Source organism: Lathyrus oleraceus, chromosome 6 (genome assembly GCF_024323335.1).
Source record: "Lathyrus oleraceus cultivar Zhongwan6 chromosome 6, CAAS_Psat_ZW6_1.0, whole genome shotgun sequence".
Classification (NCBI taxonomy): Eukaryota; Viridiplantae; Streptophyta; class Magnoliopsida; order Fabales; family Fabaceae; genus Lathyrus; species Lathyrus oleraceus.
The window spans coordinates 238,629,514-238,701,602 of record NC_066584.1 but is presented as its reverse complement, the minus strand read 5'-3'; the positions used below and the strand labels follow the sequence as shown (position 1 = coordinate 238,701,602).

Below are 72,089 nucleotides of genomic sequence, written 5' to 3'. Positions count from 1 at the left end.
TAAGAAGAAAGAAGGTACTATGAGGTTGTGTGTGGACTACAGGCAACTGAATAAAGTGACGATCAAGAATCGGTATCCTTTGCCGAGGATGGATGATTTGATGGATCAGTTGGTTGGTGCGAGTGTGTTCAGCAAAATAGATTTGAGATCGGGGTATCATCAGATACGTGTGAAAACTGAGGATATTCAGAAGACTGCTTTCAGAACAAGGTATGGACATTATGAGTATTCTGTAATGCCTTTTGGTGTGACTAATGTGCCTGGGGTATTTATGGAGTATATGAATAGGATTTTCCATCCGTACCTAGACAAGTTTGTTGTGGTGTTTATTGACGATATTTTGGTGTATTCGAAATCTGAAGAAGAGCATGCTGAACATTTGAGAGTGGTTTTAGGAGTTCTATGAGAAAAGAAGTTATTTGCTAAACTGTCCAAGTGTGAATTTTGGTTAGAAGAGGTTAGTTTTCTTGGTCATGTGGTTTCAAGAGGTGGTGTTGCTGTTGATCCTTCTAAGATAGAAGCGGTATCTAAGTGGGAAGCTCCGAAGTCAGTTTCTGAGATAAGGAGTTTTCTTGGACTTGCAGGTTATTATAGGAAATTCATTGAGGGATTTTCTAAGTTGGCGTTACCGTTGACGATGTTGACTAGAAAGGGGCAAGCGTTTGTTTGGGACTCAAAATGTGAAGAAGGTTTCCAAGAGTTAAAGAGAAGGTTAACTACTGCTCCTATTCTGATATTACCAAGTCCATCGGAACCATTTGAGGTTTACTGTGATGCTTCATTGTTGGGTTTGGGTGGTGTTTTGATGCAGAATAAGCAGGTTGTAGCTTATGCTTCGAGACAACTGAAGGTTCATGAGAGGAACTATCCGACACACGATTTAGAGTTGGCAGCTGTGGTATTTGTTCTGAAGTTATGGAGGCATTACTTGTACGGGTCAAGATTTGAGGTTTTCAGTGACCATAAAAGTTTAAAGTATTTGTTTGATCAGAAAGAGCTGAATATGAGACAGAGGAGATGGTTAGAGTTTCTGAAGGATTATGACATTGGTTTGAATTACCATCCGGGTAAAGCAAACGTAGTGGCTGATGCATTGAGTCGGAAATCATTGCATATGTCTATGTTAATGGTTAAGGAATTGGATTTAATTGAGCAGTTTAGAGACTTGAGTTTGGTGTGTGAGAGTACTCACAATAGTGTTAAATTGGGAATGTTGAAGTTAACGAGTGGTATTCTGGATGAGATTAGAGAGGGTCAGAAATCCGATGTGCTTTTGGTTGATAAGTTGACTCTAGTGAATCAAGGTCAAGGTGGTGAATTCAGAGTTGATGAGAATGGTGTTTTGAAATTTGGTAATCAGGTGTGTATTCCGGATGTTACCGAACTTAAGAAGAGTATTCTTGAGGAAGGACAACGTAGTGGCCTGAGTATTCATCCTGGGGCTACGAAGATGTATCATGATTTGAAAAAGTTATTTTGGTGGCCGGGAATGAAAAGAGAAATTGCGAGTTTTGTTTATTCTTGTTTGACTTGTCAGAAGTCAAAGATTGAGCATCAGAAGCCGTCTGGGCTAATGCAACCGTTGGCTATTCCAGAGTGGAAGTGGGATAGTATCAGTATGGATTTTGTTTCTGGTTTACCGAGGACAATTAAGAATTTTGAAGCTATTTGGGTGATTGTTGACAGATTGACAAAATCGGCTCATTTCATTCCGATCAGAATGGACTATCCGTTAGAGAGATTAGCTGAGTTGTATATTGAGAAAATTGTAAGTTTGCATGGTATTCCGTCGAGTATTGTTTCGGATAGAGATCCTAGATTTACATCGAAGTTCTGGGAAGGTTTGCAGAGGGCTTTGGGAACTAAGCTGAGATTGAGTTCTGCATATCATCCGCAGTCTGATGGTCAGACTGAGAGGACGATTCAGTCACTGGAGGATCTTTTGAGGGCTTGTGTTTTGGAAAAGGGAGGTGCTTGGGATTGTTATTTACCGTTGATTGAGTTTACCTACAACAATAGTTTTCATTCGAGCATTGGTATGGCACCGTTTGAAGCTTTGTATGGTAGGAGATGTCGGACACCTTTATGTTGGTATGAGTCCGGTGAGAGTGCTGTGGTTGGACCGGAATTTGTTCAACAAACTACGGAAAAGATTAAGATGATTCAGGAGAAGATGAGGATTGCTCAAAGTCGTCAGAAGAGTTATCACGACAAGAGGAGAAAGTCACTTGAGTTCCAAGAGGGAGATCATGTGTTTCTTCGTGTTACTCCGATAACTGGGGTTGGTCGAGCTTTGAAGTCGAAGAAGCTGACACCTCGATTTATTGGTCCTTATCAGATTTTGGAGAGGATAGGGGAGGTAGCCTATCGTATCGCTTTACCGCCGTCACTTGCGAATTTGCATGAGGTTTTTCATGTGTCTCAGTTGAGGAGGTACATTCCTGATCCGTCGCATGTGGTCCAAGTAGATGATGTACAGGTGAGAGATAACTTGACTGTTGAAACATCACCTATGAGGATCGAGGATCGAGGATCGAGAGTTGAAGCAGTTGCGGGGTAAAGAGATTGCTTTGGTAAAGGTAGCTTGGGGAGGACCAGCAGGTGGCAATGTGACTTGGGAAGTTGAGAGTCAGATGAATGAGTCTTATCCAGAGTTATTCGTTTGAGGTATGTTTTCGAGGACGAAAACTCTTTTAGTGGGGGAGAGTTGTAACACCCCGATAAAATATGATAATTATTTAATTTAAGTTAATAGTATATTTATTAATTTAATTAAATAATTGGAATATTATTGGATTATTATTATTGGAATAATAAAGTTGGAATATATATAAAGAGTTCCATTTGGTAAAAAGGGTTTTTCACGTGAAAACCAGAGAAGCGACAGAAAGTGGAAAAAGGGCAAAGAGGAAGAGCAAGAGAGCAAGGGTTGAAGAAAGGAAAAGCTTGAAGCTAAAGGATTTGCCGGATTAACTCAGGTAAGGGGGGTTTATCGTCGTTTAATGGGTATTATGGTTTAACATGTGATGGGTAGTAATAAGCCATTGATTGACTCTAATTAGGTTTTGAGAAATACCGTTGAATTGGGATGAATAAGTTAAGTTAAAACTGTGAATGAATCTATATTTGGATGAGTTGTAATTTTCTGGACGCGTAGCTTTTTACGGAATCGAAATCGGAGGTCCGGAAGTCCTCCGACGGCGAAAATGCGGGGGATTCTGCATTCTGTTCGTGTTAGCGCAGGAACAACTTTCTGTCTTGCGTTAACCGGTTAACCCAGGGTGTTAACCGGTTAACACTGTTATGAATTATGAGAAATTGCTGTCTGTCTTGCGTTAACCGGTTAACCCAGGGCGTTAACCGGTTAACACTGTTAAAATGTGCCAGGAAGCGTGTTCTGTTTTGCGTTAACCGGTTAACCCGGGGCGTTAACCGGTTAACACTGTTTGGAAAGTGGAAAATTGATATTCAAATATTGTGTACATATTTGACGTTTGGCCTATATTGGTGTATGATATAGTAGGGATCATTTCTCGTTGTTTTGAGCAGTATAGGTATTAGTAGAGTGTGCTAATACTGTGATTTATTATTTGGCATGATATGAATATGATTCTGTGATAAATATGCTGATGATGTATGATGGTATGCATAATGCTGTGAATGTATCTGTTATGTATGCAATTGTGAATGGACTATTTATGGCTTAGAGTGTGAGCATATGTCCATTGTGGATTGTTGTTGATGGTTGCATGCTAGGTGATTTAGCGTGCATAGTATGGCCTTTATGGTGGTAGCTAATTCCCATGGTGAGGAATTAGTGAGTGAGTTGTTGTGGATTGTTGTTGATGTTTGCATGCTAGGTGATTTAGCGTGCATAGCATGGCCTTTATGGTGGTAGCTAATTCCCATGGTGAGGAATTAGTGAGTGAGTCACTAGGTCTCAAATAAGTGGGACTAGTGAGCTTGGTAGCCGTATCTGGGTTTGATCGGTGAGGTTGAACTATGGGTTCACGAATAGTCGGTACCGCATGCATGGAGTCTCATTGCATAATGTATGTATGGCGTATAATATGAATGGATGTATTCCAATATTATACGTGTGTTTTGTGTTGGGTTGAGTATGATTATGATTTTGAGTTGATGTTGCCGTTGCTGAATGTGTGATCTGATTTGGGTGATGAAATGTGTTAAATTACTTAGCATTACATGATATTTTATAATGCTTATTATATCGATTGAGGAACTCACCCTTACAACTATGTTTCAGGTAACGAGCAGTGATTGAGTAGAAGCTAGTGCTTGAAGTCTAGTGTAGTTCCTTAGTGGGTCATACTCTGGTATATGTAACATCGGGACGGGATGTTTTACCTTGTTTTCATTTGGTTGTTGAATAATTTTACATGTAATGTGTTACATGGTTTGCATATCCGCTGCGAATTGTGCAATATTTTATTTTGATTATTAAATGAGCATGACAAACTATTTTGGTGAATGGTGTGAAGTGTCAAGTGTGACACCCTTAAATTGCATATCTACTCTGATTTATATTTTGTTAAATTAATTAATTATTGGGGTATTTTAGAAGGGTGTTACACTTTCTGTTGATATAATTTTTTGGCGAAATTCTGGAAATTTTCTGAACGCATGCACTGTAGCTCCGCCGTCTTCGCGAAGAAGATGGTGGAAACCACCACTGGCCATACGCGTATCACTGTGCGCCATACGCGTATCACTGTGCACCATACGCGTATCACTGGGCATCAGGCGTGCCATACGCGTATCACTGTGCGCCATACGCGTATCACCTGCAGCATATTTTCAAACTTAAATCCATTTAATCTTTCCCTCCAATTTCCATATGCATTGTCCATTTTATTTTAATGTTGTTTTCCAAACTTCAAAAATTCATATTAAATTGAAAATTGATCCAAAAAATACCTGGTTTTTTGCTATTTGTTCCTTGTTCCATCTAGTTTTTTACCATCATAATTTCCAAATTTTTGCGTGGCTGGATTTTATTTGGTGCTAGGTTATGTGATCATGTATGCTTATTTGACCTTGCCTTGGTTATCATGTTGTGAAATACTTGTTTCTTATCCAATGAATGTGAAATTTTGCATGCTAATTCTAGACACTTTGCTGGGAATTTTGGCTTTGGTTTGACATTTTTTACATGCTCAGTTGCTGTTTTATGATTGTGTTTGCATGGTATGACAGTTTGTGTCACACTTTTGATTGTTCAGCTTATGTGATGTGTTTGCCATGCCAATTGATCTCCAAATGTCCTGATTTTTTTGTGTGATGCATGTTCTGGATGTTGAGAATGAGCATGAATTTTCTTGGAATTTTTGGAATCATTTCTGGATTTAATTGAGATTTTTCATTCTGGTTGGTCACTTTTGAGCTTTAAAATTGCCTTGAACCTCAATTGATCATGAAATGGATTTGGTGATTGATATTGAGATGAGACCTTTTGGATTGTATTCTTAATTGATTGAAGTCGATTCATGTCAATTTTCATGTTCTGTTTTGAATTTTTTTCTCCATCTTTGACCCTAGGCTTTGACCTAGTGGTTTGCTTCTCATGTTTGAGCTTTGATTTCAGGTTGAGCACTCAAGTTCCATAGTTGTTGATGCTCTATCACTTGAGTCTTTGGTGTTTACTTTTGACTACTAAACTTGTGTGTTTTGTAGGGTTGTTAACTCATTTGAGTTTGACTTGTTGGCTTATGCCTTTGCTCATTGGGTTTGACTGTTTGATATTCATGTTGTCTGTTTGTCTGTACAGTTGAACTGATTTGTTTGATGTTTCCACAGGTACATAAGTTGCTTAAGTTCAATTTGAACTTGATTTTGCTTGGTTGCTTAACCACATAGGTATAACTCTCTGACTTCATGTAGTCTGGAAGACCTGTCCTGTTACTTGGCCAGGCACCTGTCTGAAGTCCTCCTTAAGAGGCAATACTTGTGATTGTTTATCTTTGTGCCAAGCAGGAAAAGACCTTTGTTAAGGCAATTGGCAGACACAAGAGATGTGCAATCCATCTCCTGCTATTCTGTTGAGTCGTCCCTTTGCTCACACAACTGGTGTTGATGCATTGTGGACATTAACCCAAGATCCATGTACAGTTGTACAGTTGAGTCAGTGTCATAAGTGTAGAAGGGTTCCCACTTTATGAACCCACACTTCCTTTGTCTAAAGCTCTCCCTGGCCAGGGATAAGAGCTGTGAGGCACACCCCTCACTTCCTATTTCATCTGCTTCACCCTAACTCTCAATGTTAGGGTTAAGAGCTAACATCACCTGATACAGTTGGCTTGCTTTTGCAGCCTAACCCTTGTGTGAGCCCACTTTGTCTGTATATAGTGTGTGCTAATTGTGTATGTTTGCTTGGTTTTGATTATGCTTGTATGCTTTGCTTTGCCTGTTTAGGATAGCTTGCAGCCTGTGCAAGTTAGATAGCAACCTTAACTTAGGGATGATATGCATGATAACATCTAGGCTCGAGTCATAGTCTCCCTAGTTGTGTCTCCCTCTGTATATGGTTAGGTTAGAAGTTTCTCCCCTGTTAAGGGGAACTACGTTGCCCTGATCCTCATACCAGATGAGGTATGTAGGCAGGAGGTCGTACGAGATCTCTCCGGGCACCCTTTTTCCTTTTGTGTGTGTTTGCTTGACAGTTACTAGGCTCGAGTGCCAGACTCCTTAGTAACTTGTTGCTTGTTTCTTCTTGTGTGTGTTAGGAGACGGATGTAAGCCCAGCCATTGGCATTCCGTATCCTATTGTTGCGTGCTAGGAGTCCGGTATAAGTCCATCAAGTAGCATCTGGTTTCCAGTGTGGGTTTGTTTGGTTCGGAAGCTGATGTAAGTCCAGCGATTGGCGTTCGGGTTCCATGTTTGCCTGTTTGTGTGTTTGTTTTGACGTCTCAGCGTCTGTGCGTGTGTTTTGTTTCGGCGTGCGTGAGCCGAACTACGGTAGCTCTGATTCTCGTTCCAGACGAGATACGTAGGCATAGGATGTGATATCCTAGCGAGCCCGTTCCTCTCTTTCCACCTGTGTTGTTTCCAGTGTGTGTGTGATGTTTGTGAGCAGTTTTAACAACCTTGTTCTATCTTTCTGAGCGTGGATCCCGTCGAGTACGACGGATGCGTAGGGGTGCTAATACCTTCCCTTCGCATAACCGACTCCCGATCCCATTCTCTTTGGTCGCGAGACCATGTCTTTTCCAGGTTTAATTCGAGCGTTTCCTTTCCCTCCTTTGGGATAAATAACGCACGGTGGCGGCTCTGTGTTGTTTTGTTTTAGACCGCCGGTTGTTTTTCGCGGATGCGACAGGAGGAAACTGAAATAATAATCATCCACGAGGACATAACTCAGTGGGGATGTGGAAGAAAAGATAAACATTTTCTACCTATGGGGCTGACTCTATTATGGAGAGATCAAACGAAATCATCTGCTTGGGGAAATATGTATCACCAAATAGCAGGAGATAACAAACAAAGATATATGGCAAAGAAATGCAACATGATTATTTGAATGTTATTATGCATGGTGTATGCGTGTTTTATGTATGATAAATGCTGACAAACAGACATATCTAACACAAACAGGTCCAAGAATCACTGGACAGACATCCGGTACAACATCTCAAAAGAGAAATCCAGGCCCACAGGAGAAATCCATTCTGGTGGGGGAAAAATACCAAGAAACCAATCATCTCTGAGGGTCGAGCGAAGTTGTTTCCAGGGATCAAGATCACTGCTAGGGGAACAAGCAGGATCAGCGGGGATCGGAGACCGCTGTTGGGAATAAGCAAAGGGTCACTACCACCAAAGCTGGGGATCTTCCAATAGTATGCAGAGACAAGGATAAGATCAGTCAGAGAAGAAATCTACTGGGGATCTTATCAAAGGATGATGTGGAATTCTGTGGGGAACGACCACCAAACAGAAGCACATCAAACAACATTCACTTCTAACCACGGAAGGGATGTCTATACTGCGGAGAATTGAGAACCAGTCACTCCGTTGGGGAAGGAATCAACACATCTTCCTCAGAAGTCCCAAAGTCAAACTAAGATCAGGCAAAGCCTTAGCTGGGGAAGCTAAACACAGATAAGATTCACCGTAGAAGTAACTCTACCGGGAAAAAACCAAGGAAAGATATGAAACTCTGTGGGGAAAAACCACCGAACAAAAGTTCTAATAACCATCACAATTCCTCATACTGCTGGAGAACCAAATCTCTGCTGAGGAGAAGAGAAGCATCGCCCCGCTAGGGAATAGAAAGTATTTTCATCACCCATTCTGCTAGGAGGAAACTAACTGAGAAGGAGGAAGTAACAATAATCAGTCTCCGATCAGGCAACTCCACTAGGGAAACAACTGCTGATGACTGACTGATTGAGTACCTCACCCTGTAGGCGATCAGTTGGAGATAAACCTACTGATGACCAAACTGGGGAAGTCTAACGTGAGCAACCCTGCTGAGGATGAACAGGAGGCAAACCTGCTGGATATCAATGTATGTGAATTCGTTGGGGATAAGCTACAAACCAACTTGTTGAAAATTCCACTCATGCTGGGATTTCCTGCTCACTCTGCGGGAGATTTCCAATCTGAATGAGGGAAGACCAACTTCCTCAAAAAAGATAGCACGTCAATTTATCAATCTATAAGGGATTTTAGGTCAATCCACACAAGGGATGACAACCATATAATTGACAAAACATAGATGCTAGACCCAGACTCACTAGGGAGTTAGAAGACTAAGACCAAACTCCAGACTCTCAGGGGATCTGGGTGGAGTATTACCTCTATGCGCTCATTGAGGAGACAAACCTGAAAAATGATGAAGAGGATAACAAATGTGATAGGAAAAGGAAAACATTTCTTACCCTTTTGGAGATCATACTATCCTTGGGAGAGCACTGAAGACTTTCCAATTATCCTTTCAGTCTTTTGTGAATGTTCACTTTGTTTTAAAACAGTTTATAAAAACTTTATTTATTTAAAACAATGATATTTATCAATTAAAACATACAAACATTTGTTAAACAGAAACAAATAAGAGTGCAAGGAATTGGATAAAGGCTCAAATTTATTTGATGGAATGGTAGTCTGCAAATGGCAAGACTCCATGGATCTTTACAATTTGAAATTGGTGATATATATTGGAAAAAGGGCTACATTGAACATAATGACCATTTCTCCACCAACTCTGAATCCAATGTATTTGAAGCTTCAGTTGACGATGACTGAGCGAGAATCTTTGACAGAAGACGGTTGAAAAACGAAGTCTTGTCAAGATGCAATTACTTGCCAAATCCCTAATTTTTGCCTAGATTGCCCCAGGGTGAGGTACTCAATCTAGCGGGATATATATATATATATATATATATATATATATATATATATATATATATATATATATATATATATATATATATATATATATATATATATATATATATTCATTTTTAGGTCTCTAACTTTTGCCTGGATCCCCCTTTCGGGTTTTCAATCCACCGAGACGCTCATTTTTGCCTAAGTCGCCCTTTCAGGTTTTCAACTTAGCGAGCTATTCTGTTTTTATTTTAGGCGAAGTATTTCTTGACTGCATCTGAATTCACAGGACGAGTGAAATCTTCCCCATCCATAGTTGTAAGTATTAAAGCACCGCCTGAAAAGGCTCTCTTAACAACATATGGACCTTCATAGTTTGGAGTCCACTTGCCCCTGGAATCGGGCGCGAAAGACAAGACTTTCTTAAGCACAATGTCACCTTCTCGGAACACCCGAGGCTTGACCTTCTTATCAAAGGCTTTCTTCATCCTTTGCTGATATAACTGACCATGACACATGGCAGTTAATCTCTTCTCTTCTATTAAATTCAGTTGGTCATAACGACTCTGAACCCATTCAGCCTCAGTCAACTTGGTTTCCATCAAGACTCTCATTGACGGGATCTCAACTTCCACGGGGAGCACAACCTCCATTCCATATACAAGAGAGAAATGGGTTGCCCCAGTTGAAGTGCGGACAAATGTCCGATAGCCATGCAAAGAAAATGGCAACATCTCATGCCAATCTTTGTATGTAACAACCATCTTCTGAATAATCTTCTTGATGTTCTTGTTAGCAGCTTCAACAACCCCATTCATCTTGGGTCTATAAGGAGAATAATTATGATGCGCAATCTTGAACTCGCTACACAGCTCTTTCATAATCTTATTGTTCAAGTTAGATCCATTATCAGTAATGATCCTGTCTGGCACACCATAACGGCATATGAGTTGATTCTTGATAAACTTCATAACCACCTGCCTGGTCACGTTTGCATATGATGGCGCTTCAACCCACTTGGTGAAGTAATCAATTGCTACAAGAATAAACCTATGACCGTTGGACGCCTTTGGCTCTATCATGCCAATCATGTCAATTACCCACATAGAGAAAGGCCATGGGGAGGAAATAACATTCAGAAGTTTCGGAGGAATATGAATCTTATCCGCATAAATCTGACACTTATGGCACTTCTTCACATATTTGCAGCAGTCAGACTCCATTGTCAGTCAATAGTAGCCTGCTCTCAACATCTTCTTTGCCATGGCATGTCCATTGGAATGAGTTCCAAATGAACCCTCATGGACTTCAGTCATCAACAGGTCTGCTTCGTGTCTATCTACGCATCTGAGCAGAACCATGTCAAAATTCCTCTTGTAACGCACATCGCCATTGAGGTAGAAACTGCCAGATAATCTCCTCAAAGTCTTCTTATCTTTAACAGATGCCCCAGGCGGGTAAATCTGACTCTGAAGGAAACATTTGATATAATAATACCATGGCTTATCATCTCTTACTTCTTCAACCGCAAATACATGAGCTGGTCTATCCAAGCGCATCATAGTGATATTGGGGACTTCATTCCAGAATTTCACCACAATCATTGAAGCAAGCGTAGCAAGAGCATCTGCCATCCGATTCTCATCTCGAGGAATATGATGGAAGCCAACCTCAGTAAAGAATGTTGAAATCCTCCTCGCATAGTCTCTGTATGGGATGAGGCCAGGATGATTCGTCTCCCATTCACCCTTAATCTGATTAACAACAAGGGCCGAATCACCATAAACATCAAGATGTTTGATCCTAAGATCAATACACTCTTCCAATCCCATAATACAGGCCTCATACTCCGCCATACTATTCGTGCATTTGAAAGTTAGCCTTGCTGTAAAAGGAAAATATGTGCCGTGAGGAGTAATAATCACTGCCCCAATACCATTTCGATATTGATTTACAGCGCCATCAAACACCATACTCCATCGGGAACCAGGCTTTGGCCCTTCATCGAGCGTAGGCTCATCGCAATCTTTCAGTTTCAAATACAGAATCTCCTCATCAGGGAAGTCGTACTGAACAGACTGATAATCCTCGATTGGTTGATGTGCCAAGTGGTCGGCCAAGATACTACCTTTAATAGCTTTCTGAGCTCGATACTCAATATCATACTCAGACAACAACATCTGCCAACGGGAAATCCTCCCAGTTAAAGCAGGCTTCTCAAAGATATACTTGATTGGATCCATTTTGGATATCAACCAAGTCGTATGATTTAACATATACTGGCGTAAGCGCTTAGCAGCCCAAGCCAAAGCACAACATGTTTTCTCAAGCATTGAGTATCGAGACTCACAATCAGTGAACTTCTTACTCAGATAGTAGATGGCATACTCTTTCTTCCCTGATTCATCTTGCTGACCCAGTACACAACCCATAGAGTCCTCAAGAACAGTCAAGTACATAATCAATGGTCTCCCTTCAATAGGCAGAGACAGAATCGGAGGCTCGGATAGATACTCTTTGATACTGCCAAAAGCTTTCTGGCAATCCTCGGTCCAATCATGATGCTGATCTTTCTGGAGGAGCTTGAATATTGGTGCACATGTGGCAGTCATGTGGGATACAAATCTGGAAATATAATTCAAGCGGCCAAGAAAACCGCGGACTTGCTTCTCAATTTTGGGCGCAGGCATCTCTTGTATTGCTTTGACCTTGGCAAGATCAACTTCAATACCTCTCTCACTGACAATAAAGCCCAATAACTTGCCGGAAACGGACTCCAAATGTACACTTGTTCGGATTAAGACGAAGTTTATACTTCCTCAAACGCTGAAAAAGCTTCAACAAGTGCTCTACATGTTCAACTTCCGTTCTCGACTTCGCAATCATATCATCAACATATACCTCGATCTCCTTGTGCATCATATCGTGAAACAAGGTAGTCATAGCTCGTTGATACGTGGCTCCGGCGTTCTTCAAACCGAAGGGCATCACTCGATAACAGAATGTTCCCCAAGGTGTGATGAATGTTGTCTTCTCCATATCCTCGGGTGCCATTTTGATCTGATTATAACCGAAAAATCCGTCCATAAATGAGAAGACATTGAACTTAGATGTATTATCTACCAACATATCAATATGTGGTAGAGGAAAATCATCTTTTGGACTAGCTTTATTCAAGTCTCGATAGTCCACACACATTCGGACTTTTCCATCTTTCTTAGGCACGGGCACAATATTGGCCACCCATTGATGATATGTAGAAGTCACCAGAAACCCCACATCAATTTGCTTATGAACTTCTTCTTTAATCCTCACGGCCATATCAGGATGAGTTCTTCTGAGCTTCTGCTTTACAGGCACACACTCAGGCTTCAAAGGTAGGAAATGTTGCACGATATCAGAATCCAGACCAGGCATGTCTTCATATGACCAGGCAAAGATGTCGACATATTCTCGTAGCAACTCGATTAACCCCTTCTTCATAGACTTTTCCAGGAGTGCGCCAATCTTCACTTCGCGAACACAATCTTCAGACCCCAAGTTGACTGTTTCCAGATTCTCAAGATGCGGCTGAATGATCTTCTCTTCGTGCTCAAGTAGACGGGTAATCTCATGAGGAATATCTTCAACATAATCTTCTTCGGCCTCAAATACAGGGAACTCAAAGTTGGGAGATGGTGTTGGATCATTATGTTCAATGGGTTTGATCAACCTACATAATGATTTTGGATATAAAAGAGATTTTAGAATTCAAACAAGGAAAATCATTATGCAGATGAAAAGATTGATTTTATTCTCTTTTTAGGGTTTTTTTGTGATCACCAATTTCATGCAAAAAGAAAAAAGTGAAAATAATTTGGGGAAAACAAACACTTAACATGTAGTTATTGAATGAATATCATTGTATGTATGTGCCAACAATGTCATCACTTCTCCTTTTGGCATGGGAGAAGGGTTTTTAAACAAAAAATGAACATTACATGGACTTATGGACAACTGTTGGAACATCAACAGCGACCCAATTATTGCAGACTCCTCCAGGGATGACAAAGCTGCCAGAATCTTCCTCTGCATCATTCTCCACTATAGCAACAGCTTCCTGGTCTTCGACCGCGTGGATGAAACCACCACTTTGAAACAGACCGTGCTTGTTGAAAGTGCCTGAAGAATACCCTACGCCAGCCCGGGATTTATTGTCTTCCAGCTTAATCATTTGTCCTAAACCAGTAGTTGCGCCATGCTCAATGGCCAACTTCGCATCATTGTAGGACGCAAATGAAGAAGTTCCTTTCTTAGAAGGCTCAACAATAGATAAGGCTTGGAACGGCATCCCAACCTCATCCTCATCATCAATATAAGAAAAGGAAGACAAATGGCTTACCAAGAAAGCCTTCTCTCCCCCTACCACCACAAACTTCTTGTTCTTCACGAACTTCAACTTTTGGTGTAGGGTGGATGTCACGACGCCTGCCTCGTGAATCCATGGTCTGCCTAACAAACAGCTATATGATGGGTAGATATCCATAACTTGAAAAGTGATCTGGAAATCACTAGGTCCTATTTTGATTGGGAGTTCAACTTCGCCAATCAAAATCTTTCTGGATCCATCAAAAGCTTTGACGACCACTCCACTCTGCCTCATGAGAGGCCCATGGTAAGAAAGTTTCGCCAGAGCGGGTTTTGGCAACACATTCAGCGATGATCCTGTGTCTACCAACACAATGGACAAGGCATCATCCTTGCAGTTCATTGAGATGTGAAGTGCCAAATTATGGTCTTTCCCCTCCTTAGGAAGATCAGCATCGTAGAAGCTCAAGTTGTTACAAGCAATAATGTTTGCAACAATGCTATCAAACTGTTCTATGGTGACATCATGATCCACGTACGCCACGTCCAACGCCTTCTGCAAAGCTTCTCGGTGTGGCTCGGAGTTCATCAACAAAGACATCACATATATCTTTGAAGGTGTTTGTAGCAGCTGATCTACAACAGTATACTCGCTCCTCTTGATGAGCCTTAGCATCTCATCATAGTCCTCTCTTAACATGCCATTCTGGCCAGCAGGGACAGGAGCTCTAGCAGTTACGGCAGGTCTGTCAACAGCAAGTGTCGAATTCAGAGAAGAAGAAGAATTCCCCATAGGACAGGTAATACTATCAGCAGCATCAGTTCTTCTGGTGTCAACCTGGGTTTCGGCGACGCCGAAAAAACACGACCACTGCGGGTCAAACCACTGACATCATCAATATTGGTAACAAAAGTGGAGGGTAGAGGCACTTCTTTCCCATCTTCTAATGCAACAACATTATATTGATAGGGAACAACCTTGTCGGAAGAGTATGGAACAGGGCCGACTGGCTTAATAATGAGAGTAGGAAAGGCCTTCTACTTGCTGCCATCATATCTGACAACAATAGGCACAGGAAATCTGAAGACAGGGGATATAACATTAACTTCGTCCTCATCACGATTCTGAAGTATCTCAATCACACCCTGATCTAGCATTTCTTGGATATCTTTCCTGACTTGGCGACATCCTCTCTCATTGACAGTACATACACGACAATTGTCATGGTCATGCTCATAATGACTATATCCATATAACAGTCTATGCATCTCGACCAAAGATTGACTGATATGGCTGACATATCTAACCTTATACTTGCCAGGGCAACCCTGAACCATATTAACAGCAGATTTCCCATGCTCGGGCAATGGGTTCTTCTTCACGTTAGGACCTACGTCCTTGAAAAACAAAATACCGCTTCTAACAAGGTCTTAAACCTTGGTCTTGAGAGGGTAACAGTTCTCCACATCATGTCCGGGAGCACCGGAATGATAAACACAGTGAAGCTCGGGCTTATACCACCACTGAGGGTTGGTTGGTATAGCAGGTGGGTCACGTGGAGTGATCAACTTCCTTTTAATCAGTGAAGGATATAATTCAGCATAGGTCATTGGAATAGGATCAAAAGTGACCCTCTTCCTATCATAGCTAGTGCTCGTTTGATTGTTGTTTCGAGGCTGGTAGGCCTGCTGTTGCGGATGATGTTGTTGCTGTTGATATTGCCAATGTTGCTGTTGCTGGTTCTGATGCTGATAATGTTGGTTTTCTCTGAATGCAGGCGGTATATGAGCCACCTGGTGCTGGTTACTGGTGGGAAGCACAGTCTTCCTCTTCATAGAGGGTCTTCTTGATTTGACACGGGAGGTCACATCACGTGCCTCTCCATCTTTCTTCTTGGCAAACGCCCCATAACGTTTGGCAGAAGATCCTTCTTCTCTGGTCAGGCGCCCTTCCCTGACTCCTTCTTCTAAACGCATCCCCATGTTCACCATCTCGGTGAAATCAGAAGGAGCGCTAGCAATCATCTGCTCGTAGTAGAAAGAGCTTAAAGTATTGAGAAAGATCTTCGTCATTTCTTTCTCTTCGAGCGGGGGCACAATCTGTGCAGCCAATTCACGCCACCTCTGGGCGTACTCCTTGAATGTTTCTTTCTCCTTCTGGGACATAGCCCTCAGTTGGTCCCTATCGGGAGCCATATCAACATTGTACTTGTACTGCTTGATGAAGGCTTCGCCAAGGTCATTGAAGGAGCGAATGTTCGCACTATCTAGACCCATGTACCATCTCAAAGCGGCACCGGACAGTCTGTCTTGGAAATAGTGGATCAGGAGTTGATCGTTGTCGGTCTGAGTCGACATCTTGCGTGCGTACATCACAAGATGGCTGAGCGGGAAAGTGTTTCCTTTGTACTTTTCAAAGTCAGGCACTTTGAATTTGATAGGAATCTTGACATTAGGTACGAGACATAGCTCAGCAACAGATTTTCCGAAGAGGTTCTTCCCTCTAAGAGTTTTAAGTTCCTTGCGCAGCTCAAGGAATTGATCATTCATAGTATCTATTTTCTCGTACACATCTGGGCCCTCAGATGGCTCAAAGTGGTAAATGGTGTCATCGACTCTCTAAAAAGTATGCACGATAGGAGGTGGCATAGCGAGGACCGGGCTAGATGCCGGCAAAGAAGCAAAAGTAGGGGTGAGACCCTCTAGAACAAAATTAGCAAGCATCCCCCAGGGAAACCCGGTGGGCATAGCATACGGAGTAAAGTGAGCACTGGCAGCAGGCACGGTAGAGGAAGCAACCTCTGAAATGACTGTCCTCTGGGGAGGAGTTGAAGGCGTTGGAGAAGACTGGCTTTGGGCGGCCAAGAATGACTCCATCAGGGCAGTCAATCTTACCACTTCCTCTTTGAGTTCTCTGTTTTCTTGCTCAAGGTGATCCATTAGCTTTGATGAGTTGGCTCTGGTATAGTACCGGTGCATCAGCTTGTCTTTAAAATAAATGAAGAACACAGAGTTAGACCACTGATCAAGAAGCCTGGAACAAACCTGCTTATGCACATGATGCATCCAATGCTTGTGCATATGTTTTTATTTTTAATCAGAGGAACGGGATTAAGAGTAGAGAAAATCCTAATAGCGTTCATATCCACAAACTTATCGATGTTGGGGAATAACACTAGCCCATAGATGAGAAGTACAAATATGGCCTCAAAGGCGTCCTCACTCATGGCCTTCCCAAACGTAGTAGCTTGAGCAATGAGGAAATCAACTGGGAGACCTTGAATTCCACCTTTGGTAGTCATGTGAGCACCAACAATAGATTCATCTATATGCAACAGATCAACAATCTCTTGGGAAGAGGGAACTCTCTCCAAGCCACTGAACGACAACTGATCTAGAATAGGTACACCCACAAGATAGGCATACTCCTCAAGCGTAGGCAAAAGCTGGAAGTCCAGAAAAGTGAAGCAACAATACAAGGGATCATATAACTGCACCAACACACTCATCAGACCTTCATCCACCTGAGTAGCAAGAATAGACAGAAGCTTCCCATGACGAGCCTTGAACGCCAAGGGATATAATACATAGGATGTCAAACTCCTTAACTCTTTCAAGTCGGGGTGTTTGAAACTGTACTTCTTTGTATTCCTTCTTTGCTTATCCATGTCTGAAAATTTGCAAATAGACCTCGTAAGTTCCTTGAAAATTTTCTCATTGTTGATGATATGGATGTGTATGAATGCATGAATGCAACAATCACACTCAAGGATCAAGCAAATCACACCACACAAAGGTCACGGGATGGATCAATTCATCCTTAATATCAATCATCCATTTTGGTGGATTATGGTTTACACCTTATCAACACCCAAGTTCCATTGATATTAAGGATATACAAGAACGGATCAACCGCGAATCAAAGGTTTGTTGCAAGTCACGAGCATAGAGTCTCGGTTAAGAACCACCCAAAGGGAATGTACTATGGTTAAACCTGACGATCATGTTCTACAAGAGGTTCCCATAGTCATCATCCCATCTTTCGGATATTATCGGATAAACGACTACTCATATTCCAAAAATATTCTCAAGAGAGACTCTTATGAGTGTAGTATCGCGTAACAATCGTATAAAATCTTACACTTGAACGACCTTCGCACTATGTCCTAAAAAATAGGCCAAGATGGGCTAGGTAATCTAAGGTCCTTGGCTTCTAAGGCATATATTGGAAAGAGTAATGCCTAACCACGACTACTCGTGTTACATTATTGATCCCAACATAACCTCTACCAAGTGAATGGGCTTACAAGTCAACTTGCTAAGGAATAACTCCACACAAGTCAACAAGACAATGCCATTCTCCTATCATAAGTGCACTCGAGTTCAGGTATAAAACTCATCTCATAAAAGGCCACCAAGCACACAAGCAATTGATATATATCAAGCAATTCATACATTACAAATAATACAGTCATCACAAATTTTCACAAAAATATGTCATAAATAATATAAATATACAATACAACAAAGGTAAAATGTAGGCAAAACCCACTAGGCAAATGATCCCCAGCAGAGTCGCCACTTTTCTGTAGCGGGGTCTTCGTTACCTTTAGATTTATTGACTAAATCAAAAGTAAATCATACAATTCGAGTCGCCACCGCACTTCTATTTATCCAAAGGAAAGGTTAGAAAGCGAACAAAAACCGAGAAGTTTTATCAAATCAAAAACTAATAAAAAATGTCAGAGATCTGGGTAAGGGGGTTGGTTATGCGATGGGAAGGTTTTAAGCACCCAAAACATCCTTATTACTCTAAGGGGGCCCTTTTTACAAATGTTGTATGGTAGGTTGGTATTTGTGAAAAAAATTGTGCAAACATGATTGGGGAGATGAGAAAAGAATATACAAGTTATTTATAATTTTGTGTTTGAATGGATAAACCCATTGCCTACGTACCATCTTAAAAAGGTAGGATCAAAACCTCGTAGTTCGGGGTAAAAATATCAAAAGAAGTTGGTGAATTGATTGGTCAAAAGCCTTAAGGTCTTTTGTTATCAAAGGGAGAAAACTCAACCTAGAACCACAAATCCACCATGTGAGGAGAGCTTCAACATGCTAGTGAGGGGTTAACCCTATAATAAGCATGGAAGACTTATAGTCCATCACTAAGGATACAGGTGAGTATTATATCAACCTCTAAGATAACTTAAACCTAATAGATAATGTTTATGAAAAGCTTTAACACAAATGGCCATTGGAACCACAAAAACAATTGAGTGAGTTGTATTTACAAATGAAAAGTATTCACAAAGTAAGGTCAAAGTTGACTCAGGATTCAATTCAAAATAAGTGTTATGAAAAGAGTTTGAAAAAAATCAAAGGCATAGTGCCTAGGTTTCTAATTTTTGAAAAGGCAATGTTAATGTTTGCTCAAAAGTTTGGCTTGGGTTAGAGTGGAGAGAAGAAGAGAAGGGCTAGGTCATAAACATGCAAAGATGAGGGAAGAGAAATAAAACCACTTGGAGTTCCCTTCTTGAGATCATATAGATGATCCAAGTTGCTCCTTTCCTTTGGACTTAGCAAGCAATAATCAATTAACTCAAGCAATCAAGTAAATATTCAATCAAGCTCCTAGGAATCTTCCAATTGGCTTTTGTCTCTCTTATTTTGGATGCTCATGACAATGGTTCTTCTAAGTAGCTCAAGTTTGGGATCCCTATCACAAGAACACACAAATCAAAAAGTTCCACAATGCAATAAAAAGAATGGACAAGAGTGAGTTTAGAATTAGGAGTCCTTTCAATATCATCTTCAAGATTAAGCATTCTAAAGGCATGACGCCTAGTTGCTCTTTGACAATTTCCTTTTTAGCATTCTAAAGGCATCAGGCCTAGTTGCTCTTCAAACTCCATTTAGCATAGGTAAGGTCCTAAATCTAAGTCCTTTCTCCATTTGCATTGGGTTCACACAAACAAAACAAAACAAAGCACAAGACAATAGTATATACACAATAATGTGCTCAAGTGAGCAAAATGCAAATTGCATTAACATAAACATGAGCTCAAGTGAGCAAAGGGAAAAGAAAAATGAATTAATGAGAAAGAAATTAAATTGCATTAAAGTAAATTGCAAGAATTAAATGCTTGAATTAAAAGTTAATAATTAGTAGTTAGTGTTAGTGTGCCATAAGGCAATTTAGCGCTATGTTAAGCAATCGTAAGTGGACTAATGTAGTAGTCACACCTATCTGATGCCGGTCAATAAAATTATAGGCAAACAAACACAAGTTAGAGACCATGACTAGTAAGCCAAGCTCCTACAACTTGCCATGCCAAAAGAAAAGAAGAATGATCTTGTATGAATTTAGGTTTGTTGCTTGACCAAGAAGCAACCTATCTCTAATGCAAAGCAATTCACTTGATCTTTGATCAAGATGAATTTGATTTGGATCAAAGAAGGTTAAGCCCCTCATATGTCAAGGTTAACCATCAATCATTAACTCATTGATCAAAAAGAAAAAAGAAGAAGAAGAAGAAATGGAATGTACATAATTGAAATTCAAACAACATAACCAACACACATTGATCAAACATGAATAGAATCAACATCAATCAATGGTAAACAGAAGTGAGATGAAGCTTAGAAGTCAAGAAATAATAAAAATATTTTTGGTAATTTTTGGAATTAAGATAATACTTGAATTAAAATAAACAAATAAAGGTCAAACTTCAAATCCAGTTCAAATCAACTTGGAAAAGTCCAATTGGATCATGATAAGTTCAACATGGTCAAACAAGGTTTGAGAAAAATTCTCATCATTTTTTGAAAACAGAAACTAATTTTAAACAATTAAAAATGAATAAAAATAACATAATTGAATTAAAATCTCAAATAAATCTCAAATCAATTAAGAAATTGATGAGAATATTTTTCATAGATTCCTCATCATTCAAAGATGTTAAGAAAATATTTTTGGCATTTTTGAATATTGGAAAGTATTTTAAATGAATTAAAAATAACCAGAAAAGAGAAAATTCACAAAAAATATTAAATGGAATCACAAAAATAATTAAAGATCATTTTTAAAAACTAGAATTTAAGACATTTTTTTTTTGCAATTGGTCCCATATTTTTGTGATTCCGAATAAAGAAATTATGAATTTTTTAAAAATAATTGGAATAAAAGAAAATAAAAGGGAATTTCAGAAATTGCAAAAAAACAGGGAGCGTCTGATCAAAGCTCATTAGATGACATGGTTGATCAGAAGACAGTGTAGCGCGCGCTCATGGTGGGGATTAGTCAACAGCGAAATATAAGGATTAAATGAAAGTCATAACAATGCATGGCTAAGATTAGATCTGGAACCAAAAATCCAAGGGCCAGGAACTCGTCCACGTGGGGACGAGGTGGAAACCACCGTCTTCTCTGGTGAGACTCACTGTTCCGGCCAGAGTTGCAGGTTTCTCAACCTCCACCATAATGCATGATCCATACATCAATAGAAAGCTGGGGGTGATGTACATCACCCCTGTGCCCTTAGTTTCTACTCTAGACTCTCATAGAAGGAGAAATCTGAGATAGAAAAATACGGTGTTTAATCTGAGTTTGCTCAATTCATAAAATTAAAAGCACAAATCGATTGCCTCTCACATGAGGACTTCAGAGGTACCAACCAACACAAAAAATGATCAGTATCCAAGGAGATTCGAATGAAAAAAGTTTGAATAATAACCTTTGAAGTGCAACTTTTCAATGCTTGATCTACTCCAATTCTTTGATGCAGCTTGCTCTTGAAGTAACAAAGAAGCTAGGCTAAGGAATTGAAGTTCAAAGATTAACCAATGAAGTTGAAAATTGAACTTGAAAAATTGAGAGAAAAATCAAAATTCCTTTGAGTGAGGGTTTAGATTTCACTTCTGCAGAATTTCAGGCGCCTTTAGGTTGAAGTTTGACGTGAATGCAACCTTCTATTTATAGGCAAGGCTGATGCAAGGCATGAAGAATTCATGTGCATGTGAAGTTTGGTCCTCCATGCATGGGCCTGTACAGACGTATGAGAGGCCCAAAATCTATTGAAAATGCAAGCTGAGATGAATGTGAGATGGTTTGGATGTGCAAATTTCATTATATTAGCTTGTGCACAAAGATTCAACATGGTTTCCATAAATGATCACAAAACTTCACCTCTTCGAAAATGCCCTTTGCAAGATTGAAACTTAGGCATGTGGGTAATGGTTGGAAAGGTCTTGATAAGGAACAAATGTTATATTGAACAAAAATCCATTTGGAGTTGGGAAAATATTGAAAACTGGTCATGAAGTTCAAGGTACATAACATGCCTATGGAAATTTTGCCAAAATGGGCCAACTTCAAGCCCTTCTGTTTCAATGATGCAAGCCTTAAATGACAAAACCTTAAACATAAAAGTTGTATATATTTTCAAGACAATCAATTTGGAATTAAATTTTGCATAATTTGTATTTTTGATGAGAAATTTATGGGCACTTGAAGTTGGACTTTTTTACATTTCAATGGCTTTGGTCCAAAGTGACCTATAACGTTTTGTATTATCACATGTGTTTCTTTTAGGATTATGAAATTTGTCCAGCATAAAAATTTAATTAGACATTTTAAAATATCCAATGCACTTGCTCCCACCTCAAAATCATAAAAAATGAAGGAGTTAGGTCCTTGGGAAGTTGACCCAAAATTAGGGTTTCAGTCAAAATGACCTACAATGTTTTGAAATGAATGATGACCTTACAAGCTTCAAATCAATTTTTGATGAATGTGAAAGTTGTTCACATGGTTATTAAGAACATTTTTGGTCTTGGGGTCATCACCATTTGACAAACACATCAAAAGTTAGGTCTCAGTGGATTTCAAAATAGTCAGATGAATTGACTGATCAACTTCTCAAGTCCAAACCTCAAATCTTAATGAATTGATGATTGAGGACACTCAAATGAGTTCATATATGCATAAAATGATGAATGAAATAACTTCCCTTGATTGGATTTGATCAGAGGTTGAGGTTGCTTCATGAGCAAGGCACAGTCAATGCACAGTTGAATTAGGGTTTCCTTGGGAAACAATCCTCAAGCCCTTTGGTTTATCTTGATCAAATTGACACATTGAGATACTTGGGAGGAATATATAATTATTGAGAGCTTTGGGAACCATTGTCATTCTTGCTTTCAACTTCATCTGGCCACTTTATTGGGCATAAGGGCCTCCTTGGAGCCTTGGATCACATGATTGCTCAAGCTTCAAAACAAAACAAGTTAGTGACATATTTTTGTGCTTTTGGTTAGTAAACAAAATAATAAAAGCAATAATATACAATTCAAGCATGCTTGGTGGTCTCAAACCAACTCACACAAGTCCCACCCCTAGGGTAAAGGAGCCACACATGCTATGATCCTTGAGGTAATGCATTGAGCAATGATATGATGCCATGAGGGATCTTAGGGTCAAAATTAGGGTCTTACAAGGTGCTATACTCCAAATCTATCTTCGACAACATGATTAGGTCATAAATGCCTGTGTCTTTCCAGTTCTGAGATCTAGCTTTCTCTACTTTCTTTAACCAATCTAGATAATCAGTGGGGTCTTTGAATGTGGGGGTAGCACGAAAAACTCTGAATCCATTATTCATAAACCTTAAATCTATAACCTCACTAGCCTTAGGGTTTTCAGTTGTTGTTATTCCAGTCCTATGGTTTTTTTTTCTTGCCCTATAGGCTTACATTTGTGATAAGAAGGAAAAAACTCTCTAAGCTTACTAGAATCAATATCTAAATCAGTTAAAGGTCCAGATAATGCATAATTCTTTCCATAAACAGAGACAAGGATGAGTACCTAAGAAGCATAGATTCTGCGTTGTTCCTCTGTTTTGGGCTCTGGTATATATTGTTGGTTACCAAATGCGAGTGGATCATACAATGTAGTCAAAGGAGGAAGCTATGAGATCTTCTTGAGAGCTTTTGTTTTGGTAGATACGGTCTTGATGGATACGCTTGCTTCTTTAGGGGCTTTGCTTGAAGTTGCCATTTTTGGAGATTGAAAGAAAGAAATTTGGGTTTTGGTTGAAGATTGTTTGAAGAGAAAAGGCTAGAGCGTTTGGGAATTCAAAAAGCGTAAAGTGTGAAATGGGTAAGTTTGTGGGTTTTATAGGCGTGCTTGGAAGAGAAAATGCTTCAAAATAGCATTAATGGTTGACAAGTTAGTGGGACACGTGTCTTCCTTGGACAATGTGATAGAGATGTTAATTAATGTCTGAACCCATGATTTCCTAGAGTCTAGGAAACGTGATGAGTGAAAAGATTCGGTTGTGAGCTGAAAAGACGTGGTTAGGAAAAAGATTATGATGACCCTGGCGTCACCAGACAATTGGAGAAACTGAAAAGTTTTGCAACATTGGAACACTTGGCACAATGTCAGAGTTGTTAAGGCGTCGAAACATGGTCTCAAAAAATGTATTTTTCTCTCGTATGTCAAAAATAACATTTTTAGGGGGCAATTTGTTAGCTCATAATTTCGACGCCCACTAAAGAATTACCAAAAGGGAAATCCTATGTAGAGATGTTTCGACCAGGAGGAGATGTTCGACCAGGTAGAGGTGTTTCGACTGGATAAGGGTAATAAGAGTCAGCGTGCAGTTGAGACTCAGAAATATTTCTTAAAATGGTTGAAGACGGTTTTCGATTGGAGATTCAAAATTCAAATAAAGGAGGGAACTTTGCTCTTATCTGAAACTGTTAAAAGTACACGTGGAGCATAATTGATAGTTACATCCATGCAAGGCGACATGTGTCTCGACGTGATTGAAGGGCCTTCAGAAACAGTTATTTCGATTCAGTATAAATAAAGGGTCTTAGTGTTAGGCTAAAAAAAGAAAAAAGGTGAAATTCTGGTATCAGATATGAGATGTCGAAGGTAATGTCACGACACTAATATCTGAACAACAGATGAAATATAAACAGAATAAAAATCATTAAACAATTGAAAAACGACACAGGCAATTGTTAACCCAGTTCGGTGCAAACACACCTACGTCTGGGGGCTACCAAGCCAGGAAGGAAATCCACTAAACAGAATTAGTTCAAAGACTCTCAATAAACAACTTCAAGTTACAGTCTTTTCACCTAATCTCTACCAGTGTGACTTCTATCTAAGAACTCTAAGATATGAGACGCTACTCACTCCCCCTCAATCATAGCTATGATACTAGAACAGATACCGCAAAGAAAGAAGACACACTTCAAAGACACACACTTGATCTTTCTTAAAAGCTTCAATCATGTAAACAAATACATTCGTACTTCAAAGCTTAGAATGGACAAATTACAACTCAAAACTCAGTCCAATTCACACATCAACAAGATGATTGAATGGCTCACAATTCACAAACGTACATTAGGCTAACAACCCTAATACTCACTTACTTCAACGTTCGTATTTTTTGTACCATCACACAGGGTTCACATGGTCTTTAAATAAAAGCTTTTTGAATGGGCATGGGCAACATGAAACCCTAATTCTATTTAACACGTATTCCCTAGGAATTAGTAACAAATCATTCCTCTTTGGGAAACAAAATATTTTGGTTTTAAATAGAATTACTCCTTGAATAACGCATGCAATCACCACACATAAGCACACAAAGACTTGCATGAAAAGCGCAACAACAAAATACATAACATTCAGACTGAATGTTCTGTATGCACATGTCGTAACATCGGGTCTGACATCTTGAAAAAATCCTGCACAACCATACTGCTTCATACCTACAAACTCCAGAGACTTCTCCCCCTGTGCCAAAAAAATAAACACCCGAATGCTCCCCCTGTATCGGACAAACAAAGCAACAACAATAACGACAACTACATCTACAACTACTTCTCCCCATTTTTAGCCAAAAGAGACCAAAGAGACAAAATAAATGTCTATCTAGTCATTAATCGAAATACCAGAAGTTAAAAAGTTACAACACCAAGTTCATACACTGCTGAAAGATGCTGAGAAACAAACCACAAAAAAACAAAGAAATCCATCAAATCAACAAACGACCAAGAAAATAATCAAATCAAGGGAGACCAGAGTCAACCAAGCTACTCAGTAGAGCTTGAGTTTGCAGCCTCTTCAGCATCACCAAAACCAGAATTGCCACTGGCATCATCATTGTTTGCAGACCTCTCACTAGAGGTGTGGGCTTCAGCTTCTTCTTCATGGATGACATTAGCATGTTCAATGTTTTCACCCTCAGCCTGCTCCAAGCTTGTAATCAAGGCTTCCAATGATTGTTTTCTAGTTGCGGTTACCCTTATCCCTTCACCTAGCTCTTTGCATGTATCCTTAAGCTAAACAATTGCTCCAACTTTTGAGGTTGGCCTCTTCATGGTAGATGTCAGGACAATATCCTCGACATGACTTCCTTCAAGCAGTTTGTAGTGCACAGACAAAGCAAGTTTTCTTCTACTAGGTAAGTCATTAGAGCACAGAATACCAGGATATTGATTCAAGATAATTCCACAGATCATAGAGGGAAAAGCAATTGGCAGCTTAACTGCATTAGTAATTGCATGCTTGATGATTTGTTCAAACATAAATCTACAATACAAATTTCACTTTTGTTCCAACAACAAAAATAAACCTCCCAAGGGTATTAGCAATGGTGGAGATATGGTTGGTAGGGACCCAATTAGAAACTCTTATTTTATGCAGGATAGCATACTTGACAGTCAACTTTCCAACAGGAAGATGCTTTTTAACAGGCCAAACTTTCACCTGCCTACCTGTAATCCCCCTACATACCTGGTTGTCTGTAACTTCTAATTCACCTGCACCCTCATTTTTTCTGCCTAGAAAATTATTGATAACAGTAGGAGAGAATGTTATACACTTACCCCTCACAAACACCTTACAGAACTCCTTGTTGTTCTTATCAGAAATATCCTCAGGAATGTTGATAATAAATTCCTTAGCTAAACCTTCATAGCATTGAGAGAACCCAGCAACAGTCTTCAACAGCCCAACAACTTTTATCCGGTTCATGACCTCCTTGACATTAACAACATCTTTTCCCAACTCCCTTTCCATAGCTACCCTTCTCTGAATCACAAATTTCCACTTAGCAGCTCCACCCTCAAGATGGAAGGAGATGTTATCCAAATGAATAGCAGGGACTTTAACAGGAGACTTCCTAACAATAGTTTTCTTTGCAGGCAGGATGTCAGGGACATCTTCCTCAACATCCTCTTCAGGCTTAGAATCATCTTTGACCTTCCTCTTGTTTACTTCAACCTTGCTCCATGGTTTGGAGGGGCCAATACCTGCAGTCTTCTTGGCTTTTCTAGCTGACATAAGTTCAGCCACAAATTTTTCTTTGCGAGTCTTCATGCGTTCAGACACACTTGGCTTCATGTGATGAATCAAACTTTCCTCTTGATCATCAGAGCTACCATCCTCTAAATCAATCACAACATTTGCCTCATCATGCTTTTCAGAGTGGGAAGCATTATCAGTGTGAGAAGCCACAGATTTCCCTTTTTCAAACATGGTGTGCCCTAGAGAGCGCAACCATTCAGCAGCCAATTCCTTTTCAGAACTGGAGGAATCGTCATCCTCACCACTATGTTGTTCAACCTTAGGAGAGGGGTACATTTGAGACAGGGGAGTAGAAACTCCCTTCACAAATTCGTTAAGAATTCTAGTGACTAGGTCTCTTATAACATGATCAGTATAGTGTGTTCCTTCCTTAGAGTTAGTGGTAGGAGTAGAACCAGAAGGAATACTAGAGGGATTACCTTGATTGGAACATGCAGAAGCGGAGGCATCAATGGAGATGGGTTGGTTCAAATCAATGTCCGCGCCGAGAATAATAGAGAGAGGAGCAACATCCAGAATCTCATCATCAGGGACGCCCATGGGAGGAGCACGAACCCTGGGAGTAGACTTAGTATTTTTAGAAGCAGACGTATCTTGATGTTGTGACATTTTGGAGTTTTTCTGGAAAAAGCATGGTTGCCCTAACAGAGGTTTGTGGAAAAGGAGCAGGAAGATGGAAGAGTTGGAGTAGGTAGTGAGGTTATGGGGGTAGCGTGTGAAGATGGTATTTCCAAAACAAAGTGATGATTTACCATAATGAGAACACTTTATTTTAAGACAATAGGCAATAATTTGATTACTTTTTCCATTCCAGATTAATTTCTACAAATTTTCGTAAATGCAAATCCCTAATTTCCCTCTAAGGAATTCAAATTGATTTGTATCCAAGGCCTTTGTAAAAATATTAGCTAACTGCATCTCAGTAGCAACATGCTCTAAGACTACAGTCTTATCCTCCACAAGTTCTCTAATAAAATGGTGACGAATATCAATATGTTTGGTCTTGTTGTGCTGAATAGGGTTCTTTGAGATGTTTATAGCACTCAGGTTATCATAGTACAATGTCATGACATCTTGTGTGACATTGTATTCAGTCAACATTTGTTTCATCCACACCAGTTGAAAGCAACTACTTCTAGTTGCTATGTATTCAGCTTCAGCAGTAGACAGCGAAACATAATTTTGCTTCTTACTAAACCATAATATTAAGTTGTTCCCCAAGAAGAAACATCCTCCTGATGTGCTTTTCCTATCATCAACACTTCCAGCCCATTCAACATCACAATATCCAGACAGCACAGATTCAGATCCATGAGTGTATAGCATCCCATAGTTACACGTGCCATTGACATATTTCAGGATCCTTTTCACTTGGTTTATATGGCTCACCTTTGGTCCAGCTTGATATCTAGCACATACACCTACATCAAAAGCAATGTCAGGTCTACTTGCTGTAAGATATAGCAGACTCCCTATCATGCTTCTGTAGAGAGTTTGATCCACACTGACACCATTTTCATCTTTAGACACCTTCATATGAGTAGGAGCATGTGTCCTCTTATGGCTTGCATTCTCCATTCCAAACTTCTTAACAATATTCTTGGCATATTTACTTTGAGATAGAAAGATAGAATCTTCCATCTGCTTGACTTGCAGGCCAAGAAAATAGGCCAGTTCTCCAACAAGGCTTATTTCAAATTCAGACTGCATTTGCTCAACAAAATGTTGAACCATCTTACTTGACATCCCACCAAACACAATATCATCCACATAGATCTAAGCAACCATGAGCTTTCCTCCTTCATCTTTGACAAATGAAGTCTTATCAATGCCTCCCTTTCTGTATCCATTGTCGATGGGAAACACTGTGAGTCTCTCATACCAAGCTCTAGGAGCTTGTTTCAACCCATAAAGAGATTTCCTCGATTTATACACATTCTTTGGAAGATTTGGGTCTGTGAATCCCTTTGGTTGTTCAACTTATACTTCCTCATTCAATTAGCCATTTAAGAAGGCACTTTTCACATCCATTTGGAATAGTTTAAACTTCAGAATACATGCCACTCCTAGCAATAATCTAATGGACTCCAGGCGAGCTACAGGAGCAAATGTTTCATCAAAGTCAACTCCTTCAACTTGAGTGTATCCTTGTGCTACCAATCTTGCTTTATTTCTAGTAACCACACCTTTTTCATCAGATTTATTCTTGTAAACCCACTTTGTTTCAATAACATTTATTACTTCAGGTCTTTTAACCAATTCCCATACTTCATTTCTCTTGAATTGGCCTAACTCTTCCTGCATGGCATTGATCCAAAATTCATCAGTTAAGGCTTCTTTAACATTCTTAGGCTCAACCTTTGACACAAAACAGGCATGTGAGATCACTTCCCTTGATCTAGTGGTGACCCCTTTATTTGGATCTCCTATAATGAGATCTTTAGGATGATCCTTCTAAATTCTGATAAAGGGTCCCTTATTTACTTGATCAGCTTCAGGTTCAACTTGAGTGGAGTCACTCTCACTACTTTTATCAGGGATTTCAGCTGGGGCATCATTCATAAATGTTTCAACATCGTCTGTGACATCAGTCTCTTGATCATCAACAACAACATTGATAGATTCCATCATAACTCTAGTTCTGGAATTAAAAACTCTAAAGGTTCTGTTGTTTGTTGAGTAGCCCAGAAATATTCCTTCATCACTCTTGGGGTCCATTTTCCTTCTTTGTTCACGATCATCCAAGATATATCATTTACTACCAAGCACATGGAAGTATTTGACAGTAGGTCTTCTTCCCTTCCAGACTTCATATAAAGTGGTTGAGGTCCCTTTTCTCAAGGTTACTCTGTTGTGAACATAACAAGCAGTATTCATAGCGTCAGCCCAAAAGTGGTAAGGCAACTTCTTAGCATGAATCATAGCTCTAGCAGATTCTTGGAGAGTTCTATTTTTCCTTTCCACCACACCATTTTACTGAGGGTAATGGGAGAAGAGAACTCATGTCCAATCCCTTCAGATGAATAGAATTCAACAAATTTACTGTTCTCAAATTCTTTCCCATGACCACTTCTGATTCTGATAACACAACTCTCTCTTTCTCTTTGAAGTATTTGGCAAAGGTCTTTGAACACATCAAACACATCAAATTTTTCCCTTATAAAATTCACCCAGGTATATCTGGAGAAGTCGTCCACCACAACATAAGCATACCTTTTTCCACCAAGACTTTCCACCTGCATAGGCCCCACCAAGTCCATGTGGAGAAGTTCCAACACTTTAGAAGTGGTGTCATGTTTGATCTTCTAATGTGACATCATTGTCTGCTTTCCAATTTGACATTTACCACATACTCTTCCTTCTTCAATATTTAATTTTGGGATTCCTCTAACAACTTCAACATATACGATCTTCTTCATTCCTTTAAGATGCAGATGACCCAGTTTTTGGTGCCATAGTTTCACTTCTTCTTCTTTAGCTAGAGCACATATTGATGAATAGCTAGTTTCTTGAGGAATCCACATATAGCAGTTGTCCTTAGATCTGACTCCTCTCATGATCACCTCATTTTTTGCATTAGTAATCAAGCATTCAGTTTTTGTGAAGTTCACATTGAGACCTTGATCGCATAGTTGACTGATGTTGATCAGGTTTGCAGTCAATCCTTTAATAGGCAACACATTATCAAGGTTAGGAAGTCCATAGCAGTTCAACTTTCCAATCCCCTTGATTTCATCCTTAGCTCCATCACCAAAAGTTACATAGCTGGTGATATGAGATTGAAGGTCAACCAGCAGATTTTTGCTTCCAGTCATGTGTCTGGAGCATCCACTGTCAAAGTACCAATCTTCTTTGGCTGAGACTCTGAAGGAAGTGTGAGTTATCAAGTTAGTAGCACCAACCCTAGGAACCCACTATTTTCTGTTAGAAGAGATGTGTTGTTTGGGTCTAGGTTGATGAGTAGGACTAGGATAACCATACAGCCTGAAGCAGAATGGTTTTATGTGACCAAATTTCCCACAGTAATGACATCTCCATCTTTGGTGTTTTCCTTTATGTTGTCTTCCCTTGTGATGTTGAGACACCTAATGTGACATCTTTGGTTTGCTATCAGAGGGATTATAATCAGGAGAAGATTCATTGAACCCAAGGCAAGTCATGTCTCCTGTCATCTTTCCAGCCTGGAGGATTTTGTCTAAGGTGTCAGATCCACTATTTAGCATTCTGACATACTTCGTCTTCTCATCCAGTTTAGAATTCAGGAACAAGGCTTCGATCTTCAACTTAGAAATGGTTTCTAAATGTTCTGTCTTCTCAGCCTCTAGGTGGGTTATCAGTTTATTCTGATTCTCCACTTGTTGACACACTTCTTCACTTCTGAAACACAACTTCTTGTAAGAATTAGCTAATTCATCAAAGGTTAATTCATCATCGCTAGAGTCTTCATCAGGATCCCATCTGCCAGTCAAGGCAATCACAAGAGTGGCAGATTCTCCTTCTGTTTCACTTTTAGAATCATCACCAAACCAAGTAGCAGCAAGACTCTTCTTCTGTTTCTTGAGATAGGTCCCACATTCAGCTCTAATGTGACCATAGCCTTCACACTCATGGCACTGAATTCCTTTGCCCTGTTTGGATTTTTCTTCAGTTTTTGTTCTTCTTCCAGCATCATTGGGCCTACTGATGTCAGATGAGTTGTTCTTGACATTAGACTTTGACCTCACATCCATCCTCTTCAGGATTTTGTTGAATTGTCTTCCAAGTAACTCTAAGTCATTTGACATACCTTCATCAGTATCCTAACTACTTTCTTCCTTTTTATCTTCAGTGTTTGACACAAAGGCTATGCTTTTGACTTTCTTTTCAGATCCATCACTTATTCCCAACTCGAAAGTTTGGAGGGATCTAATTAGCTCATCCACTCTCATCTTGCAGATATCTTGAGATTCTTCTATGGCTATCACCTTCATGGAAAATCTTTTAGGAAGTGATCTGAGAATTTTCCTCACAAGCTTTTCATCTGACATCTTCTTACCCAGGGCTCTTGAGGAATTAGCAATCTCAAGAATATTCATATGGAAATCATGAATACTTTCATCTTCTTTCATCCTCAATGTTTTAAACTTAGTAGTAAGCAGCTGCAATCTAGACATCTTGACTCTCGAGGTACCTTCATGAGTGGTTTTGAGAATATTCCAAGCATCTTTAGCCACCTCACAATTGTTCACCAGTCTGAAGATGTTCTTATCAACCCCATTGAATATAGAATTCAATGCTTTAGAGTTTCCAAGAGCTAGTTCATCCTCCTCCTTGGTCCATTCTTCCTCAAGCTTCTTATCAGTTGTGACTTCTCCATCCTTAGTAATGAATGGATGTTCCCAGCCTGTTAGAACAACTTTCCAAGCCTTATTGTCTAAAGATTTCAAGAAGGCTACCATCCGAGGTTTCCAGTAGTCATAGTTAGATCCATCCAGAATTGGTGGTGAGTTTATAGATCCTCCGTCTCTGTCCATAGCACCAGAAAGTAATGTCCCAAGATCTCACCCAGAACCAGAGCAGGATGCCTGCTCTGATACCAATTGAAATTCTGGTATCAGATATGAGATGTCGAAGGTAATGTCACAACACTAATATCTGAACAACAGATGAAATATAAACATAATAAAAATCATTAAACAATTGAAAAACGACACAGGCAATTGTTAACCCAGTTCGGTGCAAACACACCTACGTCTGGGGGCTACCAAGCCAGGAAGGAAATCCACTAAACAAAATTAGTTCAAAGACTCTCAGTAAACAACTTCAAGTTACAGTCTTTTCACCTAATCTCTACCCGTGTGACTTCTATCTAAGAACTCTTAGGTATGAGACCCTACTCATTCCTCCTCAATCATAGCAGTGATACTAGAACAGACACCGCAAAGAAAGAAGACACACTTCAAGGACACACACTTGATCTTGCTTAAAAGCTTAAATCAAGTAAACAAATACACTCGTACTTCAAAGCTTAGAGTGGACAAAATATAACTCAAAACTCAGTCCAATTCACACATCAACAAGATGAATGAATGGCTCACAATTCACAAACATACATTAGGCTAACAAACCTATTACTCACTTATTTCAACGTTCGTATTTTTTGTACCATCACACAGGGTTCACATGGTCTTTAAAATAGAAGCTTTTTGAATGGGCCTGGGCAACATGAAACCCTAATTCTATTTAACGTGTATTCCCTAGGAATTAGTAACAAATCATTCCTCTTTGGGAAACATAATATTTTGGTTTTAAATAGAATTACTCCTTGAATAATGCATGCAATCACCACACATAAGCACACAAAGACTTGCATGAAAAGCTCAACAACAAAATACATAACATTCAGACTGAATGTTCTGTATGCACATGTCGTAACATCGGGTCTGACATCTTGAATAAATCCTGCACAACCATATCAAACAACCTGTAGAAAGATGATATCACATGTCAAGACAACAAGCGTGACTTCTTGTGATAACACTTAAGTTTTACCAAAATTGATGCCAATACATAGAACCAATAAAAGGGGTACAAAGTCTGTAAATTTACCAAGTACCCGTGTGAAGAAGAACCGTAAATCACAGAATGTACGTTTGTTTACACCATTGTTAGTTATTTTAAAGTAATACAAATTTATCTTTATTTTTCTTCCAGAAATACATTTCCTTACTTCTTTATTCCAAATACTCTCCTTTTACTTCGTTATTTCACAGTCTTAAACACTTACTTTTGCCATTTGGTTATCATCATGGTCTTTTACAATTTCTCCCTTTAATTCATATTAGCCTTTTACTGTAAAGTTTTAATCACTAGTCCCACGAGTACTGTCGAAGTGTTCACGATTACTAAAACTCATTTTAAAAACAATTCACACATGTCCTAGGATCAATCTAATCGATCCTGCGAGTAACCAAATTTAGAAATTTGGAAGATCAGCGGTTGTTTACCAATTTTCATGGTAAAAAGGAATTGGCTAGTATCAAACGAAAGTTTACTGAGCCAATTGATGACTATCTGAATAGGTTTCGATTACTTAAATCTAGGTGTTTTACGCAAGTTCCAGAGCATGAACTGCTCGAAATGGCCGCTGGGGGCCTTGACTATTCGATTAGGAAGAAGTTAGATACCCAGTATTTGAGAGATATGTCCCAACTGGCTGATAGGGTTCGACAGTTAGAACGCTTGAAGGAAGAAAAGGCTAGAGAAAATAAGAATAAAAGGGTAGCCTATGTCGATTTCAGCAATGATGATGAAGGGTCCTGTAACGGACTTTCATACTTCGATGAAAATGAGGTCGACCTTGCTGAATTGAAGCAAGGGCCACCTTACGCGTGTAAGGTTTTGGCCTCGTCGAATGGAAAGAATCCTATTGAACCAGAAAAGAATGATAAATTTCCTAAGAAAATTTATACTTTCGACGTTACAAATTGTGACGAAATTTTCAATTTGTTAGTTAAGGATGGTCAAATGATAGTACCCCCGGGTGCTAAAGTACCACCTTTAGAATAAAGAAAGAAAAAAGGGTTTTGCAAATACCATGGTTTTCTGGGTCATAAAACATCTTAATGTTTTCTTTTCAGGGATCTTGTGTAGAATGCCATCCAAGAAGGGAGACTTAAATTTGGATACAAAACTCGGAGCCAGATGAAGATCGACTCCGATCCTCTGCAAGTGGTTGATGCCCACTATACGGAGCCAGAGGAAGTGAACCTAGTCAAAGTCACTAATGATTTCGACATGACTGAAGTCATGAAGACTTTATCAATGAACCTGTCATGGCTAAGATTTCTAAACATCTTGATCAAGAATCTTTTAATGACTTCATTCAAAAAGTTGTGGGAGATGCCACTAACAAGAGCACTGATGTCTTCGACGCGGGAATCACTGAAGATTCTGATATGATGATATTCACCAAGGAAACCGCTGATGGTTTCATACAGATAGATAAGGAAATTGAGGGCCTTCAATTACAATTCCAAAAGTTGGACATCACTGAAGATGTCAACATGGAGGCTAATATGGTCGAGATATCCCAGGAGACCTCTATGGAAGTTGACAATGAATGTCGACAGGAAGAATATAACAAAATTGCCTTCCCCAAAGGGGACGAAACACTGTCTGACTTCCTCCGAAGGTGCCAGAAGAAGCAATCGAAAGTCATGTTGTGCCCCTGTTGCAGTGTTGTGTTAGACAAAAAGGAGGCCCGAAATCTCGAGGGAGAAGAAGGGCGAATCACAAAGCTTTTCAAGATCAACAGGTTATTCAACCTATAAGGAATTTTGACCCGAGGAGATACTATGATCCAAGACGGACGATGGTGAAACTTGGTGAAGCAAAGCAAAAAGGTCTTGCTACTAAACCCATTTCTTTCAAACCCAGTACTGAAGCTTCAAATGAGAAATGGGTGAAGCCAGTAGATGGCAGGAAATGCGGCCAAGGGAAATGGAAGAGCTTCGAAGTCGAAAGAGGTTCGTCACTAGCTTACCATAGGGAATTTCAGGCCAACAAGAAAACCTCCTATGTCTCTGAAAATTATAAAGAAAAAAACCCTATGAAAAGGTCTCAATGGAGAAGGGAGCAAAGGAGGAGAAAATCCCAGAGGGATGCTGGCGAAAAAGAAAAAGTTGAGTCCAACACAAATATACCTGCGAGACAAAAGGAAGACTCAGGCTTCATCAAAAGAAAATTCAATGATCCGGCAGAGGCGGCCAGAGAAAGATATAATAAAATGGTTGCTGAAGATGAAATGTTGACTGATAATTTCGACTCAGGATCTGAGGCTTCTTTAGATATTTTAGTCAGCGTGGTGTCTGTGATGCTTAGGGAGTTCGATCAAATCACAAAGGTCGAAGATACCAACAACATTACGGAAAGAGAAATGGATGCTCATAAGCCAATGTGCTACTACGTGATGAATAATGGTTGCGTTGAAGAGCAAAATTCCTTCTTCGAGAGACCCAATGAGGCTATGGAGATTCGTCATAAGCCTATCTTCATTATTAGGAAGGTCGAAGGTGTTCCCATTAATAAAATCTTGGTGGACTGTGGCGCGGCCGTGAATTTGATTCCTCATCACATGCTGAGGAAAATTGTTAAGTACGACACTGATGCCAGACCTTACAATATGGTGCTTACCAACTACGAGGGTAAAGTGGGCTCCACCCTTGGTGTCATCCAGGTCTAGTTAACCATAGGAACAGTCACAAGATCCACAATGTTTATGATTATGGAAACGAAGGCCAACTATAATTTGTTACTTGGAAGGGAGTGGATACATGGGGTCGGGGCTGTCCCATCCTCAATGCACCAGCGAATCATTATATGACATCCAAGTGGTATCATGGAAAACATAGAGGCAAATCAAGGGTACTTAAAAACCCCTATCAACCATACCGACAGATGCCAGTTCGACAAGCATTTGGCCAATATCGCTCCATGTGATTCGAAATTTTTTGCATTCACCCCTGATGACAACGCTTATTGTTCCCTGTTGTTGCACCCTTACAATGACTTTCACTTACAATTGCTTTCGTTGGGACAGAGAAGTAGTGGGCGAGGACGACTTTGGATACTTAGGAGCGTCTGGAATTGCACCCACAGGTTGGGGAAGCGAATTCAGTGTTGATGACTGAGTTTGCAACACTAAGAAAGATTTCGGCTTACATAGCCGAAAACAAGCAACAATTGGCCTTAGAGGCCGAAGTAAAAAACATGGTTGTTGAAGCCAGTAAAATTTCTCATCAGATAGGTCATGGGAAGGACTTTGATCCAATGCCACCTGACAAGGGTCAAAACGAAGAGCAAGGCCAGAGGCTCGAAGCTATCTACGATGATAAGCCTTTGGGTTTCGAGAAGGATCCGCTAGCAACAAATGCTAAAATGTTGGCTCAATATCCACTTGAGGAAATAGACTTGGGAGAGGGATTGATAAAGAGGCCAACTTACATTAGCACCAATATCAACCCTCAACTAAAAGTTGAAGTAGTCCATTTGTTGAAAGAGTTCAAAGAATGTCTCGCATAGGACTATGATGAGATGTCTGGTTTGACTCGAGATCTGGTCGAGTTGAAGCTACCAATCAAGCCTAGAAAGAAGCCCATCAATCAGAACCCAAGGCGATTTGCACCAATAATACTCTCGGAGATCAAAGAAGAGGTCGAGAGGATCCTTCGTTGTAACTTCATTTGTACAACCAGGTATGTCGAATGGTTAGCTAATATTGTGCATGTTATTAAAAAGAATGGTACTTTGAGGGTTTGCATAGACTTTAGAGATTTAAATACTGCAACCCCAAAGGATGAATATTCAATGCCAGTGGCACAAATGCTAGTCGATTCCACCGCAGGCTATGAATATCTTAGCATGCTCGATGGATATTATGGATATAATCAAATATTTATTGCAGAAGAGGATATCCCAAAAACAACATTTCAATGTCCTGGAGCCTTAGACACCTACGAGTAGGTGGTGATGCCTTTTGGTTTGAAAAATGTTGGGGCACCCTACCAAAGAGCAATGAATTCGATCTTCCATGATTTTATAGAGACTTTTATGCAAGTTTACATAGATGATATTGTTATTAAGTCTGTATCAGGGAAGAGCCATATAGACCATCTTCGACGATCCTCCTGAAAATGAATCCTCTCAAATGCGCTTTTTGTGTGAAGGCTGGGGACTTCTTAGGCTTTGTGGTCCACAAAAAGGGAATTGAAATAAACCAGAATAAGACCAAGGCCATAATGGAGGCGAAAGTGCCATCAACAAAGAAAGAATTGAAGTCACTACTAGGGAAGATCAATTTCCTGAGGAGATTCATCTCAAACCTTAGTGGGAAGATGCAAGATTTTTCGCCATTACTTCGACTACACAAGGAAGGGTTCAAATGGGGGCAGACTCAACAAGAAGCATTCGATAAAATTAAAGAGTACTTGAGTCATCCACCAATCCTGACACCACCTTGTAGAAATAAGAGTATGAGATGGTACATATCTGCATCTGACAAGACTTTAGGGAGCATGTTGGCTAAAAAGGATGATAATGGCGTCGAAAGAGCCATCTACTACCTCAGTAGGGTCTTAAATGATGCAGAAACTAGGTATAGCATAGTTGAAAAATTATGTTTATGCTTGTATTTCTCTTGTACAAAGTTGAAGCATTATATAAAACCTGTTGATGTTTATGTTTCATCTCATTTCGACATTATTAAACATATGTTGTCCAAACCAATTTTGCACAGTCGAATTGGGAAGTGGGCATTAGCATTAACTGAATATTCTTTAACGTATATGCCATTAAAGGTTGTTAAAGGACAAGTGGTAGCAGATTTTATAGTCGACCACTCCATAGATGTGAATGCATTGGACTATCTCGAATTAGAACCTTGGAAGTTGTACTTCGATGGGTCTAGTCACAATGATGGAACATACATAAGAGTGCTAATTATTTCTCCTAATAAAATTCCAACAAGACTCAAGTACATAGTGAAGGGTCTCTACTCGAACAATGAGGCTGAATATGAAGCCCTCATAACCGGACTTGAAATATTGTTGGAATTGGGGGCAACTCGAGTCGAAATAATGGGTGACTCAAAGTTAGTCATAAAACATAACACAAAATAATACAGATGTATTAAGAAGAATTTAATTATGTAATTCATAATAGCAGTCGATTGCTAAAAAGATTCGAGATGGCTAAAGTTTAACATATACCTAGATTGGAAAATCAAGTGGCTAATGATTTGGCTCAAATTACATCTGGGTATAAAATTTCAAAAGAAATTTTGCAAAAAGTTATCGAAGTCAGAGGAAAAGTTGGATCAACCAGATTAACCCCATCAAACTTAGAAAAGACAAAGCTGGGATACGCTGATGAAGGAAACTTCAAAATATTGGCAATAGATAATCTGACAGACAGAGATCGAAGGAAACCAATAATGGAATATCTACAGAATCCAACGACGTCTTTGGATCGAAAAACCAGGTATCGAGTGTTAAGTTATTTTCTTTTGGGATTCGAGTTGTTTAAGAAGTCTCCTGAGAGAGTTTTGCTTAAGTGCCTCAGTGAGTCAGAGGCATATTTAGCCCTTTTGACTGTCCATAGTGGGGCATGTGGGGCACACCAAGTTGGCCATAAGATGAAATTGCTCTTATTTCGCCAAGGGATGTATTGGCCTACCATGTTGAAAGATTGTATCGAATTTGCAAAAGGATGCCAAGAATGTCAGGTACATGCAGGCATACAACATGTTCCTGTGAGCTAATTTCACTATATAATCAAGCCTTGGCCGTTCAGAGGTTGGGCTTTGGATTTAATTGGGGAAATTCGACCACCATCATCTAATAATCAGAGGTATATCCTGGTGGGCGTTGATTATTTTATGAAATGGATCGAGGTTATACCTTTACCAAACGTAAATCAGGAAGATGTGATCGATTTTATCCAAAAGCATATTATTTACAAATTTGGAATCCCAGAGACTGTCATGACAGATCAAGGGTTAGTATTCACTGGTCGAAAGATGCAAGAATTTGCTAAAGAAATGGGTTTCAAATTGTTAACTTCGACGTCATATTATGCTCAGGCTAATGGACAGGTCGAAGCTGCTAATAAAGTGATTATTGGTTTGATTAAGAAGCATGTGAGGAAGAAGCCTAGAAATTGGCACAAAAATTTATATCAGATTTTGTGGGCATGTCGGACCTCCCCCAAAGAAGCCACTAATTCGACCCCTTTCCGACTGACCTTTGGTCATGATGTTGTTCTACCAGTAGAGATTCATCTACAACCCACAAGAATTCAAAGGCATCATGAAATTCCTTCAGAGTCATATTGGAACATGATGCTGGATGAATTAGTTGATCTAGATGAAGAAAGACTAAATGCCTTGGAGTTATTAAAACGACAGAAGAAGAGAGTAGAGAACTCTTATAACAAGAAGGTAAAAATCAAAAGTTTTTCGCCTGAAGACTTGGTCTAGAAGGTGATCCTTCCAATGGATCGAAAGGATAGGACCTTAGGGATTTGTCTCCAAAGTGGGAAGGCCCTTTTCGGATTTTGCAAGTATTTTCTAATGGTGCATTTGACATTGAGGAACTTAATGAAGACAAGAGGATCTTGAGATTAAATAGGAAATAGTTAAAAAAATATAGGCCAATACTCCAAGAGATAAAAATAAGAAATGAGTAATTATGTATAAGTCAGTCAGAGCCAATATGGTGAAAGTGTCAAAATGGTTTGCATTTGATTTGAAGGCCCAAAAGGCTAATATTCATTACAATAAAAACTTATATTTCATTACATCAAAATAGGCAAAATGGAAAGAAGACTAAAACTAGAAAGGAAGATTGACCTTGATCTGAAGGTACTTTGCTTTAAGAAGTTCCAGACGTTTCTCATATAAAGACCTTTTCGATTAGAGAAGTTTGATTTCAGATTCCAGTTTTCGAGCTTTTTCGACGAACTCCATGTCAAATTCTAGTTCTTTAGTCATCAAAGCATCATCGAACTCCAAGAGTTCACTTTTGCTTCTTTCAGCTTCAGAGATTTTGGCCTGTAGTTCTTCTATTTATTTTCTCCACGAAGCAATATCACGATTATGGCCTTCGATCTTCTCTTTATTCTTTTGTTTTGTCTTCTCCAATTCCATTGCTTTGTTGGTTGACTCAGTAGTGGCATCCTAGGCAGCTGCTTCAGAACCAGTCTTCTTTTCGATCTCTCCTGTTAGTTGAGGTAGTAGCTTATGATCTTCGACAACTTGGTCGATCATAGTGCCTACCTCCAAGATAACATTGGCCACTTTAGGAGAGGCTTCTAGCATATTGACTTGATTAAGAAGAGCCCTCAAGGTCAAAGGGGAAGAAGGATCAGCCAACGACAGCAAGAACAAGTCACCCTTGGAGATCTTGTCCTTAATCTTAGAAAGCACTTCATCCGTAGGCGTACTCGAAGGTTGATCGTCAGACGCCGAAGCAGTGCTAAGGCTTTTCTCAGAAGAACTTTCCCTACAACTTAACATAGCCTTCAAATATTCAAGGGGTTGGCTTCGTTTCAGAATAGCCAGTTATTCTACAGAGAGACCCATAATACTACATATCGAAACTTTACCTGTCGGAATAGCTGCAATAGTGGGAATGGCAAGAATTTGGCTCTGATCCTGTCCTTCACCTATGTCATCCTCCCTTTCTTCAGAGCCTCCATCATCGTCTCCAACAGGGATTGGGGTCTGGTTACCTTTATTCTCCTTCTCCATCACCGTATCTTCGCCATTGCCACCCTCTTCCTAGGGATCGGTCGTTCCTTCGACGTTGCATGCATCGTCTCCAGGATTATCTCCAGCTTGAACTCCTTCATCCACCACCATCGTATCTTGGTTCACTCCAGCGTCATCTTCTTCGTTCAAATCAGTTTCATGATCGGAGCCGCTGGCGTGGGAGTGTTGAGTAGTGGTCTTTAGTGGCGAAGTATAAAGCCCACCAGAAAGGGGTTGATTGATCTCACTCATGGAGATTTTTTCAGATGACGGTCGATAGGTGGATTCGCCAGCGCTATTTAAGACATCTGCTATGGAAGCTGGCACGAAGGAAGTTGTGGCTTTGGTTCGAATGGCGGTACTCGCGCCATCCTGAAATCAAAACAATCGAAAGAATGAGTGGTGAAAGAAAGTAAATAAGCTAAGTAAGATAGAGTGAAGTTTGTTTGACCTTGTCTCCTTCGATCGTAGGGCTGGAGTTATCACTTTCACTTTAGGCCGCCACTATCTTCACCATGTCCTCAGGAGTAGGCTCTTGGATGGTAAGTGCAGAAGGCCTTTTCTTGGAAAGTTTTGTTGGGGGATGGCTCAAAGCGTCAGTGATCTTAGTTGGTTGTTTTCTCTTCCTATAGGTTAGGTCGAGCATAGGCGACGGATCCTCTTCTTCAAAATCTATTATGACATTTTTTTGTGTGGGTTTGTTTTGGATTTTTATGGGGGTTAGAGGAGGTTTTCGAGCATCCTGAATTAAGCATTGGAATGCCAACATTATTAAACATAACCAAGAGTAAAAAAGGGCAAGACACAAATATACCTTTGTAGGCTTGCTACCTCCCTTAGTCTTCGATTCAACTGATATTCTGATTGTTGTTTTCTTGGGTGGAACCCTGGTGGCTAAAAGAAAATAACATAAAGCAATTAGTGTAAGCTAAGGGAAGATAGTCTGAAAGAGGGGTATGCTTCGAGGAAAAACTCATGTGTCACACCTTCATATATGTTCGATTCGATGCGAACATCTTTTATCCCTATATGGAGATACCCTTTGAAACTGTCTAGAGTATGTTTAGTCACAACCACCTGCTGGGATTTTTTCTAGGACTGCTGCTGAAGTATCTTAATGGAGTTCCCACAGATAAACCAGTCTAGAAATGGAGGGGCAAGGGCCACTCCAAAGTCAGCATTAGGCAGTGGAGGAAATTTTGGGGGAAATAATTCGAAATCCATTTTGTAGCGTTTCTCATGAGGAACGTAAGAAGGAATTTTTAGACTTTCCGTTTTCTTTGAAAAAAATTCTTTGAGCGTGATTGCTGCTTCGCGAATGGTTCGACTAAGACCATCAAGCCTATAGGCAGTTTCAAAGTAATTTTGAAGAGCTTGGATTTCTTTGATAAGCGTGTAAGTACCTTTTTTGGTCTTTTCCTATACAAGAAAAAAAGCTTTGTCAAAATGTTGGATAAAGGAAGAGACATCACAAAACTCTTCAATATAGTATTTGTTCCACCATCTCCCAAATTCTCGATGTAGAGGAAGTTAGGCTTGAAGTTGAGAGGAATGAGTTGGGTCCTGCCAGTATATATGGCTATCTGCTTGAGGGCGGTCGTTTCATTATGGACTGCATTGTAGAGAAGGAGGCTACCCTTTTTATCATACATGCACTTTAGGAGAGCCTGAATTAACCCAAACTGTCGAGCAATAAGGTTGGGTTGATATACGATCAAAGTAACCTGAACCTTCGAGGGGTTAAATCGAAGGGTTAAAATCCTAGGGGTCAAAAAGGCTTCCCAAATCAGTAAAGATTATGTGTCTCGTTTTTTTGAAGGGAGATGGGAAAGTCCTTGTAAACCATTCTGGAACACACTTTCTGGAAGCAAATGGGGCCATGCTCGAAGTAAAAACATGGCGCTTGGCGAACATCATTATGTAGCCCATGAAAGTTGGTTGAAGGGCTTGTCCTTCGTCATTGGGAGTCAGCTAGGCCAGTCGAATACCTTCGATCCTTCTGTTTTTAACTTCCTCAACTTCTTCATCAATGAGGCCTTTATTCAGTAAACTTGCCTCGAACGTGGCATTAAGCTAGAGTTGTAATAGCCAAAAGGGACCAGAGAGGAGGAGATTCCCCTTTTCACCCAAATTCTTCAATTGAGCGACTCCATCACTCAATGACTCATATAGGCTTGCCAATATCATCTCACTTAGGCAAACATCATGTCCAACATGTAGTTGATTCGCCAGGGTGAGGTATTTTTTGGCAACTTGTAGAGACTTCGAGCAGAATACAGAATGAGACAACCACAGGGCTAAGAAATCTATGTGCTTCACGTCAGAGATGGTGTCGGTGTCTTTGTCATGATAATGTGCGATGTGAGTCGAATATGTTACTCGAGAGGTCGAAAAGTCTATGGTATCTTCAGAGTCAATCTCAGGGTCGTACGTGTGTCCAGTGGGTTTTAGCCCTGTGATAGCGGCTAAGTCAAAAAGTGTTGGTGTAGCCATGCCGCATGGGAGGTGGAAAGTATAATGTGTACTATCCCAAAAGTACAATGAAGAAACCAACATGGAGGCACTATACTCAAATCCTATCTTCGACAACATGATCAGCTCGTAAATTCTCATGTCTTTCCATTTTTGGGATTCGGTTTTCTCTATTTTCTTTAACCATTCCAAGTAATATGTTGGGTCTTTGAATGAAGGGGTAGCGCGAAAAACTCTAAACCCATTGTTCATGAACCTTAAATCTATGGTTCCACTAGTGTTTGGGTTTTCAGCAGCGGTTAGCTCAACCCTATATTTTTTTGCTTGCCCTATGGGCTTGCATTTATGGTAAGAGGGGAAATATTCGTTGAGTTTGCTAAAATCAGTGTCTACATCAGTTAAAGGCCCAGATAATGCATGGGTTTTACCAGAAATAGAAACAGGGATAAGTACCTGGGAAGCGTAGATCTTGTGTTGTTCCTCCGTTTTGGGTTCTGGGATATATTGCTGATTACCCACCGTTATTGGATTAGGAAATATAGTGAAAGGAGGAAGCTCCGAAATCTTCTTGGGAGCTTTTGATTTCACAATTGTGGTTTTGATATCTATGCTCACTTCTTTAGGGGTTTTGCTTGAGGTTGCCATTTCTGTTGAAAGTTGAAAGAGGGATAGATAATATGGGTTTTGGTTGAAGATTGTTTGAAGATGAATAGCTAGAGCGTTTGAAAGTTCAGTAAGCGTAAAAATGTGAAATTGGTAAGTTTGTGGCTTTTATAAGCAGAAGTGGGAGAAAAAATGCTTCAAATCAACATTGATGGTTGACAAGTTAGTGGGACACGTGTCTCCCTTGGATAGTGTGATGGAAAGGTGGTAATTAATGTCTGAACCCACAATTTCCTAGAGTCTAGGAAACACGATGATTGAAAAGATTCGGTTATGGGCTGAAGAGACGTGGTTAGGAAAAAGGTAATGATGACTCTGACGTCACCAGACAACTGGAAGAAACTGAAAAGTTTTGCAACTTTGGAACGTTCGGCAATATGTCAAAGTTGTTCAAGGTGTCGAAGCATGTTCTCAAAAAATGTCTTTTTCTCCCATATGTCGAAAATAACATTTGGGGGGGGGGGTCAATTTGTTAGCTCATAATTTCGACGCCCATTTTAGAATTACCAAAATGGAAATCCCATGTGAAGATGTTTTCGACCGAATCTGATATTAGGGAGATCGAGTTGAAAGTCCTAGGTGAGAAGGGTCAGCGTGCAGTCAGGACTTAGAAATAGTTCTTCAAATATTTTGAAGACGGTTTCGATTGGAGATTCAAAATTCAAATAAAGAAGGGAACTTTGTTCTTATCTGAAACAACTGAAAGTACACGTTGAGCATAATGGACAACTACATCCATGCAAAGTGCCATGTGTCTCGACGTGATTGAAGGACCGTTAGAAACAATTATTTCGATTAAGTATAAATATAGGGTCTTAATGTTAGGATCAGTGTGTGTCAAAGTGTGTACAAAGTCTGTATAATTTACCAAGTACCAGTGTGAAGAGGAACCGTAAATTAAGAAATATACGTTTATTTACACCATTGTCAGTTATTTTGAAGCAATACAGTTTATCTTTACTTTTCCAAAAATACTTCTTCATTTCAATCATTCTTAATACTTCTTTATTTCAAACATTCTTCTTTGCTTTTAGTTATCATCATTTCTTTTACAATATTTCTCTTTAATTCATATTAGTCTTTTACTGTCTGAGTTTTTAATCATCATTACCACAGACACTGTCGAAGTGTTCATATTTACTAGAATTTACTTTAAAACAATTAGCACATGTCCTAGGATCAATCTGATCGATCCTGTAAGTAACCAAATTTAGTAATTTGGAAGATCAGCGGTTGTTTACCAATTTTCACGGTAAACAGGGTGTTGACTCAAGAAAAAAAGAATTTGATTTGGGATTTTTATAGGGCTTTCTAATGAGATTTTTTTGTGTGTAAGAGTTTCTTGTGGAAATTTTAGTATAGTTCTGTGTAATTTTTGTGTGTTTTTATTTGTATCGTTGTTGTATTGTTGATGAAAGGAGGGATGGTGTTATAGTGGCTTGTGTAAATTTTTTGGAAGGTGGAGGAGGTGTTTATGGTGTTGAAGTGAATGATGAAGATGAATTAACGGTGGAGTGATGTGAATATTGGAAGTTTGTGTTAATTCTTGAAGAAGAACACGCGAGGGATGGGAGATTTGTGTAGTTTTTTTCTTTGTATGAATGTAATTGTCTTTTTTGTGTCAATTTGGACTCTTATAGTAAACACTTAGGGTTAAAACTAAAAAAAGGGCCAAATCAAATTTTAATTTAATAAAATCAAAAACCTAAATTAAATATTATTTGATTTTTATTTTTGATCATATTTAACAAATCACATTAAAAGTTTCCTAAAATTCTTTACTTGCTCATCAAGATTAAATAAAATAAAATAAATCTAAAACAATTTTTGTATTTTTCTTATAAAAAATAAAATATGCAAAGAATAAAATTTAATGCAACCTTTTTTTTGTATTTTTAATAGATGGAACAAAATATTTAAAATGGAATAAAAAATAAAGAATAAAAACTAACACACATATACTTTTTTTAGAATTGAAATATAAATAATAACTAAATTATGACATATATATATATATATATATATATATATATATTCATGTCAAAAGAAATTAAATTAAATTAATCAAATGCCTAATGAAATGAAATAAAATTGATAACTATATTTTAAAATTTTTTTTCTTCTAAATGCAAGAAAAAAATCTAAAACAATCCTGGACAAAATTAGGGTACGATATTTGCCTCTATTTAAATATCTTTAACCTGAGAAGATAAATGACGCTAGTCTTCACATTCTCATGGTGAAAGGTAATTAAATAAGAAAGGACCTAAAATTTTGTCCACCGAGGTATGAATTAGAAGACATCTAGATCAGGATAGGGCGTAAGATAGTCGTCAACTCGAGAGTTGATGCTTAGATTCGACAGGATAAGATCGTCGTCAACTCGAGAGTTGATACTTAGATCAAACATGACAAGATCGTCGTCAACTCGAGAGTTCTTAGATCAAATGGGACAAGATTGTCACTAACTCAGAAGGTTATGCTTAGATCAAATGGGAAAAGATCGCCGTCAACTTAAGAGTTTATGCTTAGATCAAACTTGAAAAGATCGTCATCAACTCGATAGTTGATGCTTAGATTAAACGGGAAAAGATCTTCGTTAACTCGAGAATTAATGCTTAGATCATACGGGAAAAAACCGTCATCAACTTGAGAGTTGATGCTTAGAAAAAACAGGAAAAGATCATCGTCAACTCGAAGGATGATGCTTAGGTCAAATGGGAAAGATCGTCGTCAATCCGATCAAACTGAAAAAGACCGTCGTCAACCCGAAGGCCGACGCTTAGATCAAACGCGAAAAGATTGTCGTCAATCCGAAGATTGATGCTTATATCGAACGGAAAAAAGATCGTCGTCAACTCGGGAGTTGATGCTTAGATCAAAGAGGAAAAGATCCTCATCAACTCAAGAGTTTATGCTTAGATCAAGACAAAATGATCATTGTCAACTCGAAGGTCGACGTTTAAATCAAGATAAGGAGACTCGCAGGGGATATGAAAGGTTAATATCCACTCGCATGTTAGTATGGATCATTAAGATGATTATTCACTGGGAAAGATTCCAGAAATAACTCATTGGGGAGAAAGCTTGCTAAGGAAAGCTTTCAAATGAGACTTTATGAGGAAGTTACTTACCGGAGGAAACCAATAATTATTCCTACTGAGTTAGGAAATTGTAATTGGTTTAACCGGGGAATTAATCTGGACTTCGATGAACGATAACATAACCCTGGCTTATGCTATACATGTATGCTTTATGCCAATGCATGATATGTTTTGAATTGATGCTATGCATGATGATTTAAATTTGCTTTTATGCATGAAGTATGATGATTATTCATGTGACATGTGTTAGAAATGCATGAAGTCTGATGACTGATTGATGCATTTGATTTTGTTCTAAGGGAGATTGGGCTTCAAGGTAAGTGCCAAGTGGGATAGGTCTTTTGTAAGGTGTCAAGCAAGGTTGGGATTTCGAGAGGTGTCAAACATGGTTGAACTTTGGGCTTTTTAGATGTGTCGAGCGAGGTCGGGCTCTTGGCTTTTGAGGCGCCGTGTGAGATCAGGCTCTTTTATTGTAAATGTTGGGTTCCAAGCGATGTTGGGCTTTTGACTTTTTATGCTTGTGTTACAAGGCTTTTTGATGATGAAATATTCATGCTATGGGAATATGCCCAATGAATGAGGTGATATGCATGGTTTGATGCTAGAGTGATGCAAAATGATGACGATGATTTATGCAATGACTTGAATGTTTCAACAAGTGCCCATGTGGCGGACGATGGGTGGTTAAAATTGAAAATAAGAGCTCTTTTGTGGAAAAGCTCTTTGTCGAGGGAAAATTTTATATGATGGAAGATTAATCTAGCATGATCTACCGACACTCATTTCGAACTCGATCGTTGTTGATGTAGTGTAGGATTTGCCTAAACATCTTAAAATGTGGAAAGGACATGCCTTTGGAGTTTATCGTACCCCAATCGGTTAGGTCTTTGAAGAGATTCTCCTCAATGAGTTTTGAGGCAATTTAAAGACTATAATTTGGAATAAGTTAAAAAATCTTACGTAAGTTGATTATATATATATATATATATATATATATATATATATATATATATATATATATATATATATATATTAAGTTTTTTATTTCCGAACTAAAATATATATATAATTTTATTTTATTTTTATATTTTTACATTATATATATACATATGAACAATATCAGTTGTTTTCTTTCTAAAAAAAAGTGGCACACTCAATATTGAAACTAAAAAATTTGTGCTATTTACTAATGTCATCCTTAAGAGGTGTCTATAGACATGAAATGAAAATGTTGGAACATAAAAATTTAATTTTTTTTCTTCTTTTTTTCATAATAATAGTATGATAGGTATAGTTTTATATTCACATTCAATGTTATGAATTATTAGATTCTTCTACCTATTGTTGTCAAAACTTTACATTTTTCCTGTGAGTTTTGAAGAAAATGAGAGAAGTTAACTTTGAAAAAAATGATTTGTTTTTATTAATAACACAAAGTTCTTTAATTTAGAATTCAAAATTTATACTGAATGAGAATTTTAGAGAACTTAAGATAATTTGTTAATATACATTTTAAAAATTAAAAATATGTTAATAGTAAATATTATTCTATTATCCTATAGAAAACTATTTTTTCAAAAAATATTAAATTCTTTTCTATATTTTAATTTTTGTAAGTTGTTGTTTTGAATTTTAAAATTCGGATATATTTTTTACTTTCTATTTGACGTATTTTAAAGAGAGTTTTATGTACATTTGTGTAAATCCAAATTTTAAGAGTATTTTTAAATTTTGATGGGAGTAATTTATGAAGTGTATTAAACAATTTTCTTTATTAATATTTTGTTGGACTTTTTGTGTTGTTGGGCTTATTCTTTCGGCCCATTAGCTTTAATATAAAGGCACCAATTATACCCTAATTCATGTCTTCTTTGTTGAAGGAGCAAACGGCACATCCTTGGTTATCGGTTTCAAAGGTTATGCTCTCTTGATTTGCGGTGAGTCATTTTTCTTTTTTATTGTTTCAGCTTGCATCTCCTAATGCTTTCTTTATGGAAAGACTTTTATATTAGTTTTTCAATAGTCTGTATTTGGGTTGTCTTTTTATATATTGAAGAATCTAAACCTTAGGCAAAGAAGCAAGCTTAACTGTAATCTATATATACATATGATCTTGATCTCAATGATTTCTTGTTTAAATTTAATTTTTAATTTCAATTATTATAATTAATAATTTTTTGATTTGAGTTGAATGTTCAATTCAATCAATAATTTTTAGTTTGAGTTTAGTGTTTAATTGGTGCTTCTGAGATTAAATCCAAATTAAATCAACCTACTAATTAATAGATTTAGGTTTGTGGATTATCCACTAAATATAATTTTCAAATTTTAAATAAAATAATAATTTAATTAATATTTTTTTACAAAAACATTAAAAAAAGAATTTAATTGATATACACTGACAGTATAAAGAATTTTTATACTATCAGTTAATCACAATTATTGATTTATTTAAAATATTTGATTTTTATTTTAACCATTTAAAAAGTAATACAAACGGATGATTGTGATGGTTTAATATCTAAAAACTCTCTTACGATTTAGATCAAGTCCAACCAATATATAAATGATGTCAAAAAATTTATAAATGGTTTAAAATATAATTTTAAAAGTAAAATATATTTATTTTTGAATAAAAAAATTTATCCTCTCGATTTCGTAATACGTTAAATGGTGTAAAGTATAATTAGTAAAACTGTAATTATATTTCAAAAAAACATATGCATGGTAAGAATTATGTTACATAATAATATCGTGATATGTCAATGAATTGGGTTCACGGATTTGCGGGTTCCTAGATTTAAAACTTCAAACCGTTACCCGGATCAAATATCAATTAGTTTGAATGGGTTGTTTCGGTTGGACTCGTACATTATTGAATTGGGTAAAAATAAGAATTCTACGAGCGGATTTACGGGTGCGGATTTACGGGTTGACCCTTATCCATGAGCACCCTATCTATAATTAATTGTCACATTCTTTTTTCTATTCATAATTATCTCAAATTGAAATGCTTAACTTGTTTTGAATCTTTTTTTACTCTAAATTCATATAATAATATATAATTTTTTGTCTAAATAAAAATTTGTAAGACTTCTCTCATTAAATTATTAAGTTGGTGGTTATGAAGAGATATTAGATGTAGATATGCAAATTCGAACCCACAACAGAGAGAAAAATTGAATGAGGAAAATAGAAGGATATAAATAGGGAGAGTTTTGGGATTATTTTTATTCAAAAATTAAAATTCTCTTGATTTGTAAAAAGTTATATTAGATGATGAGTTCAAATATTTTTTTTAAAATTTAATTTTTGTTGTTATACCATATAAAAAACTTAAAATATTAATAATAAGCACTATATAAAATATGTTAATGATAACCAATGTTTAAAATTAAACAAAGATTAGAAAATTAAGGATATGTTTGAATTGACTAAATGAAATAGAATGAGATGTAATAGAATGATCTACACATATGTTCTAGTGTTTGGATTTAGGGATGACAATTGGACGGATTCCGAGTGGACACCTATAAAAGTCACTCACAATGGATATGGGAAAAACCCACAAAATGGATATAGGCACATACAATTACTCACGAAAATAAGTGAATATGAGTACAAGTACGAGTCATTTAGTACCCACTTCGCTTCATACCCACATAATATATATTTATATATTTTTACTTTTATTATTATGCATAGATGTTAATTTATGAAATTTATTAAATGTATAACTATTAAATTTGTATGCATTTTAATATAATATTTGTTTATTTTTTAACTCAACAATATTATCTGTTTATTTTTTAACTCAACAATACTATCTTTGAATATTGTCAAAAATTTAAAATGACATGATCAGTTATAAATGATATATTATTTTTATTAGAAATGCGGATAAACGAATATAAATATAGGTACTTAGTTACACATATGATACAAGTACGATTACGAAAATTGATGCCCACACGGGTGTGAGTTCGGATACATGAACTCTTTTAAATCGTGGTACAGAAACGGGTATTATAGTACCCTGCCCAAACCCTATCTACTATCATCTCTATTTAGATTAATTAAAAAAAATGATGGAATAGAGTGAAACCGGATAGAATGCATTTCATGACTTTCCATTATTTGTTTTACTATCTGATTTTTGTGGTGATAAAATTGTTCTATTCTATTATAAAATACTCAAACAATAAAATGTCATTTTTATTTCATTCTGTTTTATTATATCTCATTCTGCTTAGTTTCATTATGTCTCATTCCTTTATATTTTGTTTTGTTTGATGGATCTCAACAAAGTATAATTGAATGAAATTTAATGGAATGAAGCGGAGTGAATTAGAATATAAATTTTTCTTTATTATTTAGGTAAAATTTTAAAAATTGAATATGAAATCAAATTAGCTACCATTTCATTCCATGAAATACCATTTATCTTTCTCTCAAACTTTTCTCTACTTCTCTACTTTGGGTAAAAGACTAATGTCTTCTTCATAATTATTGAATTATATGTCTATAATTTATCTTTTTTCTTGTTTTTATCATAGTATAATTTATTTTATTTTGGATAAAAGACAAATTTTTTCTTCATCATTTTTAGGTTACAACATCATCTCTTAAAAGAAAGGCGTTTCTTTTTTTCTCGTATACTTCCTCATCCAACATACTCTAAGGTTTGAATGAAAACTAAAATCTCATTGAACTTGTTTGTGCACATACAAAATTAACTGTTCTATTTTAAAGTAAAAATGATACTATGAGAAAAATTGTTGTGGGTAGAATTTATATTAGATATTAGAAAAAAGGGTGAAAAATAAGTTTAGATTATTTGGATAAATTGAGAGAAGATTTATGGATTCAATTAGGAGAGTAGGGACCAGTTTGTTTTAGCTTAAAAAAAATGGATTTTTTCTTTGTATTTTTGAAAATGGATTTTACAAAAATGTTTTTCAAAATATTATAAGTTTTTCTAAATTTGTTTTCTATAAATTAAAAGATTAAATTGTTCATTCTATAACATAAATATACATTATTGAAGATCAAAACATAGTCAAAATCATAATTTTTTCAAAAGTTGTATTTTAAAAATGATTTTTATGAAAAGCTATTTGAAATAGCTTCAAAATTAAGTGATTTTTTGAAAATTTGATATCCAAAAAAAGTTTCGATAAAATGATAAAATACCTAAAATAACATTTTAAGAATAATTATTCAAACAAAATTTTCATTTGAAGCTTTTATGAAAAGTTTCTTTGTAAATTTTTCTACACTAAAATATATAACACTATAAAAATCATTTTAAAAAAAAGCCAAAACAAACGGGCCCTAGATCATATTGAAACAAGTCAAATAGTTAAAGATAGATGGAGGTTTAAATTTTTTTAAAGAGAAACTATTAAGTTATTTTTTAAATTAACGAATTAGATAGAAACATGATATTGGATAGAACATTACGTAGTAATTTGATCTATATATCCAATTCCACTTAATAGGATAAAACTTGGTTAATATTTGTTGTTCTTGTTCTTGTAGTTGTATGACCAACGACGTTGTATGAAATAAAATATTGGATAGTAAAGAGTACCATGAAAATAAACTAAATGTAAAAGAGACGAGTATGTTGAAATGAATGTGTTAAAATTAGATGAATTAAAATTAGGAATGATAATATTAAACCGAGTATTTAAATCATTTAAGTAGAAAAGATGGTGGAAATTATATTTATGTGGTTTGAAATGTAAATAGAAGATTTATGAATGACTTAATATCTCTTTTGGTATTGTATGTTAAATTTATTGGGGGAGTTTTTTCACTATGGAGTATTGAATATTGTGAAACTTCTTTTTAAGCAACACCTTTGTAATAGACACACCACATATTCACCCAAAACCTTAAGGTGATAGGTGAGTGGGTTCTCTCACTTATAAATCCTTAAGTGTCCACATTTCCAACCAATGTGGGATTATTAACCACACTACTCACACTTGATACATTCTCAACACTCACCCTCAAGTGTGAGTCTACCATGCTCCCCCTCAAGTGGAAACTCTTCTTACTACCAAAACTATTGTACCGCACGAAATATTTCTTATTCACCATCCTGGCGCCGTTGACACTCTTCAACAGAATGATTCTTACTCACCACCCTTGTGGCGCCGTTGACTTTTGATACAAGTAAGTCGGTCCCTTTTCTCGAACCAAAAGCTCATGATACCATTTGTTTGAGGAGTTTTTTCACTAGGGAGCATTGAACATTGTGAGACTTCTTCTTTTTGAGCAACACCTTTGTGATAGACACACCACATATTCACCCAAAACCTTAAGGTGATATGTGAGTGGGTTCTCTCACTTATAAATGCTCAAGTCTCCACATTCCTAACCAATGTGAGACTATTACCCACACTACTCACACTTGATACATTCTCAACAAAACTCGGGGTTCATTTTGGTTCTTTAATGTAAAAAAATCCATATTGGTCCTTCAATTGTTCAAAATGTATCATATTACTCTTTTTAATCTAATTAGTGATGGAAAAATTCAAAAATTAGTCGCTAAATCCATCGCTAATTAGACAAAAAGGACTAACACAATACGTTTTGAAGAGTTAACAGACTAATATGATACATTTTAAAGAGTTAAAGATTAACATGGTATATTTTGAAGAGTTAAGAAAAGTCATGAAACAAACATGGACCATTTTTAAATTACGAGACCAGAATGAATCCAGAATAAATTACGGGACTAAAATGAACCAATAAATATTAAATTATTATGAATTTAATAATAGGAAAGTACATGGGTTATCAAATCTTAGAAAAATTTATAAAAGAAAAGTTTGAAAAAGAACTATAATTAGTAGAATAGACGAGTGATTTTTGATACATTACACTATTATTTGATCTATGTAATATCTCATTTATTGAAATAAAATTTGATTGTTATAGTACAATAAATCATGAATATTCTAAATATTAAATGCAAGTTGAATGAATTTTTTCATTAAATATAAAAATGCTGATTAATAAATTTAACTTGTTTATATAAAATTTAAAAGATTAAACGCACTTACTTAAATTTTTAATTAGCATGTTTTTTTTAATAGTGCGAAGAGAGTAGCATTATTGGTAGAGATACGATGATATGGTCAAAAGAAACAACTTCCAAATCTTGTGATAAAAAGTCATCACATAATACTCTTCAAAATCAAAAGCTCGATGTTTCCATGCTGTTGAATTGTAGTTCTAAAGTTTCAGAGGTATGTATACATATTTACTTTTCAACTATTGCAATTTGTTTTTAATATAAGAGAAGTTGCAAATATCTATCACAAGAGTATAATTTTTTGTCTATTTATGTCAAGTGTCAATTTCTATCAAATTATTTTTAATATTATAGACTAATGTAATTAAAGTGAGGTTCCATGGGTTGAATCATACATGTGTTCGGTTCATTTGACATTAGAAACTGTCCTGCCATAGAATAAAAATAAAAAAGGGAAAATAGGTCAAAAGCTAGAGTAAGTTGTCTGTGTTATATTGGGTGTCTGTGTTGGAGTTCATGTTCCATAGAATTGATTTGTCAAATTTTATTCATGGAAATAATTTATTTACTACTACGACATTTGATGAAGTAGTATCAAGTAGATGAGCAAGACTTGCTCTTAAGTTTCCCAGATTTGGAAGATTTGGATAAGACGTATGATGATGTGTCAAAGAGATTTTGTGGAAAATTCTAGAAAAGAAAGAGTTAGGATTTTCTTATGTATGAGAGAGTATGGACTAGTTTGCATACACATGGTAGAGAGATGAACGATTTTCTCATAACAATAAAATTGCACCTAGATTCAATCCTAAACCTTTATCTTTTTACTTTAATTATAGATGAACTTACGAAACACATACAAGAGTTAGTACCGCGATATATATTTTTTTACCGATAATATAATCTGACTTAAAGAGTTATTAAAAGATTTAAATAAAATGTTACGAGACTTGGAGACGAGATTTATAAATATATTGGTTAATGATGTATTCGATACATATCATATCCGATAGTCATACACGTTGTATGTGTAAGTCTTCATTGCTTCGACATAACACAACAGAATTGCAGGAAAAAAAAGAGTGCTAACAACGATCTCTCTAACATATACGTTTTTAAATATATTTTATTAGTTAAAAATTTATATAACTTTTACCAAATTATAGAGACTAATCAAAACTCGATATAACTATCTAAGATAGTGTATAGGTTGTGTAAATATTTTTTTCTCTGTAATAGTGCCACAATTATTTTATTCTATGTTATATTTCAGAAGAGGAAATGTAAGCAATACATAAGTGGTGATAAATTTGCTACTAATTCTGAACGTGTCGGTAAAAAGAAGTATGGTACTGATAATGCCATAGATCAAAAAAGAAAATCATCTCCTGTCTTATGTTCAACACCATCAGATGGAAAAAATATTAGTTTACCAACAAGACACAAATATGATTCCCCTGCTCAAAATGATGGAGTAGAATTTTGTGTTATTTCTAGACAAGACTATTCTCACCTTAGTGATGTTGAAGATTTTATGAAGCGATCAAGTTATCTTATGAACGAAGATAATTTTTATATTCATGCTAGAGATTTAATGGATGATAATAGTAATTCTTATGATATCCCGGAATCAATCAAGGAAAAACTAAAAGAAGAAGACATGGATTTTGTTGACTCTCGAAAGAAATTTTTACCTTACTTACCTTCTAGAAGTAACCATCTTCCAAGGCCATTTGTTCCCGTTGGACCTAGGTTTCAAGCTGAAGTTCCTAAATGGGAGGCCACAACCAACATAAAACAATATGATAGTGATGATTGTTTGAAGTGGTTAGGCACCCAAATTTGGCCATATCCTTCTTTATCTAGAAATAATGCAAAAAGTCTTAAAAAAGGTAGGCCCGACTCAAGCTCGAATGAGAACGATGAATCAGTTGATTGTGTTAAAAAGATTCAGTGAAGCTAGAGAGTACTTATAATCGAATGATAATACCGCCTTCTCAAGTTAGAAGTTTGATAACAAGAAAGATGTTTTGAAATCATGGACAATGGAAGATGAGAAAGGATTTGAATCTCTAGTAGCATTGAATCTACTTTCAAGTGTCACAAAATTTGGAAGCTCACCATGGAGTACTTTCCATCTAAATCTATTGGATGCATGATGAATTACTATTATAATGTATACATCCCTAGATGCATGGGTATAGATGAGAAGATCTCCTTTTGGCGCAATTGATGGTGAGTTAAAATGATAACTATGAGATTGAAGGTCCATGTTCATCTAAAGGTATGACTATGATTTCAATTAGCAAAAATTTGAAAATTGAAACATTAAAGATGTTAGGAGCTTGAAATCTAGCTCATGCATCTTCAATATCAATATCATTTAGATGATACAACCCTTAAAATTGCTTTAGAATCTTAGAAGTTAAAGTCACTATAGTTATGCATGAATGATATTTTAAGAAATATAGAAATTTTAATGCATGTTTTGTACATGAATTTTCGATGTAAATTCTGCAGCGGTTCGCCCTTAGCCGCCTAATTGAATTATTTGAGTTGTCTTTATTGTAGTCTATAATACTTTCATTCAGTGAGTTTGAAGGAGGGAGTTTGATCCAACATTGTTTATAGATATAGTCTATTTCGGTTTTTTAAAAGTTTAGTGTGTTCTATTTTATAAGTCATTTTTATAAAATTGAGTTAAGTCTGACCTATAATTCGAAGATGCTAGCAATAATCTATTCTAGATTTTCTGCATTGTGAACACCTTCAAACTCATTGTAGGATTGGGTTAAATCTAATCCATAATTCTAAGACTATCATGTGAAATATGAACTTACTGTGTTTTTGAAAAACAAATTTCTAATGAGTATGTTTGTGATATTAGATAAAACGGAATCTAATGAAATAACATAAGATAACTAAGATTTAAAAAATATAAATGTTCTCTCAAACAAAAAACTCATTTATTTTGAGAATAACTAATATGTGTTAGGAAAGAGAATAGGGAGAAAAAATAGAAGCAATGCTTTAAAAACCACACCGAATTTGTTGGTAGTATCGGTTAAATCGGGAATCGAATGGGTCATTGATCTGGTCTGATTGTTGAAATCGGATAAGCAATCGAACTGGTCAAATTCGATAAAAATTGAGATTTTTTTAATCTAAATAACTCATTTTTTCAAATAAATATCCAAAATAACCCACTTTTCCCCCTATTTTCCAAACTAACTCACTTTCAAATAAAAATATCTCAAAACAAAGGAGGTGTCAATCTAATTGGCGCATCTGTACAACACATAAGAGGAGGGGTCAATCCAATTGGTGACAGTGTACAAATATATAAGAGATATTACATTCTCTCTCCTACGTGTTTGTACACTATTGCCAATTGGATTGGTGCCTCATCTTATTTGTTGTACATGCCCGTCAATTGGATTGACGTCTCCTTTGTTTTGAGGATTTGTTTTTGTTTGGAAGTGAGTTAGTTTGAGAAATAGGTGAAAAAATGAGTTATTTAGATAAAAATTTCAAAAACTGGAGAATCGACCTACTAAATGCTTGTTTTTTTCTCCGACAAAATGACGTCATTTTTTATATATTTTTTTAAAATAAAAATATAAATAGACTTTATTTAAAGTTTATTTGGAATAACTTTTTCTTATTAAAATTAAATTTATTAGACACTTTCTCTATTTTGTTATTCAATTTATGTTGCAATTAGACTTTTTTTAAAATTTATTTGAATTTGTATTTTGTTATGTGTGATAACTATGTTTAGAATTTAAATTTAAAGAATAAACTTGTAAAATTATGATATTTTGAAATTTTGTAAGTATTGTGATTTATTTTAGAGATCGAGTCATCAGGTTCGATCTCTCTCTCTCTCTCTCTCTCTCTATATATATATATATATATATATATATATATATATATATATATATATATATATATATATATATATATATATATATATATATATATATATATGTTTATTCAATTGAGTTATTCGATTTAATCTGGTTTAATCATGCGTTTCGATTAGTGGCTTGGTGATTAAATCAATAAATTAGTGATCAATAAACCAATGACTCAGTATCCTCACTAGTTTGATTACCGATTCAATTTTTAAAATACTTAATATAAGAGTTTTTTTTTGTATTTTTTTGAGAATGATAAAAATATGTTTATCATTAATGTTAAATTGTAATTCTTTGTGTCAAAGTAGTATTTTCGATAGAGTGTGTTGTCGTCGAAATCTTGTGTGTCAAAATTGTGTGGGTGTTGAAGTGTCGAGGAGTTAGCCTCAACATGGATTTGGTTTTAAACCTAATTTTGTATTGTTGGCAGAATTATGTATTTTGGGATTTTGTTTATGGGTTTTTCTTAGGGAGCAAACAAGCAATATTTATAAATAGAGAGTAACCCCTATTATTGTATACACTTGAGTTTTGCAGTTGCAAAAGAATGAAGAGTCACAGTTTGTGAGCAGAGAGTAACTCTGCAGAAAATTCATTTTTTTCCTTCCCTCGATAAACCCTAACTTTTTTCTTCTCAATTCAATCTTCTTTTCTTGTTTTTCATCACCATTGTGCAATGATACAATCTTGTAACCAATGTTGGTTGATTCACTCGAGTGAAGAGTGAAGAACAAGAGGGAATTCGATCAGAGCGATTGAATCTTGTTCATCAAGATTGATTCGGAATTACTCAAAGTCTTGGATTTAATTCCAACATATGGTATCTAGAGCACCGACTGAGCGATTCTTGGAAGCATAACATGATGAATCATTTGGTATGAGGATCTTCTCTGATTCAACCATCCTCCTTCTTGCTGATTTCGACTAATCGAATTGTTGTAACCTCATTTATCTTTGTTGTAACCTCATTTATCTTTGTTGTAGAGCACATTGGTAAAATTTGCAAATGATAATACTCTAGTAGCTGAAGGTATTTGTGAAGTTCTGATTATGAGGAAAGGTGGCAAGAGGTCAGTAATTTCCAATGTATTGTACATACCAAACATGAAAATTAATTTGCTCAGTATAGGGCAGTTGGTCGAAAAGAACTACACAGTGTCAATCGAAGACAAGATGATAAGAGTTTTCAACTTAGGTGGAAGGTTAATCTTGAAGGCACACATGTCTCAGAATAGAACCTTCAGCTAGCATGGATGAATGGATATGGCACTATAGACTTGGTTATCTCAATTTTAAAGACATCGGAGATTTGAAAAGAAGAATTATGGTTTCAGGGTTACCAGAAATCGACATTCCAAATGAAGTGTGTGAAGAATGTGTGCAGACAAAGCAACACAAGAACAACTTCAACAAGGATGTAGGAAGAAAGTCGAAGACAATTCTTGAAGTCATACACTTTGATGTGTGTGGTCCTATCCAGGTGGATTAGATTGAAGGTAACATATACTTTGTCACATTCATATATGATTTTAGTCAAAAACTATGGACTTACCTGATCAATAAGAAAAGTGAAATGATTGAGGTATTTTCCAAGTTTAAATCTATGGTTGAAAGACAAACTGGTCGAGAGGTTAAGATTTTGAGGACTGATGGTGGTGGAGAGTATGTGTCAAAAGACTTCGACAAGTTATCTGAGAAAGAAGGGACTGTGCATGAGGTGGTGCCACTCTACACTCCACAACAGAATGGAACGACGGGAAGGCATAATAGAACCATCATGAACATGATGAGAAGTATGTTGAAAGACAAGCGTCTACCGAAAGAGTTATGGGGAGAAATAGTGTCGACAACTACCTATTTTTTGAGCAAATGTCGAACGAAGAAGCTAGAAGGATTTACGCCAGAAGAATTTTGGTCTGGTGTCAGGCCTAGCTTGAGTCATCTGAAATTATTTGGATCTATAGCACATAGACATGTGCCATATCATTTGAGAAGAAAGCTTGATGACAAGTCGAGTTAGATGATCCTAATAGGATATCATTTCACTGGAGGTTACAAGTTATTCGACCCAGTGAAAAAGCAAGTAGTGATCAACAGGGACATAGATGAGCTTAAGGAATGGGATTGGACTGAAAATGTAAAGAAGGATTCAGTGAGAATCTTATGTGAAGAACCAGCAAGTGAAGTCGAAAGAGAAGTTCGACAAGAAGAAGTTAGAGGTCAAGCAAGCACAAGCAGACCTCAAAGAACAAAACACATACCTTCGAGGCTCCAAGAATGTGTGATTAAATGAAATATTAGATGTCAAATTTTAATGAATTAGTGACTCTCTTTAATAATGATGATAAAGAGAAGAAAGAAAAAGGAATTAAATAAAAGCGGGAATTGAATCAAAGAAAAGTGAGAATATGCACTAATTGCCCATTCTTCATCATTTTTGTCAATTTGGTGAGGAAATTTCTAAAAAGCTTTAATTAGATATTCTTTGATAATTACATGACTAAAATTAAATATACGGGAAAAAATGGGATGTTGCGTTGATTGTATGTGTTGTATTGAACGAGATCTTTCCTTTGGCAATAACAAACATAATTGCTAACTTCGACATCTATAGGGTATTAATTGATGGCAACAACTTCTGAGACATCGTGTACTCAGATCTTTTTGAAAAAATAAGGTTGAAAAGGTAGATGTTATGGCCTTAAGAAGGGTCCAACATATAAGCTTTCAATGATACGGTAACTCATCCTTGGGGATACATTAAGCTAATGGCCACCTTGGAAGAATGGCAAGATACCAGGGCAATTGATTCTTATTTTTTGGTAGTTCCTTGTAGAAATGTCTATAACTGCATCATAGGCAGACCCTTCGCAGCGACCTTGAACGTAATAACATCCCAGTCTATCTCAAGCTAATGTACCAAAATGTCCATGACGAGCCGGTAACGATGACGCTTTGAAGCACAACCAAAAAGAAGGCAAATCTATGGAAATCATTGTAGTCTACCTGGTTAGGCAATTGCGAGACATGGTTATCCGACCTTCTACATGTAAGGCAGATCACCTTGGTTAGACATGTACAAGTGGCTAGTCTAAGATAAAGTCAATGCTAGCCATCATGTTCCTGGTGGCCAATAAGCAGTGGCTATGCGGTCTAGCTATCTTAATTCACTTCTTCTATAAAAGCAATGGCTCACTACTATAATATACTATGTTGTTAGGTTAAAGAAATAACACATTTCTACGAATAATGAGTTCATGGTATAATTAAAAGAGATCAAAGCACTATCACAAAGACTTAGAGGTGTTGTCATAAACGCCACAAGAGTATGAGTAAAGCAATAAAAAAATTATGATGCCAATGCATCCACACAATGGTGAGTTCGCCATACGTCAACCTCAAACCAAGTTTTAGCTTAGGGACAAGGAAAGGGTATCGACCCTTGGCCATGTCAAATAAACTTCTAGAATAACCTCAGGGAAAAAGTTGCATCCTAAAGAAACGAACTTGGGACCAGAAGCAACACCGTGAAAACAAGTAAAATACGAGTAAGTAACAAACTGAAATATATATTGTAGGACAAAAACGACACAGGTTACTTATCCATTGGATTTACATATGTCGCGCACAAGAACACCAATAAAAAAAGGAGATAATAATGGGTTAATCCACCGTGAAAACAAGTAAAATACGAGTAAGTAACAAACTGAAATATATATTGTAGGACAAAAACGACACAGGTTACTTATCCATTGGATTTACATATGTCGGGCACAAGAACACCAATAAAAAAAGGAGATAATAATGGGTTAATCCACCAAGGTATCCGCTTCTTCATTTTCAATTGCTTGGTCAAGGCGAACTTACTCTCGAGAGATCAGCCTTGTAGGATATAAATGCTCCACTTTCTTCAAGGCACTCTTAAAGGAATCCTAGGCAATAAAGTAACTTTCTTCTATTGACTTGGCCAACTCCTTAAACAAGGCAAGTGATGATTGCTTTGTATGTGTTAGTATACACAGACAAATTGGTATTAAGTGTTAAAAATAAGAGTATCGATCCCACAATGATTTTATTAACTTAAGTTGATTTTCAAATCAAAACTTGTGAATAATAATGAGAAAATAATAATAATAATTGTTTGTCATCATAGGTTCAAAATGTATAATAGTAACTAAAAGTAAAGAAGTCTAACATAGATGATATACATGTCAGACAACAATATGTTCAATGATTTTCACCTAGTATGTTAGTGTGATAAGATCTGGCGTAACATATGAAGGCAGAACGTGAACCAGTGGTGTATTCCTACAACGACAAAATAGGTCAAGTTAATAGATATGAACTAAATTCTTAAGTCTCACAATAATATATATGCATTCTTTGTCGAGTTCTACTTTTCCATATGGTTTTAGTTCTTTATCCATAAAGAAAATAAATGACAAGTATTCCTATTTACTTTTTTACTCATAGTTTTCACGATTCCATTTATTAAAGGATTCCAAAAGATTAATAAACTTTTACCTATTTCTAAAATGATTAACCAAAGAAAAAAATATATAATGTTAATGAATATGATAAAATATGTCACTAACATAAAATCAATCACAAAAAAAGTTACTTTTCATTAAACTTCACACCGCTGAATATAAATGAGTTTAACTCATAGTGAGCAATATAAACAACAAGGAAAGTAAAAGACAAATCTAAGAGTGACACTTCAATTACTTGCATTCTTCAACCAACAAGAGACGAGTTGTGTCACACCTAATTGAGTAGTATTCTTCAAGAATGGTAGGGCGAGAGACATGTCACAATCTGGTTAAACCTTCCTTCTTTATGATGAATTATTTTTCTCTAAGTATTTCCGAGTTCTGAACGTTTTTCTATTTTCCAATGGAAATCCTTTTATAGTCCAATTCATTTGTAGAATTGCCTATAGACTTTGGATCTTGGGCCTTTTGATTATCCATCGATTAAGCCCAAAGAATAAAGTATGTTATATTTTTTATCCTTTAGTAAGTGTACTAGGAGTAGTATTCAACGCATGCATGAGACAACACGTCTCACAACATGTATGTTAAGTATGGTGGCTATTACAGTGCTTCAAAATAACTTTCTTAAACTTTGTCCTCTAGCCTCATCTTTATCTTTGTATCTTCTTAGCTCAGTTCTAATTTCCTTCCTAAAACATCTTCCACGTTATCCCTAACACTTAGATTAAAAAATTCTACCGGTATCTTCTGGTCATAAATTCCTGATGCAACAAAACTTGTCACCAGATTTACTTACGCACATACACAAAAACACATAAAAAAATAAAAGATACCACTTAGTGTGCTCCATACCATTTAAGAAAAATTCATACAAACACAAATAAATAACTCTAAATAAAGCCTAACTCTACCATTTAATTCAAGGATTAGATGCTTAAATATCTCACAAGTAATAAGTTATCACACCCAAAACTTGAATCATTATTTGTCTTGAGGTGATGCAACGGATATACATAGAAACATACAACTAAAGAAATCTAACAACAACAACATTTGTCATAACTATATTTTTTCCAGTGGATTGTATTCATACATTGACACAATTAAGTCTTTTAATTTGACTTGTGCACATTCAATGTGTTTTTTTTTTAACTTTTGAGAATTTTTACTAACATCACTTTTCATTCAATTTTGTTAGGTATTCCACTTTTTCACCTAACACAATCTCACATGTAATGAGTCCAACCACTTACTCATAATGAAACACCCATTGTTCCTCTAGTTTCGGGAGCGGGAACTTTTTCACATGTTCTTTTGCATTTCTATTTCTTTTTGTCTTCTTTTTTTATAGCATGCATTATAAATGCACTACTTCCCTTTTCTTTGTTATTCCTATATACTAGTATTTTTCTCCTTTAAACTAAATCCTAAGTTCAAACTTATTCCATACTCTAAAGCAAGTCAAACTACTTAGAAAGACTAACTACTTCATTGATTTCTTCTAGAATGATAGTAGTTGTGTCACACCTATTAAGATTTTGTTTTCAGTATTTTTCAACATACCATTTTTTTTTAAAAAATCTATTATGGTTAAGAAATTTTGCTAATGAGAGATTAAATTAAGTATTTATTTATCATTTTTTATTAAAATCAACTACTTAAATAAAACTTTAAAAATTCTTTTCATTAATAAAATATGATAGTGGCGACATAAAAGTTATGACATCAATATATGTGTCACACCCCAAACTTAAAGTATGAACAATGTCCTCACTGAAAATCTGATGAGTTATGGGACATCATAACCCAAAAGTATTAAAACTAAAACTAAATTTAATCAAGATGATTAGTTAGATATTTCAGTACTAGCTAGGCCTGAACGCGCACTAATCTCTGCACCTATCATGCAACCATAAGATTGGAACCAACTATTCGAGATTATGTGCGATACCAGCGACTTTGTTGTTGGTGTTGTTCTAGGACAACAAAAGGACAAGAGAATACACGTGATATATTATTCTAGTAGAACTTTAGATGCGGCCCAACTAAACTATGACACTACTGAAAAGGAGCTACTAACAGTAGTATTTGCGATAGACAAATTCCACTCCTATCTAGTTGGAGTCAATATTATCATATACATTTATCACACTACCATTCGATAGTTACTGAGCAAAAAGGATGTGAAACCTAGATTACTTTGCTGGACCCTTTTACTGCAAGAATTCGATTTGGAAATCTGTGATAAAAAGGGGACTGAAAATATGGTAGCTAACCACCTTTCGAGACTCGAATATCTGAAACCAAACATTATTCCCTTAAATGATGACTTCACATATGATAGATTAATAACTTCAGCCAAGAATATGCCGACTTCGTTAACTATCTCACATCAAATTTATTACCTCCGGATTTGACCTACATATAGAAGAAAAAATTCTTCCATGACGTAAAACATTTCTACTGGGAAGAACCCCTCCTCTTTAAGAGAGGAGAAGACGACATATTTCGTCGTTGTGTTCCTGAAGAGGAGATACCAAATATCATTACTCATTGCCACACCGCTCCTTATGGAGGATATGCGAGCACATCTAAGACTTGCGCTAAGATCCTCCAAGCAGGCCTTTACTAGCCATCTTTATGGTACGATGTGCATGCTTTCATAATCAAATCTGAACGGTGCCAACACACTGGCAACATTTCAAGACACAATGAGATGCCTTTAAAGAATATTTAAGAATTATAAATTTTTTATGTCTGGGGAATCGACTTCATGGGTCCATTTCCATCATCCATGGGAAACAAGTATATTCTCGTAGTTGTCAACTATGTGTCTAAATGGATTGAGGCTATCGCCTCACCTACGAACGATGCACGAGTGGTTATTAGAATGTTCAAAAACTATATATTCCATAGGCTCGGTGTCCCTCGCTTAGTTATAAGAGATGGTGAATCCCATTTTATTTCAAGAATTTTTTAGAAACTCTTAAACAAGTATGACGTTAAACATAGAGTAACAACACCATATCATCCACAAACCAGTGAACAAGTAGAAGTGTCAAACAGAGAAATAAAACAGATTTTAGAAAAGACTATTTCCATTTTTAGAAAAGATTGGTCCTCTAGGCTACAAGATGCATTGTGGGCTTATAGAACTGCCTTTAAGACCCCTATTGGGACAACCCCATTTAAACTAGTTTGTGGAAAATATTTTCACCTACCTTTCGAATTAGAACACAAAGCTTATTGGGCTATCAAAGGCGTAACATATTTTCCTACCCCTGAGTATCACCCTACACCCCCTAAGATAGGATAATCATATTTTCCTATAATGTCAATATACAAAGGCGTAACATTGGCTATGAGCTCAATGTCATGCACCAGGAGATTGCTGCCCTTCGCGAAGAACTTACTGACCTTAATTTGCAGATGGAAGTGGCTAATGCCACTCATGCCGAAGAAACAAATTATCTCTGCCAAGAGATCCACAGTCTTTGATTCCAGGTTAAAAAAGCTCGGGTGTCTTGTCCATATCAGACTCAGGATCGCTCGCGTAGGTATATTTAATAGACTCTCCACCAGTCTCCTTCACACTTGATACATTAAAGCATTTAGGCCATGTTAGGGACCAATTATCACTACTTTTCATATATTATTATTGGTCCATTTTACCATTTTTTTTATCGAATTTACACACTTTTATTCTCACAATTTAGTAAATATGCAATTTTGTTTATTTTAATTATGTTTTGAGTAGATATTTCACTTAGTTGTTAGTTTTATAGAAATTATGGACAAGAGAGCATTGGATTGCATGAGCAAAATTTGGAAGGATCTTGATGGGCATTTTGGAAGCACACTTGAAGAATAAATTTTGGAAGAAAAAGTGTTGAGGAAGCTTGCAAGGCAAAGAAGCTGCATTCCCTTCAGTTCGCGCCACGACCCATGTTGGCGCCGCGAACCCTGCGAAGACAGCAAGCTTTTTAATTAGTTGAGCCACTTGTTATGTTTGAAGCCCAACTTAAGTGTGACATTTTTAGAACATTTGGAGATCACTTTTCTGTTTTAGACCAAAAGGAGATTATTAGGGAAAGAATGAACTCTTTAAACACACAATGGGAGAAAAGGAGAGATTATCATAAGTTTTGTAATAGAACTCTAGAGGCCATTTTCAGAATCCATTCCATTTGTTTTGCTGTCAAACATGGTGATGAGGAGCTAAACCCCACTTTGTCAAGATTGGAGGTAGTAGCTATCCCTTATTGATTATGTATTCCTATTAATTTTTGTATGTGACAATTGATTATTGATGTGTGGATTGATACTTTCATCCTATTTTGAATATTCAGATTTGAGTTATTGTTGAGAAAGGTTATTCAAGTCTTGACTTAAAGTATGCTTTCAAGTAGTGAATAAATTGTAGAAATAGATTTATACACTACTTTTCTTTTGTATCAAACATTAAAGATTGTTATATTAGTAGTTAGATGGAGAAATCATCTAAAGATTAATATAGTGATTATCACAATCTCATTTAGAAATAAATGTTATTGAGAGGATACTTGAATATCATCAATAATTTTGAGTCCATATAGTGTCATTATGGAAATATAAGAAATTGGGATAGTGAACTCCAATCTTGGCAAGCCTTTTATATTTGATTTAAAACTAATTTCATTGTCTTAGTGTCATTTTAATTAAGAGATAACAATTCACTCAAAAATAACTTGGTTACTTTTTAAACTTACAACAATTGAGATTATAGAACGGCGGTAATATCAACCAATCTCTGTGGATACGATATAAAAATATTTGTCGGAAATATACTTTTCAACAAATTGGCGCCGTTGCCGGGGATTGGTGTTTGATATTGCAAGCATTACAATAATTCATTGTTCTATGTTTTGTTTTACTACTATCGCTCTTGTGTTTCACTTGGTTTGTTAGTTTTGTAGATTCTAGTGCATGCGAGGAAAGGCTACCGATGAGAAATTTCAATTTGATCCCGAAATTGAAAGAACACTTCGAAAGCTCAATAGAAAAACACGAAGAAGAAGGAAACTAGTCGAAGAGAGGAAACAGAGAGAAGAAGCATCTACTTCTTCACTTGTTCAAATTGAAGAAGTGGGTGTAGAAACTTTTGAAGGAAACATGGCGGGTGAAGTTCCGACAGAAATGTCCGCCAATAGTCTAAGGCGGAATGCCCAATTTGCTCGTGGTGGAAGGAACACGGAGATGAAAACCAGAATCCTCCAACTCCTTTATGCAAATCCATTCACTGGAATGGACCATGAAGATCTGTATACCCATCTCACCAAATTTTATGAGATTGCGGGTTCTACGGGAATAGAGGAAGCGGGTGAAGAAGCATTATTCAAGAGAATGTTCCCACATTCCTTAGTGGGGAAGGCAAAAGAGTGGTATCTTGATCAAGCACCAAGAGTGATGACGGATTGGAATTTATTAGAAGAAAAGTTTCTAGAAAGATATTTTCCTCATTCCCGATTCATGGAAGCCAAAACGACTATTGCGGTATTCAATCAAGGGAGCAACGAGTCTCTAAACGAGGCTTGGGAAAGATTCAAGTCAATGTTGAGAAAATGCAAAGGCCATGGTTTTGATGAACTCACTCAAATCCACATTTTTCTAACTGGGCTCCAATCGACTCACAAGACACTTTTGGATGCTACCACAGGTGGCTCTCTTATGCCAAAGAACGCGGAAGAGGCGAAAGTCATTATTGACCGGATGACACTAAATGATCGTCAAAGTCAACATGATCGTAGTCCTTCACAAAGGAAACCGAGAGTTCTTGAATTAAATACAAATGATGCTATTCTTGCCCAAAACAAGTTACTTTCTCAACAAGTGGAGTTACTCACTCAACAAATGTCCAAACTTCCATAACAAATGAAGGAAATTCAACGATCTCAAGCTAGACATCAAGTGGCATATTGTGAACTATGTCAAGGAGATCATCCCACCGGTTATTGCCCTCCATTGGAAGAAGTGAGTTATGTGAACAACCAAAATCAAGGTTATCAAAGGCAACCTCCACCTCATAACAACTCATATCAAAGGAACAACCAAAGCTATCAACAATTAAGATTCAACAACCAAAATTTTCAGCAACAAAGTCCATATCAAAGTCCAAATTCTCAAGTCCAACAATCGCAAGGCGGAAGTTCAAAGCTAGAAGATACTCTCACACAATTCATGCAAGCCTCCATGGCAAACCAGAAGAGCAATGAGGCAGCTATCAAAAATTTGGAGAATCAAGTAGGCCAACTTGCGAAGCAATTGTCGGAACAACAAACGGGTTCTTCTTTCTCCTCCAAGACTCAAACCAATCCGAAGGAGCATTGTAAAGCAATTGTTACTAGAAGCGGTAAAGAGGTAACAAGTGGAAGAAGTGAGGATGTTGCATTAAAGGATGATATGAATGACGTAACTGAAAATGAAGAGAACAAAGTGGTGGTGGAATATGAAAAGAAAAGAGAGGAAAAAACTGTTCAGTTCGCGCCGCGACCCCCTTTGGCGCCGCGAAAAGAACAGGGTCAGAATGGTTCAGCAGAACAAGAGGGTGAAATAGGTGAGAAGAAAGAATCAGAGGCAAGAAAGAAGAGAAAAGGAGGTAAAGGAGTAAGTGCTATTCCAGCTCAACATCTACCTTACCCGCACGCATCATCAAAGAAGGAGAATGCTAGACACTATGCACGGTTTATGGATATATTTAAGCAACTTCAAATAAATATTCCATTTGTCGAAGCATTAAAGCAAATGCCAAGGTATGCGAAGTTCATGAAGGATATTCTCACAAAGAAGAAGAGATATATGGAAGATGAGACAATCTTGCTTGATGCACGTTGTAGCGCCATAATCCAAAAAACTCTCCCAAGGAACGAATCCGATCCGAGCCGAGTCGTTCTACCGTTGACCACTGGAGGCACTTACGTTGGCAATGGTTTGGTCGATTTGGGATCTAGCATCAGTTTAATTCCCTTATCCATTGTTAAAAGATTGGGGAATGTTGAGGTGAAATCTACGAGGATGACTTTGCAACTAGCCGATAAGTCTACCACTTCACCATATGGAGTTGCTCAAGATATGCTAGTAAAGGTGGACAAATTCTTGTTTTCGGTAGATTTTGTGGTAGTGGACATGGATGAGGATCGTGATGTTCCTCTAATTCTTGGAAGACCATTTATGAAAATAGCCCGAATGATGATCGACATTGATGATGGACTCATGAAAGTAAGAGTGCAAGATGAATAGGTAACTTTCAATCTTTTTGAAGCCATGAAGCACCCTAACGACAAGCATGACTCTTTCCGAATCGTGCCACCGAGGAGGAAATCGTGGAGGTTGCAAATTAAGTTCATCTTTCTAATCCTTTAGAGAGATCTCTTATAGGAGCTTACAATGTTTTAACCGAAAATGAAGAAAAAGAAATTGAAGCATTTTTGGATGAATTGGAGTCTTGCGGAGAGATTGCTTATCATGAGGAGGAAAGTGAGGACTTAGATGTGAAAAAGAAAGTGGAAGAGCCAAAGTTAGAGTTAAAGATGCTACCCCCACACTTGAAATATGTGTTCCTTGGTGATGATTTCAATAAACCGATGATCATTAGCAATGCCTTGTCCACAAAAGAGGAGCATAAGTTGATACAAGTGCTGAAAAAGAATGAAGGTGCAATAGGTTGGGTATTATCCGATTTAAAGGGTATTAGTCCGGCTTATTGCATGCATAAGATCATGATGGAAGAAAATTACAAGCCCGTTGCATAACCTCAAAGGCGCTTAAATCCATCAATGAAGGAAGTGGTGAAAAAGGAAGTTGTCAAACTATTGGAGGCCGGAATGATTTATCCTATCTCCGATAGTGAATGGGTGAGTCTGGTGCAAGTAGTCCCAAAGAAGGGTGGTATGACGGTTGTTAAAAATGATAAAAATGAGTTGATTCCAACTAGAACGGTAACCGGATGGAGGATGTGCATTGACTATAGGAGGCTAAATCAAGCTACAAGGAAAGATCACTTCCCGCTACCTTTCATGGACCAAATGTTGGAAAGGTTGGCCGACAAGAATTTCTATTGTTTCTTAGATGGTTATTCGGGTTACAACCAAATTTCGGTCAATCCGGCGGATCATGAGAAAACGGATTTTACATGTCCTTTTGGTATTTTTGCTTACCGAAGAATGCCTTTTGGATTGTATAATGCACCGGTAACATTTCAACGATGTATGCAAGCAATATTCTAGGATTTGATCGAAGAGTGCATTGAGGTGTTTATGGATGACTTTTCCGTTTATGGGTCGTCCTTTGACTTATGCTTGAAAAATCTTGATGTGGTTTTGGAAAGATGTGTGGAAACAAATTTAGTGCTCAATTGGGAGAAATGCAATTTTATGGTCACCGAAGGTGTTGTTCTTGGTCACAAAATCTCTTCCGAAGGGCTAGAAGTTGATAGAGAAAAGGTGGAAGTCATTGAAAAACTACCACCTCCAACAAGCATCAAAGGAGTAAGAAGCTTTCTTGGACATGCCGAATTTTATCGAAGTTTCATTAAGGACTTCTCAAAGATAGCAAAGCCCTTGAGTAATTTACTCAACAAAGGTACGTAATTTCTTTTTGATGAGTCGTGTCTAAAAGCATTCCATGAGTTAAAAGAAAACTTAGTCACCGCACCCATAATCGTTGCACCTAATTGGACACTTGATTTTGAACTTATGTGTGATGCAAGCGATTATGCGGTTGGTGCGGTTTTGGGTCAAAGAAGAGCTAAACAATTTCATGCCATCCAATATGCTAGTAAAGTTTTAAATGAAGCGCAAGTCAATTATGCGACAACCGAAAAGGAGTTACTAGCTATAGTGTATGCATTGGAAAAATTTAGAGCTTATTTGATCGGGTCCAAATTTGTAGTTTACACCGACCATTCGGCAATCAAGTATCTGCTAACCAAGCCGGATTCCAAACAAAGACTAATTCATTGGATTTTGTTATTACAAGA

At 37.0% G+C, this 72,089-nt stretch overlaps 2 protein-coding genes across 2 annotated transcripts; one reads left to right on the top strand and one right to left on the bottom strand.

Annotated features, from left to right (window-relative positions):
• Nucleotides 1-25,807: 25,807 nt before the first annotated feature.
• On the bottom strand, nucleotides 25,808-27,692 carry LOC127094950 (uncharacterized). The gene is made up of 4 exons (XM_051033706.1): nucleotides 26,603-27,692; nucleotides 26,431-26,557; nucleotides 26,063-26,306; nucleotides 25,808-25,963 (listed from the first exon to the last, which is right to left on the bottom strand). Exons 1-4 carry the CDS (start codon nucleotides 27,690-27,692, stop codon nucleotides 25,808-25,810), a joined length of 1,617 nt encoding a protein of 538 aa, XP_050889663.1.
• Nucleotides 27,693-49,493: 21,801 nt separating this feature from the next.
• LOC127092773 (uncharacterized) lies at nucleotides 49,494-57,225 on the top strand. The gene is made up of 4 exons (XM_051031663.1): nucleotides 49,494-49,546; nucleotides 52,219-52,291; nucleotides 54,722-54,874; nucleotides 55,934-57,225. The coding sequence occupies exons 3-4, from the start codon at nucleotides 54,755-54,757 to the stop codon at nucleotides 56,615-56,617; spliced, it is 804 nt and encodes a 267-aa protein (XP_050887620.1). The 5' UTR covers nucleotides 49,494-49,546; nucleotides 52,219-52,291; nucleotides 54,722-54,754; the 3' UTR covers nucleotides 56,618-57,225.
• The last annotated feature ends 14,864 nt before the right edge of the window (nucleotides 57,226-72,089 follow it).

What these genes read in the sequence shown, in the direction of transcription:
- LOC127094950 (XM_051033706.1), bottom strand. Translation starts at nt 27,692, where the DNA reads ATGTCACAACATCAAGATACGTCTGCTTCTAAAAATACTAAGTCTACT. An exon ending in CTGTAAGGTGTTTGTGAGGG is followed by an intron (nt 26,558 to 26,602) that starts GTAAGTGTATAA and finishes ATAATTTTCTAG; the next exon opens with GCAGAAAAAATGAGGGTGCA. An exon ending in CCTCAAAAGTTGGAGCAATT is followed by an intron (nt 25,964 to 26,062) that starts GTTTAGCTTAAG and finishes AGCTTGGAGCAG; the next exon opens with GCTGAGGGTGAAAACATTGA.
- LOC127092773 (XM_051031663.1), top strand. Translation starts at nt 54,755, where the DNA reads ATGATATGGTCAAAAGAAACAACTTCCAAATCTTGTGATAAAAAGTCA. An exon ending in GTAGTTCTAAAGTTTCAGAG is followed by an intron (nt 54,875 to 55,933) that starts GTATGTATACAT and finishes GTTATATTTCAG; the next exon opens with AAGAGGAAATGTAAGCAATA.